The sequence below is a fragment of the Hemicordylus capensis genome, chromosome 5, assembly GCF_027244095.1.
Source record: "Hemicordylus capensis ecotype Gifberg chromosome 5, rHemCap1.1.pri, whole genome shotgun sequence".
Lineage (NCBI taxonomy): Eukaryota > Metazoa > Chordata > Lepidosauria > Squamata > Cordylidae > Hemicordylus > Hemicordylus capensis.
The window spans coordinates 177,792,542-177,844,250 of NC_069661.1; the positions used below are offsets into that span (position 1 = coordinate 177,792,542).

The window sequence follows — 51,709 nt, forward strand, 5'->3', positions numbered from 1 at the left end:
GAATTAAGTTCACTCAAGGCTGGTTAGAGAGAAACGGTCTTGGAGATAACACTTCTTGGATTAAGAAGAAGCGAGAGGAAAGGGAGGGAGAGCTTTGAGAGCAGGGGTTAGATACTACCTCAATCTGTCTAATGGGGTGTATGGACCCTTGTAGCTCAGTCAATATTTCTCTCCAAGGCAGGAAGAGAGGCAAGAGGCAGACACGGGAACCCAGGGACTAGGTGGGGGTCCAGGAACCAGGAAATATCCAAGAGAGACCAGAATCTCACAGCCAGGAGTGCTGCGTAGACCAGGCTAAGGGAAAGGGCTGGTCTGGAGGTGACAAGTGGGACAGGAGCGAGAGTCAAGGCAAGGCAAGATGGAGGTGCCAATGCCAAAATGTAGTGAAAAGCAGCTGGTGAATCCAAGGGAGAGGAACAGGAGACACCTGGTGAATCTGGGATAGAGACACACCGATTGATTGTGTCTTGATTACCTATAGGAAAAATCTTGCCTGGGAGCATCATGCTGATCACACCTTGAAAATGTGGACAAAAGGAACAAAGCACAGGATGAAGCATTGTCCTATTGAGTGTGTTGAGTGTACTTCCTTTCAGTAAAAAGGCTGAATAGGTCTAGGAAGCCCATGTAGACAGAAACACAATGCGTGATCAGGGTTTATCTCGTGTCTTTTTAGAATACCTGGGAGTGACTAAAATGTAAACAAGCCCTGAGCCAACCATTAACATGCTCGTAGGCAGAGGAGATGACCTGCCACCTAATCACATCTTCCTGAGAGGGTGATATCATGACCTGATCCACTGTTCTAAAAGCTGTTCTAGTACATGTATTTGTATTTTGTTTTATTTTTCATTGTCCTCAGTGTGTGTGTGTGTGTGTGTGTGTGTGTGTAAATATGCACTAAATACAAGATTCTGCCTTTTGGGCTTAGTGCTTGTTTTATTTTTAAGAATGCTAAATATGCACATAGAGACATCTTTGCATCCCTGCATATCAATAGTTTTGTTTAGGTACTGTATGTAAAAAGAGAAACTGAGGCTATTTCTATCAGACTGCAAAGCAGCTGAATTCAGCAACATCTCAAACCCTAAACGAAAAGAAATGAGGGTCCCTTGATGAAGATTGTTCAAGTGCAATTATACTGTCTACAAAGTCAAACAAAACTGGAAAAGTCACAGGCTCAGCCTACTAGATTTAACTATTGTTTGCTTCTTCTGTATTGGATAGGTCCTAGCTCTATCTGAGTATGCTATTAGACCTGAACACCCATAGCACTTTCTAGTGAGTGCTAATAATAATTTAATCAACAGCTTTCCTCACATGAGTCATATCTATCTACTCTGAAATACGTGAAATGTTTTTCTAACAGTTCTAAACCCAGGGAATCACCAGGTCATTAGAAACGCAATATCAGAGTTCCTTTTTCTATGAATAGGTTCAGAACTTTTTGTGTTAATTCTTAGGTCCAAACTAAACATTAAATGAAAACAAGCCATTATTCAAACAGGCAAATTGACTACCATGTATGCCTTTGCAAATGCCATAGACTGTAGTTTGGGTCTGGCATTCTACAGCAGCTTGTTTCTATGGATACCAGGCCTGTGTCTATGTAAATAGGAAGACCTGTTTCTCTCAGAGAGAAAAAGGACTTTAATTGAAATATGTCCTGGCTCCTGGTAACATTACAACTATTTGTTTCACCTCTAAAGCTAAATCACTGTGTACTTGCAGTGAGCTGCACAAATGTATTTTTTAATGTCATACTGTATATTTTGTTGTAGATTCTCCATTTTTCCTAAACCTTTTAACGTTACTGGGATATCCAAGGGCAGGTCAACTTTAGGGACAAATGAACAGCTTACAATATTGTAATGCATGCCAAGTGCAAGGTCAATATACTGTTCATTGAATGCATATTTACTTTTTTTTATGAGTACTCTTTTACTTAGGTTAATCAAAACCTCTGGCCTAAAGCCACATAAGTTGCAATGTGCTTAGGTATATATTGTAGAGCCATGTTTCTCAATGTTTTTGGAGTCATGGACCGGTACATTCTTTATGAGCAGTTTCCCGGACCAGCAGTTAGTAAAAGGGTTGTCCCCCTTACCCCCACCCCAGACACCCCTCAGAACAATTCTGAGCCGGAAGAGGCCGCTGCTGACGGGAGCTCTCTGGATCTCATTTCTAGGCAGTCACCCCTTGCTGCTGGTATAATGCTCATTTCAAATGAACATAATCCCAGCAGCAAGAGCTGCCTGCCTAGAAATGAGCTCCGGAGAGCTCCTGACAGTGGTGGCCCCCACTGGTTCTAAATGGTTTTTTTTTTTTTTTTTTGCGGGGGTTAATTCTTCATGGACCAGCACGGACCAGCACTCAACTCCTCACAGACTGGCACCGGTCCGCGGACCGGCAGTTGAGAAAAGAGTACAGAGACGAATTTCCTCTCAGGAGATCATAGGACTGGCAACTTTGTGAAACCATCCTGCTTGCCCTGCTTGTTGAGTTCACCAACTAAAATGTCATCCTGCTTTTTGGTCTAAATGTCAAATTTTGGAGTAAAAAACCCTGACCTCTCTGGCATCCCCAGAGCAAGGTGTCCTAGGCCCAGACCTATTAGGCTAATTGGGAAATCCATCTCCGGTAAGGTAGAAGACAACACCGAAAAGTCACTTATATATGACAAAAGTATGTAGACTTCATATCTATTGTAAGTTATTGTAGTTTACCATTTATCTATGCATGATCCACCATGAATGCTGATGAAGTGGCTGAAGTCTTTGAAAGTCTCAGACTCAGCCATTATATGCTGATGGGCAAGCTGACCCAAACCATAGAAAATCATTTACTTGATGGCTCACAGATCCTGCCTAACAATGGAGAACCATTTTACATAATGGCTGCCTTCAGACGTAAAGCAGAAATCGTGGATTCCATTCCCCCACCCACCCACCCTGCTGCCTGCATTTGAACAAAACAGAGAGCTTCCCCTCTGTGGTCTCTGACCGGGGTTTCCATCGTTAATGAAGGACATCCCTGGCAGCCAATAGCAGCCGGAGCGATGGAGGAGCTTCCTCCCTCAACTCTAGCTGTAGAAGGTGGAAACTGCAGTGCCAACATTTGGATGTAATGCTGGCACCGCCAGACCAGAGTTGAAGGCAGAAAAACCTAGTGCAAATCTAAGCTACAGACTGGAGTTAGGGATGTAACTACTGCACATAAATTGAACATAATGTGAAAATAGTCATGTATGTGTGTATATGTATGTTTGTACACTGTACATAGATTTTACATGCATTGAACATAGTGTGTAAATAGGGCGTATGGCTAGAGCATTCCATCCCACTGATTAGTGTTACCCCTCCAAGTCTCGTCATCATGAAGTATTTGAAGAAGTAGAGCAGAGAAGAAGAAAGATCTCTGAGATGGTGGCTTAGAAACACAGCAGGTTTGGAGAAGCTGAGAAAAAGAAATAATGAATTAGTCCATGAGCCAGGTCCACACATTCTGGCCATTGGTACAATCTCAAGGGTTGCATGCCCATAGTGATTTATGGCAATATCTAACCCACCTAGAGATGGGAAATAAATGATAGCATTGGTCAACTTACAGCTTTCTGCGTATTTTCACCTTTTCTTTATCCCTGCCGCCAAACGATTAGGGTAAAATTGCAGTGCACTGAGAAAAGGGTAACAGTAACAATGAAAATATTAACTGGTATACAGGCGACACAGTACACATGATGAATCTACCACTATGTTCCTCTTCAGACCCTCTTTATTGAGTAAAATAGAATTAAAACATTAGAGAAAAAAAATTAAAAAACAGACATTTTGATGTAAACACATCAGCCTTAGTGTTGGATATTCCTCTGTTTAAACTGCATTGAGAATTTCAACTATAAGAATGCACTTTAAACAGAGGGATATCAAATGAGGTGGACATGTTTACGTCAAAACGTCTGTTTTTTAAAAAAAATTCTATTGCTTTAATTCTATTTTATGCAATAAAGTTCTGAACAATGACAAAATTGTTGTAATCTCTCCATGACGTAATCTTTAGAGGACATTCCTGCCAATTTTCATTTCCATTCCTCTGACATCAATAACAGATTATAGTAGTTCTTGTGTTTTAAAAACCTTTAAAATAAAACCATTGCTAATTGGTTGCTGCAGGCCTCATGGTCAGGAAAATAAAAGCATGATAAGAAGTGAGCTACTATATATACATTGAACATAATGTATTTTACATCTGTGGGGTGTAGGCCTTGTCAAAAATCACAATGAGCATTTGTCCTCCAAGATGGTACTAACCACCCCATATGGCTCATGTACAAAATAGAAAATTATGGTTTGGATGTCTTCTAACAAGCCCTGCAGTTTCTGCCAAGTGTAATGAAGTTTTATAATGTTGAAAACACAGACCAAAATGTGCTAAGTTGATAGCAAAGAACTGGGGTGAAGAGAAGAGATTCATAGAACTAGGAAAAGAAAGTGTGCTTATTTACTCCGGCTAAATGAGCAAAGTGGTGATTCTCTTATATTTAGCAGCGGGAGAGCAACTGGTCCTGTCCAATCTCAGCACAGCATCCCTCCAGTGGCTATTGCTGGTATCTGCCTTATGTTTCTTTTTAGATTGTGGGCCCTTTAGGGACGGGGTGGTGGTGGGGCATCTTATTTATGTATTATTTCTTTTTCTAAGTAAACCGTTTTTTGAACTTTGGTTGAAGAGTCGTATATAAGTATTCATAGTAATAGTAGCATTTCTTCAATCTTGACTAGTTTCAGAGAACATAGTTACACAGACACAAGGTTTTTTTTCTCCCACTTTGGTCTGCCATCTAGTGTTTGAATAAATAATCCAGTTTGGAATTATTAGCTTTGAGTGTTTTCGTCAGCTAAACACGGTTTACAAAATAAAGCAAATACTTTCCCACACTATTCCTGTGGAGTAGTAGCTTAACTATCATGGTGTTAATCTGAGTAAATGCGAAAAGCATCAAATAAATCTCTTCTAACTGTTTTGAAGCTAAGCCTTACTTCAAAACTCCTTGTACACTGTGTGCTGAAATAAGAGTTCCATCATTTTGGTCTTCAAAAATCTTTCTTATTTTGGATAAATTATTCTGCCATTTGAACTAGTTGGAGTAATTTATTCAGCTAGCCATGGAGACTAGGGATGTGCACAAGCTGATTCGTGCACTCCCAGGAGCGGGGTGGTGGTGGTCCTTTAAGGGGCAAGGAGGGTGCCCTTTCCTGCCCTGCCACTAGGGGTGTGCACGGAACCGCAGAGCTGCAGTCCGGCACTGGGGTGGGGGGTTCCTTTAAGGCGCGGGAGGGTTTACTTATCCCTCCCGTCGCTTCCCCCCTCTGGCGCCTGTATTTCCTTGAGTAATCAGGGCAGCAGGATACCTCCCTGCTGCCCCTTCTCCTGGCGCTCTGCTGCAGCAATTCCTTGAGTAATTGGGGTGGCAGGATACCTCCCTGCTGCCCCGTCCCCCGCTTGGTGGGCAGTGCAAGAGGCTTTAAGAAGCCTTTTGTGTGTGTGTGTGTGTGTGTGTGTGTGTGTGTGTGTGTGTGTGCGCGCGCGCGCATGTATTTTCTTGAGTAAACAGAGTGGCAGGATACCTCCCTACTGCCCCTTCTTCCGCTTTGCTGCAAAAGGCTTATTAGAAATACGGTCACCGGAGGGGGAAAAGTGGCGGGAGGAGTAAGTAAACCCTCCCCTGCCCTTAAGGGGACCCCCCCCACCCCAAACCACCCGAATCCGAACCGCCCATGTCCGGACCAGTCCAGAGACTTGTAGAATGGCCTCCGGACCGGTCCGGGCACATCATTACCTGCCACTTTTCCTCCACCAGCACTCTCCCCAAATGTGTTGGCATGGAGCTGCACTGTACCTCCCTGCAGCCCCAGTCAGCATCATACTGGAAATGGCCGATGCGTGTGTCATTTTGTGTGTGTTTGTGTGTGTGCGCACTCTTTCAGCTTTATTCACCCAGGCTTAGCCAAACCTGATAGCGTGGCTTGTGTTTGTTTACACAGTGGGTTAAGCTCCTTGGTTAAAAAGTTAACTTTGGCTTCCTGGCTATAACAATAACTTTCTCCCATCAACCCAGAATTGCCAGTTAGATCTGTACCCTAATACAGCCTCTTACCTGAATCTTTCTGTACATCCCCATAAACTGGCGAAGATCTGGACATATTACAGTGGAGTTAGATATGCTTCACCGTGTATATTTATAGAAGTCATTAAATGCAACATGAAAAAAGTAGAAGGTCTCTTTTTCAACAAATGAGTGACACCCAAGTAACCTAGGTGTGGAAGTTAGATTTAGGTGCATCATATTAACAGTGCTGCCACCTGACAAAGGCATTTGCGTTAAAGTTTGATGTGACAAACCTTCTCTCCTTCTCTCTCTCAATTCCTCTACCACCCAAAAGAATCTTCCTAATAAAGTGACTTTATTTTATATAAGATCATTCAATTAATACAATCTAAAAGTACAATCTAAAGGAAAATTAGGAGCAACCAAACTTCAGCTAAAAGAAAACCAACAGTATTTAAGTGGGTTTACTCTGTACTGAAGCATTTTTGCTTTTAATGAAGCTTAAAACATACCTTGGTGTTCTTCTGACTAATCAAAGGTGATTAATATCAACTCAATTTTAATGTATCAAGACTGATTTAAAGGTGTAAGAAATTTCAGGAAGCAAATCTGCTACTCGAAACATCAGTCTAGATCCAAAGAACCATGAAAAGAAGACAAATAGCCACCAGCATTGTTTTGCATATGTAAAGGTATTCATGTGCTGTTAGGATAGACTGGTTAGAGGAAAAGATGCACAAGCAGATCATCATCTCCGGATTTAATATAAATTCTTTTTGGCTAGTTGGAGACTAGTAAAGGATTGACTGACCTACTATAGAGACTATATAGAGACAGACTATAAATTCTTTCACACAATACTCTTGTGAGAACTATAAAAACAGTACTGTGGATCAAATCCATAGCTCCTATTGATATAAAGCATTGGAAAGTCATATTGGAGAAAGTCATATTGGAGAGCCAGCGTGGTGTAGTGGTTAGAGTGCTGGACTAGGACTGGGGAGACCTGAGTTCAAATCCCCATTCAGCCATGATACTAGCTGGGTGACTGGGCCAGTCACTTCTCTCTCAGCCTAACCTACTTCACAGGGTTGTTGTGAGGAGAAACTCAAGTATGTAGAGCACCGCTCTGGGCTCCTTGGAGGAAAAGCGGGATATAAATGTAATAATGATGATGATAATAATAATAATAACAATATACAGCTTAAAATCTCTCTTTCATTAGAGCTATGCTATTAGCAAAAAAGTAAAAAGCTACTCAACGTGGCTTAGAAATCAATTATCTCTCTGCATTCCAAAAACCAAACATAGGCTGTCTAGGGCAGTGTTTCTCAACCACTGGTCCGTGGACCGGTGCCACTCAGCAAGGTGTTGGGTACTGGCCCGTGAGGCATCACTAATAAAAATCACTTCCCCCAAAAAACAATTTCGGGCTGGCGGGGGCCAGCAAGAGCTCTTTAGAGTTCATTTCCAGGCATTAGTGAGGGTTGCCTGGAAATGAACTCCGGAGAGCTGCCCGAAATTGTTTTTTGGGGGGTGCCTGGATGTGTGTTGTGGGTGAGGGGGATGATTGCCTTATTAACTGCTGGTCCGGGAAAATGCTCATGAATCATGTACCGGTCCATGACTCCAAAAACATTGAGAAACACTGGTCTAGGGGAGAGCTGTTTATACATCTTTTGCTTTTTCGGACAGCAACTCTGCCTAACACTTCAAGCTGTTTTTTACCCAACTCAAACTATTGTGTGCATGTGTGGGAATATTACACATGCTGATGCTAATCAAGGGGGAAAGCACTGCTGCGTGTACAGATTTTAAAAATAGTTGGCACACATCAGAGTTCTTTATATTAGGAGCACATTTTTTAAAAAAAAATCACTCCTTTCAGGGATATTCACCTGTACTCACTCCACAAATATAGTCAAAGAGATGATGAACAAGCTTCTCAGTGAGCTCTTCAAGTTTGCAAAGAGTCTGAAGTGCCACTAAACCCCTGTAACATATGAAAAACAAGTCATTTTAAGTACATTAGAGTACATTAGTTTGTTTGGTAAAAACTAAGTGGCTGCATTAATCCATAATTTTTTTAAAAAAGCACATTATAGTCTAAACGGAACCCGATGCACAAAAGATACCAAACTTCCAGCAACCTCCATTATTATATAATGGAAAGTGTGGCATATAATGGAAAGTGTGGCAACTAAAAGACAACATCTAGACGAGTTAGTCATGACTAATCACCTCTGAAATCAATAGACAAGCTAACTATTATCGGTTTCAATGGAACGTACTACAGATTTTGCCCAGAAACAATTTTCGATACATGCCGCTCTATCAACCATTTGCAAAATGGGATCATCAGGTCTCATCTGCAAAATGGGGACAAATAATACTCACTTGCTTCACAGTGTTCTTGCAGGATTACAAGAAAGTCAAAGTGAAAAGGAACATCAAAGACTGCATAAAATGTTACTGTTATAGAACCGTAGACTCAGCTTCTTAACAAGAGGCAACAACTTCAAATAAAATGTTTTTAAGATTTTGATGACATGATAAAATGAACGAACAGCGTTTTGCTGATGAAAAACAAAAAGATTTGACTGGAGAAGAAGTTAGCACAAAACCAGGAGAAACGGAGTCCATGAATCTAAAAAGGTGGCTTCACAGTTAGAATGCAAAGTGCAGAAACTGAAATCATGGCAACTGTAAAGAATGGGTGCCCAGAAAATTTTATAATTACAACTGTTAATGCTCATCTCCAAATTCTATTAACAGAGAAATGATTTGGTTCATTACCTCCATACGCTACAGCCTTATGATTTGGATTATTATATGATGTTATAAACCCTGCAGGAGAAAGATTTATTGATGCAACACAGCACATATAAACTCCCGATTCCTATGGATTCAAAAGCTCGACTTTAAAAAACAACTCTGTAGTAAAATGTATTACTCGCAACTATTTCCAGAATGGATTTTTCGGGGGGCGTGGGGCGTGTGTGACAATTGCGATACTCATCCCGATGTGATAAGCTGTGAAACACAGAACAGATCCGTACCTTAATAGCAACTCCTCTACTTTCTGGAAATTCCAAGAGATGGTACGTCAATTCTTCAACCCTGTTGGTACAGACTCTTCTGTTAGATGATCTTCGTAATGCTTGAGCTAAAACCCGGGTTCGGTTATCTATACTCACTCTGGCAATAATCTAAGAAAACAGATATATTTTTATTAAGAAGAGGTCCTTATAAACTAACCAAAGAAATTGTATTGTAATTTGGAAGTCCACTCTTTTCTCTCCCCACTTTCGCATTCTGAAGAACTACAATCCCCAGGCATCCCTTCACTCTTTCCCAGCCTTCCCTGCGTGTATCCCCGCCCTCCCAACAGACCCTCCCAGCATTTTCTCCATCCGCCTAGCCTACTTCGTACCAGTGCTGGGCTCCAGCACGCCTGCGCAGTTTGAGTGTCTAGCGTCGCAAGCCAGTGACAGCGTCGTACTGCGCAGGCGCGTTGGAGCGTCTCGCCGGTGTTGTTCTTACTGGCCTGGACGAATAGGCCCACCAGCCGCTGCGCCCGCCGACACCACCAAGGGTAGGCTTGCTCGGCTCACCCCTGCCCCCCAGGGCGGTGAAAACGCCTTAGAGCGGCGGGGTGGCGGCAGGCCTCTGGGAGGCCCGCTAGGACAACTCTGATACTAGTTTCCAGTGATTTCGTCACTCAGTATATTTTGAAGAGTGGTTTCTGGCTGATTTCTGAACTTCCTGAGTTCATCTCTTAGGCGAAAATTAGGTTAGACACTCTTGGAAAAATCCTTATTTGTAATCTGCCAAGTATTTTCTATTCAGCAAACTGATATTCTTACTTTTTCTTTCTGTTTCAGGTAACATCATAGTGATGTTTCTTTTTAAATAAGATTTCTGAAGGGAAATAATTTATGGATGATCTCGGTGTTTATGAGTAATGTCAGTTTGGTTGCCTTTAAATACATGTTTGTACTTAGTAATTAGTACCAAAAGCCTTTGGCCTAAACAGAAAACCAGTCGACTGTTCTGTTTGTACAGACCTAAGCTTTTTTGGAGGATAAACCATGCTGTTCCTCTTAGAGTTTTACATACAAGCAAACAACATTGCAAATGGACCAAAGGTAAAACACTGTGGCATAGTAAGAACCTTTATTACTGTGACTTTTTGTGTTACAGAATTTCCAAACTTAGTACTTCTAAGGAATTGACAAAAACAAGCAATCGCATGTCCCGATTTAAGAACACTTTAGAATCTGTCTCAAAAGCAGTGTCTGGAACCCACAGTGAATTGATTTCACGGATAGCTCGACTAAAGCCCCATTCTGGTCTTTTGAACAAATCAGTTGAAAATAATGGTCAGGAAAACAACTTTCATATGAACCTAGAAAAACAAGTTGCAACCACCACAACTCAGGAAGGTTCTGGTGATAGCTTAAATGTAAAGAAGCCTTTGCCTGCAAGTGAAGACTTGGATTCTGGTGTTGCTAATCAAGGTTCTTTAAAAGATCTTGCAGATCTCAAAAACAATCTCTTCCACGTTAGCTACTTTGCTACGAACTTTGGGGAAACGTTCAACTTTCTAGCCAATCACATCAACTGGTACTTTAGCACTGGTGCTATGAATCAAGAGAACAAAGGGAATACTCTCCTGCCAAAACCACAAAATCAGGTGGGGAAAACACTTGATCCACCAGAAGATGACATATTAAGTAATGAAAACCGGATGAATGCTGCATCTGCTTTAATTTCTACAGCACAGTCTCCAGATGCTGAAAAAGCAAATGCCACTCCTGCAACTACTGGCAAAAAGAGCATTACAAGTTTTCTTTCTTACCCTAGTAACAGTGTACAGGCCTTTGTGGATAGCTATATTACTGGCTTGGTACCCAAGTTACGATCTGATACAAAATCTACCTTGCAAGAAAAAGTGCAGGAACATGAGGAGACTTTGAAAGATGATGAAGAGACTAAAAGTGCAGAAGAGAAAGAAAAGAGGTTGTCTCTTCAAAGGGAAAAGGCAAGTCTTTTTTTTTTAAAAAAACCCAAAACTTTATAAAACTCTTTCACTGGGTGACATATACAGAGAAGGAGGACTGTATCCAGTAGTAGTTTTATAAAGTTTCCCATTGATGTTCATAGCCCTCATTATTTGGAATATTGTAATAAATGTACACCATTTTAGTTGCAGTTGCCTGAAAATATCTATATGGTACTGTACATGTAGAGTACAGTATCTTAAATGTTAATGTATCCTAAATAAATGTTAACTTTAACATTTAAAGCTCTACACGATATGGGCCCTCCATACCTCCAGGACCACCTTGTTCGATATGTCCCTCGCCGGGTCCTGAGATAGGCCACAAGTAATACCTTGTTGATCCTGGGCCCTAGGGATGTTAAACTGCAATCAGCGAGAGCCAGGGCCTTCTCAGTGGTGGCCCCGGTTCTATGGAACGGTCTCTGGGATAATATCAGAGCTCTCCATGATTTGTTGGCTTTCCGTAAGGCATGCAAGATAGAAATGTTCCGTCGGGTGTTCGGTCGCTGAGATAGCTGGTCATCTGGCAATCCAGGGTTATTATGTCTTGTAATGAGTACTGTATGGGGTTGTAGTTATGATGTTATGTATGTTGTATTTTATAGAACTGTGTTGCTTTGTATGTTATTGCTTGTAAGCCGTCCTGAGTCCTATGGGAGTAGGGCGACATATAAATCTAAATAAATAAATAAATGTAGGCAACACATCTTTTTGTGAAGTTTTCTAATATACCTTAAGGAAGAACTAATTATTATTATTGAATATATTATGTTTGAAATAGGAAGTGATCTATTTAAAAAAGATAGTCAGGAATAATTTTACAAATTTAGTATACATCAACAGCTTGGGAATGGTGAGATATAGGAATTTTTGCTTGCTACAGGTGAGTGGCTAATTACAAGCCTTATTAATGCATACTAGGCCTGGGCTATCGGATCTACTGGTACCTCCAGTAAGTCATTTCCCCCCTCCCCCACCACATGCATGCTGCTGTTTCTGGGGCAGTCAGCACCGGGCAATACGTGGTTGCAGAACCAGGGGAGTTCTCTCATTCCCAGCCCAGGCACAGAGTAGGCTGGGCATGTGGAGAGAATGCTGGGAGGGTCTGTGGGGAGGGCAGGGAGACATGCAGGGAAGGCTGGGAAAGAGTGAAGGGATGCCTGGGGATTGTAGTTCTTCAGAATGCGAAAGTGGGGAGAGAGAAGAGTGGACTTCCAAACTGCAATACGATTTCTTTCATTAGTTTATGAGGACCTCTTCTTAATAAAAATATATCTGTTTTCTTAGATTATTGCCAGAGTGAGTATAGATAACCGAACCCGGGCTTTAGCTCAAGCATTACGAAGATCATCTAACAGAAGAGTCTGTATCAACAGGGTTGAAGAATTGATGTACCATCTTTTGGAATTTCCAGAAAGTAGAGGAGTTGCTATTAAGGTACGGATCTGTTCAGTGTTTCACAGCTTATCACATCGGGGAGAGAATCGCAGTTGTACACCACCACCACCACTACCAATAATCCATTCTGGAAATAGTTGTAATACATTTTACTATAGAGTTGTTTTTTAAAATCGAACATTTGAATCCATAGGAATCAGGAGTATATAAGTGCTGTGTTGTATCAATAACTCTTTCTCCTGAAATCTTTCTCTTGACGGGTTTATAACATCATAGAATATTCCAAATCAGAAGGCTGTAATGTATAGAGATGAAGAACCAAATCACTTCTCTGTAATAGAATTTGGAGATGAGCCTAACAGTTGTAATTATAAAAATCCTTTGTAACTTAACTGTTCCATTCTTCATTGTGGAAAAACTATACCAAACATTCAGTAGGAGAGATTCTAACAGCACATTCCCAAGCATGGTTACTGAAAAATCCCACTGAGCTTAATGTGGATCTTAAAGTGTTCTTAGGATTTCAGACTAATTTATGTAAGGAACTATGAATGAAGCATTCGTATTCTCATGTCAGTATTGAAATATGTATAGTAACTAGAGTTTTTTTCAATTTGATTTTAAACTAGGAGTATCAATTTAACTAATATTTTTGTTGCATTTAAAATATTTGTGTTTCTAGGAAAAAGCTATTTCCTGCTTGTTGCGTCTAAGACAGGCAAATGATGAAGCTCTTCAGGCTGCTGTTAGGGAGGCTTTGGCAGTAATTGGATATACAGACCCTGTGAAAGGGTGGGGTATTCGAATTCTCACCATTGATGGTGGGGGAACAAGGTAGGGATGAAATATGTTACATCTATAACTAAAGTTAAATTGAGTGACATAGATGAAGGTACACATTCTGTCAATTTTGTTTGAATTAAAATTGCAACTACCTTAAGAATACAGAATGCAAGCTATTGTATGTTACTGAACTGGTAAACTAACATGTATACTATTGGGTCATAATGGGCTTCCTTGCTTTTAAGAACATTGGAAATTCCCATGGAGAGTTTGAAATACCTAAAGGGTCAGTTCTAGGGAAGTGCATGAAACAGATTTTGCATTGTATTTTGAGCTTGAAACAAAATGCAGATGGCCTAAATGTTTCATCGAAACAGCAGTCAAATAAGTTGTTTTGATGAAACAAAACTTGAAACATTTTGAGCAGGTCAGCTCAACTTAGGCCCCTCCCCCAGCTGTTTTTGGACTACAACTCCCATAATCTCCAACCACCCTGTTGTTCCCCATGGGTAGTACCTAGGGACACCAAAGTGGATTGGGTGGTAGGGCATGATAGGTGCTGCCTACTAAAAGAAATGGGCAAGCAGGCAATTTTAAACAATTTTATTTACCTTTCCCTCAGAACGTACCTAGTTGTAATGTTTGTTTAGCATGATTGCCATGGCAAAAATTCCAGCACGTTCCCAGCTATATTTCACATTTTAATTGGAGAAATTTAAAATGAGAATTAGATAGTAAAGTGTCTTCAGAGCAAATAAAACTTTTTCAAGATTTATTTCCTGTGTAATGCACCATCCTGACTAATAATAAAAATCTGATGTTGGTGAGAGCACAGAATATTCTCATTGGTAATCTGTCACTTGCTTCTGACGTCCTCTTATAAAATGCAGTTTTTCAGCTCAAATTGCCAATTAAAGGATATTTTGGACTAATTTCACCAGCTGTCAACTCTAACATAATTTGACACTAACCAATTAATTACTCAAACTGCAGAGCTGCCTGAAAACATTAATTACTTGTAATCATTACTATTGTCTTGTTTTGAATCGCTGATCTGTGGAGTTATGCTGTAATGTATTCTTGGTTTCTGATTACTAAGCAACTGTTTTCTGGGCACCCATTCTTTACAGTTGCCATTATTTCAGTTTCTGCACTTTGCATTCTAACTGTGAAGCCACCTTCGTAGATTCATTGATTCCATTTTTCCTGGTTTTGTGCTAAATTCTTCTCCAGTCAAATCTTTTCGTTTTTCATCAGCAAAATGCTACTCAGCTTCTCAACAAGAGGCAGCAACTTTAAATAAACCATTTTTAAAAGTTTAATGTCGTAATAAAAAGATTATGACATTAAACTTTTAAAAACGGTTTATTTAAAGTTGCTGCCTCTTGTTGAGAAGCTGAGTCTACGGTTCTATAACAATAACATTTTATGTAGTCTTTGATGTTCCTTTTCACTTTGACTTTCTTGTAATCCTGCAAGAACAGTGTGAAGCAAGTGAGTATTATTTGTCCCCATTTTGAAGATGAGACCTGATGATCCCCATTTTGCAGATGGTTGATAGAGTGGCATGTCTAAGGCAACCTTGTTAATCTGTGGCCCATGCAAGATCTGTACTAGGAACAACTGAGTCAGAGCTCAAGCTGCAGTCCTGTGCATGCTTACGTAGGAGTAAACTCTATTGACCACTGTGCTCCTTGCTTCTTAGTAAGTGCTGCTTCAGGATGGTGCTTTCTCCCATCCGTTATGCTACACCAAGTTAGGCACTTTCAGTATAATCTGATGCATGGTAATGCACAGTGACTGAGTAATATTTTACTTAATTTCACTTTTTTGAGTTTGCACTTGGGGCGCCTTGGGGCTTATGGCAAAGACAACCAATAAATATTAGTGTGTGCTTTTGGCTTGGTGTGACGTGAGGAATATATATATATATATATATATGACTTACATATATTAAGTTGCCTGGATGGTATGTGCAGATCAGTCTTCATCTTGATAGGAGCACACAACATATTTTTAGTACCTTCCTCCAGTTTTGTCCCTAGGACTGAAGCTGTCTTATAGCTTGTGTGTGTCTGTTTTATTCTGTTCATGGATCTTAGTTTTTGAACTGGCCAGTTGACCTATGCAAAACTACTCCATTTTTGAGTAAACTACAGTAAATCTGTAATTTCTTTCATGGAGAATTTCCTTTTCTGTCTTGTAGGAGGTCAGAAGCAATAGGAATTATCCAGTGCTGCAAGACTGATAGAAGAAAATATTCCTTTTGATTCTAAAGTATAGGAGGTGTCAATTTAGCTTCATTAGTGGCCTTCTCTCATTCTTTCCTAGAAGATGTTCCAACTGTCTAGGTTGGAGGACCTTCTTAAAGTATCAATAACTGTTTCCAGGCAAAATCTGTAGTAAGTTACATTGAAATTGATAATAGTTAAGTCTAACTTGTCTATTGATTTCAGAGGTGCTTAGCCATGACTAACTCATCTTGATGTTGTCCTCTAGTTCTAAATATGCCACACTTTCCATTATATAACAGTGGAGGATGCTAGAAGATAGTATCTTCTTTGCATCAGGCTCCTTTCAGCATTTCAGACCACTGTTCCCTCTAGGGCATGCGCACATACGTGTGCTCAAATGTTTCTGGATGTCCACTCAGTTCATTTTAGATCCTGCTCAGGTTGAATCAGGAAGGCCTTATTCTGAATACAGGTGCGCACCCACTGCCTTGATACTGCTTCCCAGAACAAAACTCATTCCACACAGATATGAAAAAAATTAGAGGGACTACTGTTCAGAATATAATGTGCTTTTTTAAAAAAAGGATTAATGCAGCCACTTGGTTTTTACCAAACAATCCATAATGTAAATAAAATGACTTGTTTTTCGTATGTCACAGGGGTTTAGTGGCACTTCAGACTCTGCGCAAACTTGAAGAGCTCACTGGGAAGCCTGTTCATCATCTCTTTGACTATATTTGTGGAGTGAGTACAGGTAAATATCCCCCCAAAGAGAGTGAAAATTAAAAAAGAAAATGTTGTGCTCCAAATACAAAGAACTCTGCTGTGTGCCAAGTAATTTTAAAATCTGTACACGCAGCAATGCTTTTTTCCTTGAATAGCATCAGCATGTGTAATATCCCCATACAATAATTTGGGTTGGGTAAAAAGCCACTCGAAGTGTTGGGCAGAGTTGTTGTCTGAAAAAGCAAAAGTTGTATAAGCAGCTCTTCCCTAGACAGCCTATGTTTGGTTTTTGGAATGCAGAGAGGTAATTGATTTCTAAGCCACATTGAGTAGCTTTTTCCTTTTTCCTTTTTTGCTAATGGCATAGCTCTAATGAAAACGAGATTTTAAGCTGTATATGACCGGAAGGTATATATGCTTTATATACATAGGAGCTATGGATTTGATCCACAGTGCGGTTTTTATACTTCTCACAAGAGTATTGTGTGAAAGAATCTATATTCAGTCAGTCAATCCTTTATTACAGTTCCTGACCATCCAAAAAGAATTTACATTAAATCCAGAGATGATGATGATCTTGGGTACAGTGTTCCCTAAGGTATGCAAGTGTGTGTGTGCTCACACATTTTAAAATGTCCACTCAGTTAATTTTAGGTCCTGCTCAGGTTGACTCAGGAAGGCCCCATTCTGAATGCACATGCATACACACTGCATTGATACTCTTCCCCAGAACCAAACTTATTCCTCACACAGATGAAGAAAATGAGAGAGAACATTGCTTGTGTATCTCTTGCTCTAGAACCTGTCTAGTATAACACCGCATGAATGTCTTTGCAGATGCAGAACAATGCTAGTGGTTATTTTCCTTCTGTTCGTTGTTCTTTGAATCTAGACTGATGTATCGAGTAGCAGATTTGTTTACTGTAATTTCTTACTCCTTTAGAAACCGTTTTGATACATTAAAATTGAAGGTAATATTAGTCACCATTGATTAGTCAGGAAAAAAATCAAGGTACATTTTAAGCTTCATTGAAAGCAATAATGCTTCTGTGCAGAGTAAACCCATTTAAACACTGTGGATTTTCTTTTAACTGAGGTTTGGTTGCTCCTAACTATATTGCATCAATTTAATGATCCTATATAAAATAAAGTCACTTTATTAGGAAGATTCTTTTGGGTGAGAGAGGGAAGGAGAGAAGGATTGTCACATCAAACTTTAACACAAATGCCTTTATCAGGTGTCGCATTCTAAATTTTATTGGATTTTACAATAGCTTTTACATTCAAATTGCATTCATTTATCTAATTTCTACACATAAGTGAATATTGACTTCCCGCTTGCCTATTTGCGCGGTTCACAATAACTATACATATAAACCATTGCTATCATAATTCAAAACATACATACTCCACAATACTACTCGATTTAACCCAACCCAGGCTGCTCTTATAACTATATTTCAAGCCCTACAGAAAAGTCCATATTAGAAAAATAATGCTTTAAGTAAAGCAAAAATGGTTCCCAGTCTTCTTTAAAACATTCCAAATTTTCATCTCTCATAAGTGTTGTAAGCTTTGCCATCTCGGCATATTCCAAATTTTATCAACCAGTCTTCTTTTGAGGGCATTTTAGTGTCTTTCCATTTTTGCGCATATACTATCCTGGCCGCACCTTTATCAGGTGTAGCATTGTTAATAGGATGCACCTAAATCTAACTTCCACACCTAGGTTACTTGGGTGTCACTCACATTGAAAAAAGAGGCCTTCTACTTTTTTCATGTTGCATTTAGTGACATCTATAAATATACACAGTGAAGCATATCTAACTCCACTGTAACATGACCAGATTTTTACCAATTTATGGAGATGTACAAAAAGCTTCAAGTAAGAGGGTACAGATCTGACTGGCAATTTTGGGTTGATGGGAGAAAGTGATTGTCACAGTCAGGAAGCCAAACTTGACTCTTTAACCAAGGGGTTCAGCCCACTGTATAAACAAACACAAGCCAAACTATCAGGTTTGGCTAAGCCTGGGTGGATAAACCTGAAGAGTAAACATACACAGAAAGTATAACTTTGAAGGCTTTTCGACTTCTTTGCTGAGCTTCCTGTAGGTTTGAATCATCTTATAAAATACTTCTGCCAGTTATTAGTTGTGAGGAACAGGGGTGTGGCTACAATTGAGCAAGGTGGACAAATGTCCTGGGCCCCTGAGGAGGGGCACCGATTGCTCTTTGCTTTCTCCCTTGCACCCCTCTGAAGAAGGTGGCAGGGAGGACATAATTGTCGGCTCTGTGGTAGCTAATTGTGTTACCCAGTTCTGCTGCTGCACTAGCTTCTAGTTTTGTGCTGACTTGTAGCATCATATTGGGCTTCTGTCTGCCCGCTATTGTACGGATGCAACAATTGGGGCTATTCTACACAGCTCTCTATCAGCACAGCATATAAGGGAGAAGAGCTGGTTTTGTGATAGCAAGCATGAATTGTCCCCTTTGCTAAGCAGTCTGCCCTGGTTTGCATTTGAGTGGGAGACATGTGTGAGCACTGCAAGATATGGGGCTGTTTTGAGAAGAATATCTGAGGTTCCAGGTTCCCTCCCTGGCATCTCCAAGAAAGGGCTAGGAGAGACTCCTGCCTGCAACCCTGGAGAAGCCGCTGCAGTCTGTGTAGACAATACTGAACTAAATGGACCAATGGTCTGACTCAGTATAAGACTGCTTCCTATGTCCATATCAGAAATACAAGCATCTTAAAATTTAAGAGATGAGCCATTAGCAGTTGCTTAACTGTTGCATTACCTAAAATGGCCATCATTTTTCATGTGCAAAATCCATGACAAATATTTAATGTTGTAAAATTTCTACTTTTTGGAAAATATGTTGTAAATTATGTAAATGTAAACTTTATTGAGGATTGTAGAAGTCCTATAAATAATTCATTGAGACAAGTTGTAAAGTATACATTCACAATTTTGGTCTGGGAGCAGGAAGGAAGACTTTTCAGAATGAAAGACTAGCTTGAGTAAAGATATTCAAATCCTTGGGGGGGAAAATAGCAGACTAGATTTTTCTGAATATATCTTGCCATATAGTTTTCTATTGTTATTTGTAATAATGCCTGTTTTCTGTACATATATTCACTTTTATATGATGCTGTTAGTGTTTCCTGAATACCTTCCCCTTATCCCAGGCCCATATCACTAATAGGCATTTCTTCATGCATGCTAGAAATTCAATTTTTTTTCTGTCTTTGAATCAAAATGCAACTCTTTCAACAATGCATTTTCCCCCCATCCCAGAAGCTAATGAGATTCAGTGCTGGGTAAGACAGCCACCTGATCTAACAATAAGGATTATCTGCAGGGATTTGGGTTTGAGACTCGTCAGTGAAAGTTGGTACACTTTCACACACATTGGCTCAAAGCAATGTTTGTGTTACACTACCTATATGTCAGATCCTGTATTCTGATCCTTTCAAATACAGGCGGCCCTTATTATCCACGGTCCCGTGGTTGGGCAGTGGAGACTGGACCTCATTATCCACAGTTTTTAAAATAGGCAAAATTTGCCTATCCATGGTTCCTGGGTGGCCGGAAATGACTTCTGATGTCATATCTAGCGACTATCTTGCAGGATGGAGCCATTTTGTGGGTCTGAAAATTGGAGGAATTGGGGAATGCTGGCGAGCATTGTATGATACTTCATTTCACCTGTCTCTCCACTTTTTCAGCCCTTTTTACTCTTGACAAACCTAACCCAATTCCCATTGCCTCAAGATCTCATTATCCACAGTTGTAGTCCAGAACAGAACCCCCACAGATAATGGGGGCCACCTGTGCAGCTATTTCATTTTGGTTTGCTTTGGTTACAAAAAAACGTGCTTTGCTTTCCAACCCCCCTGGTTTCATCTGCAGTTGACACTTGTTTTTCTCTATACACTAGCTCAGGGATTCTCAGCGTTGGGTCCTCCGATGTTATTGGATTTCAACTCCCATAATCCCCAGCCAAAGGCCACTGGGCCTGGGGATTATGGGAGTTGAAGTCCAATAACATCTGGAGACCCAGTGCTGAGAATCCCTGCACTAGCTGATGCTCTGATAACCCTATTGCTTCTTGGTATGCATGACTAAAAGTGGCCTGTCTGTTTTTCCTGGAATGTTTTATTTAATATCTCATATTAATTGTTCACTTGTACATGCCAGAACAGCATGATCTCACAGAAGCAAACCAGAACAAAGAAACGAGGGATGTGCATGAATGTTTGTTCATGCCCTGGTTCAAAGCCGTACTGGATTGGTGGGTCGAGTGCAGGGCACCTTTAAAAGTAAGGACAGCTGTTCCTCACCTGTTCCACTGCTGCGCCCTCCCCCCCATCAGCCTGTGCATTGTGGTGGCAGCATGCATATGACTTCTGTACATTTGCGGAAGTGCGGGCTGATGGGCACAACACCGTAGCAGGAAGTTGCGTAGAGTGGCAATGGAGCTGGTAAGGAGTTGCTGGCCTTACTTCTAAAGGTGCCACTCACTGCCCCTGCAGTGAACTCAACCCATCGAACTAGTTCGGTGTTGAACCATTGTACAACCCGACGTTTGTGAATATCCGAGGTTCGTGCACATCTCTAAAAGGAAAGTAAAACATTTTGCTCACGAGCATGACTATGTCCATTTTGCAAGATTTCTATCCTGCCACACTTCAGTTCTGCAGGATCACAGTGAGGAAATGAGTTGTTTTGTTCTGTAGGTGGTACACTGCACTAGCAGATATCCTCTAGCTTTTGCAATGCTATATTGACCATATTCCTGGTGGTAGTTCTGGTGTACAGCAATTGATCATTTGAGGCTCATTTTATTTCACACTAGGTGGCGCTGTAAATACTTATCAATTGCTTGCTTTTTTCACAGCTTCTAAGTCCTCTTATTTTTTTCTCAACATCTGAAGTTTTCTAGTTATCTGAAAACCTCCCTGAAAAGATGATGTTGCCTAATATCTTAATTTGTTTTTAAATATATAAAAGTAGTATTTGTTAGCACTTAAAATTTTATGGGTGGATCCAAAGAAGTCTGAGAAGAAGCCATTTTACATGATGGCACACTGTTCCATGAACTGTTGCTCAAGCATTTTGTCCAACAGCCCTTATTTGTCCAAAGCCCTAATTGTTGAGTGCCAAGCAATTCCCCCTTGCAAAGCAAGATTCGTAGCAGAGAATTGCTTGCACTGCAGACACTAGGGTTTGCTGTGTTACTTAGAACTGCTTGCATCCCAGTGATTGGGGCTTGCTTTGCTTATACTGTAAGGCATTTAAACTACAAATATATGAAATCAGAAAAATAGCACTTTGTCTTGTACAGATTCAGGCGTATACTTGGATTTCAGTTCATTTGTCTTGTGCCACACTCTTCCAGAAGTAGAAACTGCACTTCTGTGAAGGGAAGTGGCTTTCCATTAACAGATGGATTTATTTGGAGTCAAGCCTATACTTTTACAAGAAACCAAAATTGTTCTGTGGCTTTTTTAAAAAGACAGAAAAGAACTCTCTTTAAAGTCCCTACATAAATGTTCTTTTATCTCTCTGAGCAGTATAATGAGACCAATTAAGTAGTGTTTATCTTGATCATGCCATGTTGTTTCAGATTTATTCCTTTTCCCCCTCAGGTGCTATATTGGCATTTATGTTGGGACTATTCCATTTACCCCTGGATGAGTGTGAAGACCTTTATCTTAAATTAGGAACTGATGTATTTAAGCAAAATGTTATTGTTGGGACAGTTAAAATGGGCTGGAGCCATGCATTTTATGACAGTGAAATCTGGGAGAAGATGCTTAAGTAAGTAAACTTATTTAAATATTTGTTAATTTCCAAAAATGGGCTGCTTTCAATATGCTGCCCAGTATAAATAAATTATGAACTTACCTTCTGCCATTGTGTGCCTTCTACTCTCACACTGCAATAGCTATGCTACAGCATCAAATGGCATTATATTAGCCATTACACTGACAGCAGTGGAAAGCAGACATAGGGGCTTGTATTTTGAGAATCAAGAGTATGGGAACAGTAACTATAATTCTTGAAAGAACTATTTGCATTCAATATGCCAACTTCTTGAACACCTCTTAGCGTTATGGATGCATGGTATTTTCCCCCAAAGCAAATTGGGAGGCTTCTTGATCATATGCCCAGCTCCTGTCCTTCATGGAGGGCAAGTCTCTCAATGGTACTAATCTTGATGGCTATAACCTACCTCCAGGTTCATTGAAATGAGTGCTTAAAAATAACATCATACAAGTGAAAACTTGTATCTTCTTAACTCTCAGTTTGAGTCAATAATTGACTCAGTTTTACACAGTATTAAAACTTAAGAGGTCATGTGTGAACGATCCTGGCTCTGGATCGAACTTCGTAATGTCAGGAAATAGATGTGCAGTTGCTCATCAAGCTACAGATCCAGGGTTCAATTCCTATAAATATCCTGTAAGAACAAGAACAGACAATGTTCAAAAACTGTATTTGTTTGTCTAGAGAAAGAATGGGATCAGATGTTATGATTGAAACAGCAAGAAATCCCAGATGTCCTAAGGTAAGTGTAGTCTTTTTCATTTTTAATATGCTGCAAGCAGGTTAGATTATGAGCATAAATCTTGTAGAGTTTGCAGGACATAAGTTTATATAATTGATTGGCGCATTTACCCCCATTCCCCACAATAATGGTCACTAAGTTCAGTAATTTTATCAAGAGACCATTGTCTGGCTCCTAAATCTTTGGGCTGGCTCCTAGATTGAAAGAAGATCTGTCAATGCCTGAAACAGAGTACCCAGAGTGAGATCCTAGCATGCGCTGATTTGAAATAAAACTTAAAATGAAGATGTGAGTAGGAATCTAATAACCTTCACATAATGAATAATTATTCACAGAATGAAGTAATGTATGTTAACTATCTATAACTACATAGAAACTACATAGATAACTTTTAAAACGTTTTAAAAGTTAAGATCATCCCAAACTAATTTATCCAGTTATAAAAAAACTATGGCCAGAAAAGTATTTTGATAACTTCTGACTCATGTCAATGATCATTCCAAACTGTAGTAGACATTATAAAAAACACTATTATAAGTAGCGTCTTATTTCACTACTAAGAACTTTTCAGTATTGCTGTTACCATATCCATGTAGTACAAATTTACAACACAGTTCCATTTTGCATATGAACGCTGAAGAGAATTCTTTATTTAACTAGCTGGCCTGGGCGCAGAGCATCTGCGCCTCTAGTTCTCCCTCGTTCTTCGCACCCCATTCGCAGCTTTCCTCCCTCCATTGTTTTTTCTCTCTGGCCGGCCGCCTGACCAGCTGATTTTTCTAGCCACCTTCTCTGCCTGCCCATTTGCTGGCCTGTCCATTGGCTTTATGTTGCCTACCACCGGCACCTTCCTCTACCCCTCCTCTTGCTTGTGAACTCTTGCAAGAGCTGCCACACATGGGATTAGCCACGGGTACATCTTAGAGAATAATAGATAGGCAGGCAGGCAGCTGATAAACAATACAGCAGTGATAAAGGTTTTAATGTGTGAGTAATGATTTTGCAAACAAGGACAACTTTGTAAAATAGGATACAAATAAATGTACTCCCACTGCCTTGCTAAGAGTAACAATTTCAGACAATATTAGTCATGTTGTATGCATCACTGTTTAATAGCCTTGAAAATGTCTAGTGTCTATCGGTACATTCACTGTTTACTGTAATCCCTGAAGCATTCTTATTGTTTGTTTCTGAACATTACCAATGTGAATGTGCTTAGTTTGCTTAGGAAATTCATGTTGCAGTGGGAGTTTAAAAGATGTCCTTTTGGGGGCAGGGGCAGAAACAATAAGCATACTTTAAGGATTGCATTTATTGATGAATGTACTTCTAAGTGTGTCGTGTGGAAATAGATTCTGCTTATTTTTCAGCTATAGTGCAGCTTAATTATCATTGTATTCAGTTCTTTCAAATCTTTGAGTTTGCTTGTGAACTTGGGCAGCAGGGTAGTGGGGGGGAATCTCCCACTTCTATGTAAAGTATGGCTGCAGAGAATGTAAGAATTCACACACGACCTGGTGAATAGTTTTGCCACTCTGACATTTGCTTTATAAAAGAAGAAATTCAAAGAACTTCTGTCTGTGGAACAGTTAGAAGACAGTTTTCCATGTTACAGCTTTTGACAACCTGTAGTCTTTTTTTAATGCTTCAAAGACAAACGTCAAATGACCTGTTTAATGCATAAAATATATTTTAATATATTTTACACAATAAAGAGATTTGAAGTTTGTCTTTAAAAAAAGGAACAAAATATGATTTCCCCATATAAAGTACGTAGTTTGAGAATGCACTTTCTGAGTAAAGCCCCTGTTTTCTATGACATGTTGCTTATTACTAATGTTAATGAAACTGCTCTTGGGGTACCACCTCTGACTAACTTTTGGGCTTGTGTGGGGAACCAGCGAATCTTAAAGTGAACAGCTCATTTCAGTATAAATTTGGGCAAAGCTTTGGTCATGGAAATCACTGACAGGAGTTGAAGTCAAATACAATCAGGTTTATTTAGGGTTTAGGGGTACAGTTGATTGGCAAGCAACACAATATTAACTAACAAAGCTAACCAGGCTAATAATATTAATAGTACTAAATTGAAACTCATAAAGAGGTGTTTTGGCTTGAGATGCGGATTAAATCCACTCAAGGCTGACCAGCAAAACTGTCTTAGAGAACAGCTTTAGACTTTAAAGAAAACAGGAATAAATTTTAAGAATAAAAATAGGATTTTAGAGCAGGGATTAGTCTGCCAAATTTCTTTCCATTGGTGTGTTCGAACACTTTGTTGCTCAGAAGGACAAACTGAGAAGCGGGATGTAAGTGCGGGAACCTGTGTGCCGCTCGCAGGTCAGGAACCAAATAAAAGTCCAAAGGGGGTCTGATCTCAGGGGACCAGTCTTTCAATGCAGCCAAGCATGCCACACAGATTGGCAACATGCTTAGCTGAAAGCAGGGCTGATCTGGAAGTAAAAAGCAGGACGAGTACGAGAGTCAAGGCACAGCGACATGGTATAGCTGACACCCAGGCGCACAGAGACTCACTGCTTGGTGGTCTCAAGGACAGAAATAGACAACATCTTGCCTGCGGACCAAATGTTGACCACACTTTTCTGCTGAAAAGGGTGACATCTGCGATAGACAAAAGAATACATTTTGTCCTGTTCAAACTTATGTGGGTGTGCTCTAACAGCATAATAAAGTGAATAGATTTGAGAAACCTGTGCAGGATGGAATGAATGGGTGTATTAGTGCTTATCTAATGGTTAGGAAGGACCTTGATGGGTGCTTGGAATGTGTCAACAAGCACATCTCCTGAGCCTTGAGCCAACCATTAACACTTTTTGTTAGAATGATGAGCCTGTTACCTCTTAGCTGGTCTTCCTGTGATAAACTGGAAGGCAACTCTGATGTATCAACAGAGTGGAGTAGTTGGCTATTCCTGTTTCAGGAATAACTCTTAATTTGTGTCTGCATTAGCATTCTCACCTGATCTTAAACAGAAAGGAGAGCATAAGGGCTAGCCCCTCCCCCCTTTCAGTCGCATGTTAGACTTGACCTGGGGTTACCTTTCCCATGCTACCAGCTAAGTGACTTACCCTTGGGAGTCAGCTTATGTCAGCTAATGGTGAACCCACAGTCCCGTTAGTTCAGAGAGTCCAAAATGGAAACTACAATCTTGTAACTCCAAATCAGTTGTGTAACTCCAAATCAGGTGCTGCAGGGAACTTCCAAAAGGACCATCTTCATAACACTAACCATCTTTATTCTACTCTTCTTGTATGAATTATAAAAGAAATTTTCCACTCTGTGTAGTACTCCCCAAAAAGGAATGGCTTTGTCATTATTTTGTTATTGCATCACAATGATCTCTTCTTCCTTCTGCAGCTCACTCTGCCTCCTGAACGTAGGTCCCTGAGCATCATATTCTTGAGAGGCACAGTAGGCTGCAGAGGGAAGTCAAAATCCCCCTCAACATTTTTCAGTGTGCACAATGAATGTTTGGATGTTGGCCAATATCAAGAAAATCTAATGAAAATTCTGAACCTTGTGTTATGAGTGATTTGCATATGTTGGTCTGAGGAATGTAAACTCTCAAATTCTCCGGCTGGTTCAGTAAGACTTAATTCACATTGATAATCTTAAAATATTTATAGGTATATTAAATGAGGCGTTAGTTGTTGAAAATGGACCTCTGGTCCTATGGTTAATCTCATCTTGCAAAGAAAACAGCCTCATTGAACTAGGCATCTATTATGCAGTAGCGAAAATATCTGATGTTGATTGTTGAGAGAGAAAAATGAATTGTATAAGTTCTAATTTGTTGGTCAGTCATGACTTTTCATATGAAAAATACTTCTAAAGAAGATAAATTGTTCCATTTCTAACCACTGATGTTGTGGGAAATAGTGGATAATTTTTATTTATTTGTTGACTTCCTGTTTTGTTAGGTGGCTGCAATAAGCACCATTGTAAGCAGAGGAACACCACTGAAAGCCTTTGTGTTTAGAAATTACAATCACTTCCCCGGAGTAAAGTCTCACTATCTTGGAGGTTGCCAGTATAAATTGTGGCAAGCTATTAGAGCATCATCTGCTGCACCAGGCTACTTCCAGGAATACGCACTGGGCAGTGATCTTCATCAGGTTAGTTGTAATATTGTCCTTAAAATAATTGGATATTTTGTCAGACAATGACCTGTAGATAAACTGGACTGATTGCAGGAATGAGGTTTTATATATTGAGTGATAATGCTAAATAATGAGCAAAAAAGAGGCTCTGTTCCGAGTGTCGCTGCCAAATGAGATGAGGTGGGTGGCTACAAGGGAGAGGGCCTTTACGGTGGTTGCACCCCATTTATGGAACATGGGAGATTTGCCTGGCACCATCACTTTGTTCTTTTAGACACCAGGTAAAGACCTTTCTTTTTACTCAGGCTTTTAAAGTCAATTTTGAAAATCAAATTTAAAGGTGTTTTTTAAAATGTATGTATTTGGGGGGGGGGGGTGAGAGAGAGATCTGATGCATTTTATGCGTTTTTATTGGATGCTTTAATGTTGTGGTGTTAGCTGCCCAGAGAACAACTTGTTGTGGGGGAGATAACAAAGTTTTCTCATTAATATTTATTTGTTTGTTTTCCAATTTTAATAAAAATTAAACGTGTTCTAAAACTGCACACACACCCCGGTCATGGTAAATTAGAGGGCTATGATTGGCCATGCTTCCCTGCCCTGAATATATGGTATGAAAATTACTTTCATTGTATGACAGATACAACTGTCTAGAGATAAAATAACGTTTTTCCCCACATGCAGAAGCATTAATTGTATTCTGAACATATTACATAAAATAAGCGTAATCCTCTTTAAACGTTTTAATATTTGCAGTATCTGTGAGATTCATGAAAAATTCCTTATTCAGTGTGTTAGTATTTGACACTCTTTGAACTTAATTTTTTCAGATATTAGTTATAGTATGTCTTGCACCTTCAGAACTTTCATTAACTTATCAAAAGTTAATAGAGAGCCAGGATTAAGTCCTGACTGTGTGACATCTTCAAGTTTTAGCTTCAGGTGTGCCATTTTTATTGACACCACAGCAAAGGGGGAAAGGATTAAAGACACATACATATGCACACCAGTGTGCCACAGTTCTGATTCCAATTGTGTCCTCCTGTTTGCAGCTGCTGTTAAATCTAAAAACACTAAGAGATATGGACAACCAATGACTTATTTTATGGCATGTGTAGTTTTGCCCATAGTGTCTTTAGACAGTGATGCCTGGAATCCCTTTGTTCATTAAGAAGAAAACAGCAGGGGAAACTCATGATTTCATGACTGTGGTTCTGTGTTGCACTCAAAGGTCAAAGAAGGTTTTCAAGCATGAGTTGTAATTCTTGAAACTTCTGGATTTCAAGTCTGACATTTCAGCTTTCATAAAGTTGCCCATTTACTTGAGTGCAGTGTATCTATACTGTCATATTTTATCTGACTATGAGAAAATATTAAGGTGTGTTTGAGTCTACAGCTACAACTTTTATTTATCTTACCTTGCTGTCATTACTTATCTTGTTATGACTATTAATGTTCATAACAGGAGATATTCAGCTATATGATGTATGTGTGTCGATTTGAGATGTTGATACAGTACATTTCTTAGTAGCTTTTTAGCTAAATAAGCTGTCAAAGTGATTTTCAAAAGTCACAATATACATTTGTACATTATATAATACAAATTATACATTATTCTTCTGGTTATTTTAACATGTGTTAATGTTACTACCCTTTGGTAGCCTCAGTTTATTGTTTATAAAACAGGAAGGAAACATCTTAGCTTTTCTGGAAGGTAGTAGAACTCAGGAGGCTGCCTGCGTTCTCTCTTACTCCCTTGAGTAGAAAAATAGTTGGGTCTTAAACCAGTCAAGGAGGTTGTGCCTTCGTGGCTCCTCTGGAAATAACTTTAAGTTCTCTTTTATCAGTTCCTGACCTTGGCTTTTTGTGCTGCCACCACAACATTTTAAAGTATGCCAGAGAGAACAGCTAGATACTTTCAGGTTTGTTGAATCTCTCTTTTGTATTTCTGTTTCAACAAGGTCTTCAGTAGAGCTTCAAAGAGCCTTCTGGTTCTGTGAATTGTTTAACCTAGTAATAAAGGTGTTATGCTACTATGATCTCTAGCATAATTCTGCCTTTTTCGAGATATGTTGACAAACTTTAACAGCAGGGCGTCTGCATTGGGGATTGTATGCTGATGCTAATTAAGATTTCCACCGGATCCAAGAGTCCTTTGATACATGGCATTAAAAATTCATTGTCTTTGGTTTTTCCTCTTGCCTAATGAACCAGTTTATTAAGTATACTAGGTCTTTGATGTGTGACAGTATTCAGAGAGGAGACTTAAGGCTGTTTCAAATGTTGATCATGTCTACAAGTAAAACACTTTCATGTAAGGAAAATACATGAAAATCGCATGATGTTCTATATCTCCTTTCATTATTTTGCATACTAGTAGAAGAAATATATGAAGCAATGATAGGTTTTTAGAAAAGTTATAAGGCAATACAAATTTTAGGTACCCACGTTGATCCATAAGAAATTTCAAAGCTGTATTGCAGTTACAACATTATTAGGACGAGGGGTGTACATGAACCAGTCTGCAGCAAACCAGGCCAGTTTGACAGTTCGATCACAATCCAAATCGGCCTCCAAGTAAGAGGGCACCTTTAAAAGTAGGTGCTTACTGATCAGGTGGCGGCGCAGTTCTGGCCTCCGCAGATGCACAGAGGCCATTTGTGTGACCACACAAATGTGTATGGTCATGTAAATGGCCTCCATGCATCTGACAAGGCCAGAATTCCATTGCCAGAGGATCAGTAAGCAACTACTTTTAAAGGTGTCCTCTTGCTGCTACCCCCTTCAGCCACCCTTAAAGGCAGGTTTCCCTTTTACAAGCATAGCCCCCCGTACTGTTGAACCGTTTTGAGCTGATTCGATCAAACAGACAGGCTGGTCGGTTTAACTGAACTGGTTTGTGGAAAGGCAGTTCAGATCAAATTTGGTCCTAATTGAAAGTGAACCACAAAAATTGGTTCATGCACACCTGTAATTTGGACCAACCAAAATGACAAAATAATGGGCATCTAGCATTCACCAGGCCTAGCTCTCTGTTCCTTTTTGTTCTTTAACTATTCAAACTGTTTAAGGGTTTTTAAGAACTCAAAAGCTAACTCACCATAATATTGTCTCATTTTTATTGGTGCTAGGAATGGAACTCGAGCTTGGAACAGAATGCAGATGCCCACAATGTTCTGACATAACAAGCTCAGAACATTTTGAGTGTTGCGAGCACCATTATGGAGATGGGTTTTTCCATTGCTATCTGGTTTTGTCATTGGCTTCCAGCTGGCTTGCAATCTCCTTGCTTCTTGGATGGCTTGCTATCATACAGATCAACTTGATTTGTATGATAACAAACCAACTAAGAAACAAGGAGACTGCAAGCAAGGAGATCGCAAGTCAAATAGAAGCCAGTGCCAGAACCAGTCAGAAGGGGAAAACACGTCTCCTAAATGGCGCTCAGAACGTTTGAAATGTTCTGACTAGGAATGAGGCTGTTCCGTTATGAGCTCAAAACAGGCCCTTCATTTGAAGGGTGCTCTGTTTCTAGTTTGAAACACTCAAAATGGCCAGTTTTGGGTTGGAACATTTCAAGCTCGAAACATTCTGCACATCCCTATAATTTGTTACATGTTTTCTAGCTTTAAGCAGCATGTCTAACCCACAATAACCCTCTCTGGTGCAAGCAGGAATCTTTTTCAGCCCTATCTTGGAAATGCCAGGGAGGGAACTTGGAACTTTGTGCATGCAAGCATACAGGTACTATTCCCAGAGCAGCCCACTCCCCTAAGTGGTCTTCCATTCAAATGCAAACCAGGGCAGACCCTGCTTAACAAAGGAGGCAATTCATGCTTGCTATCACATGACCAGGTCTCTATGTTATCTCAAAGATTTCAGGTCTGTGTTGCAAGCACCTTGTCAAGCACAGAAGAAGCATTAGAGTGCTGGACTAGGACCGGGGAGACCCGAGTTCAAATCCCCATTCAGCCATGATACTTGCTGGGTGACTCTGGGCCAGTCACTTCTCTCTCAGCGTAACCTACTTCACAGGGTTGTTGTGAGGAGAAATATGTAGTACACCGCACTGGGTACCTTGGAGGAAGAGCGGGATATAAAATGTAAATAATAATAAAATAATTAATGCCAAACTCTCCAGGTTAGACGTTTCTTTGGTTCTTCTTTTCTTAATCTCTGAAATAAGCAATGGTCTGATTTCAAGAACAGCTTGAGTGGCTTTCTCTTAAACAAGCAGGGTAGTGGAACCGTACTGCCCTGCTCCAGTTTTCGTTCAAAAACACTTTTTCCCTGAACCTGTACTTAAACATTTGACTGACACAATAGGAATTGGGCACTTTGTGGTACAATAAAAGACTGAGGATGAGCCAGCAGCTTTCTCTTCTCTTTTTCACATTTGTTGTTTGTTATGTTCAATACAAAGAAATCCAGGGAACTGGTGTCATGTAGCATAAAGTGAAGCTAGTGTGCTATTAGTAGAAATTAATCTGTAATCCTGTGCCAGGATACTATCCAAGCTGGTGATTATCTCTCTGATATCTACAACTCTGACAAGCAGGAATGGAAGTCTCTGTGCTTAAATCATTTTTATTTCATAATAGCAGTAGCTTTCTAATATTAGGAAGGGCCTGAGTATGATTTTTATTTTCCTCATGGGAGAACTTCTTTTAGAAAAAACACTAAGAGTATTTTAATTACACCACTAAATGAATTGCATTGTCACTTACCTTGGATCTTAAACTTCAAATATTTAATTTCAAATGGGGGAAAAATATAGTTAGGCAGAAGACTTCCAGTGGAAACCTGAAGAGTGGCTTATGTGTATGGGGAAAGTAATATTAAAGGGATGAACACTTAAATTTGGTCCGGTTCAGATTTTACATAGTGAATAAGGTTGCCATTGACACCACCCTGTGCTTCCTAGTAAACACCAGGATATGTGAAGAAGAAATGCATGTGTATAAATACCCTGGGGCATGTGGTGAAAACACATTGGGTAGTTTGCTCCCAGGCATATGTCTGCTGGGTATTTATAGATATGGACCTCCCTTTTTATGTTCTGGGAAACATTTGGTTGACTAGGGGCAAATTTGTCTGCCATGTAAAATTGTAACTTGGTAGGAGAAAATATCAGGGTTTTTTGTTACTAATTGACAAGATTAAATGTACATTACCTTGAAAGTCTATTTTTAAAATGGAAAAAAATAGTATTTGTATCTTCTACTGAGGATAAGAAGAGGGTAAAAAAACCCAAATATTTATTTCATAAAGTTCCCTTCAAACACTTGGAGCTTGTGTCCAGCATATATACAATTAAATATATTTGGCTTGTTTTCCTTCTCTTGAAGTTGTAAATATATTTTGCATCATATCTGAGAGTAAAAAACAATTTCTTACGTCTTCAAGTTCTTTCACATAGCATTCTTAGGTATCATATTCCCAAGCAACAATGATGGGATCACTGTGCCACAAATATAGGATAATTTTTTTTACACATCTTGTGCTTTGTTAAGCTCTGATGAGGCATTTGTAGCATGTCATGTAGGCTTGGGTGTGTTAAAATTGATGGAGGCATTGGTTTTAGAGGGTGGGACCCCTCTTATTTGTGGTATGGAGCTCAAGGTGCTGAATTTCATTTCATTTTGTCATTTGGTAGTAACTGAACTTAGGGTGTGTATGAGTGCTGGAACTGCACAAGAGTGCTTTCTCCTAGGAATCTGTCCCATGCCTGCTGCCATGGTGTTAAATTCCAGCATTGGGAATTGGCAGGGAATAGAACACTGTATGCTAAGGGCAGCTGTGGAATGTGGATTGTCAGCTGCCAACCCAGACAGAGCACTGGTACCCTTAAGACCTCTCTCTGGGGCTTGTACTGCAGTGGTCCAGCAATACTCTCTGGTTGCTATTAGTCTGTTGTGACTAGAGATACAATTCTGCCTGCCATGGAAACAGAGTGGGGTGACTTGAAGACCTTAAAAGTACCACACCTATGATCTTACAACACAGGCTGTTCTCGCAAGCAGCTAAGCCAAGGCTTGACTGCCCATGGGAACCCGCGGAAGCTGACCACCTCTCAGTGGCTAACCCCCCAAAGAAGCCCGCCTCTTAAACAAGGTTAAGGGAGCAAGCACTCTCTTAACCATGTTGCCCTGACCATCTGTCATCACCAACTGCTTTTGGCACTGCAACATTGATGGGTGATTGCCTGTCACTGGGGGGAGCCCCACAATGCACCGTGCATTCGCGCAGTGCATTGTGGGATTCTCAGAGGCCAGGACGATGCATCTTAGACTCTGAGAGATTGGCCCTGCTCCGCACTGCATTTAGCAGGGCTGATGGTGTGGCAGCGTGGAACGCACTCCTACCAAACTTCCGAGGATTGTCTGGTGGGGGAAGGCAATGTTTGGGAAGCCTTCCCCCCTCTCCCCGCCTGGTTGTGAAGCAAGAGCCTGTCAACGATTAGAAAAGATGGTCATCTTCCGTTATTGAACTTATCCCTCCAGAAATTTAAAGAAAGTGTAAAGAACTTCTAAACTGCTCAGTCTTCCCCCTTCACATCAAACCAACTAAAATGGGCTTCTTTGCTCTCAAATTATAGTACTTTGTATTATGGTATGGTCTTTGTTTTCCGTTATTGTAATTCAAGTCTTTAATTTTGCTCCAAAGGTGCTTCAGTAAGATCCATTACTATATAGTAAGTAAGATATAGATAGTAAGATTCCATAAAGAATTAAAAAATAAATTATTTTATTTTATTTTATTTTATTTTATTTTATTTTATTTTATTTTATTTTATTTATTTTATTTGTACACCGCCCTTCCAAAATGGCTCAGGGTGGTTGAAATCCAAGTGAAATCCAACTCACGTATATTAGATGAGTGGTAAACCACACAGCTGTTGTTGAACAACATAGTTGAACAGCATACTGGGCTTCAGTCTTCTCGGTGTTAAAATGAAAATCCAGAACTTGCTGATCTTATTGAAAAATGTTGCATGTCTAATGTGCAAAAACAATGTGTACTTAAAGCTTAATTATCACTTTCTTTCCTTAACTGTTACTCTACCCTGTATTTAATAATTCACAAATATGCACTTGGAAGAAAAAAAAACACAAGTTCTGATATTCAAAATGGTCAGGAAACAGTATTTTACAAATCACACTATAGTATGTAACATTAAACAATATAACGCATTGTCTTTCAGATTTAAAATGAGAAAAATTCTGTAAGGAGAAAAGTCCATTCAAAATCTCTTCTGTCGTAATATTCTTCTGCTAGTTCAGTGTCTCCTCTTTTTCACAAATACAATGAAGGTAAACAACAGAGCCAAGTCTGTGAAAATGAACTAGAAATGCAAAGCATGTCTGCACAGGCATTGAGGTGAAATGGTTGCTATGGAGCCAGCAAACTCCAAGTACTGGAACTGGCTTTTCTAAATCGCATCTTTCAGTACCATGGTACTTGGTTCACATAACTTCACAGGCGGGGGGGAGTGTCATGTACAGTATGACAACTGTTGAAATTTTACTTCTGCCTTAAAATTGCACAGTAGAATTTAAATGTGTAGTACTGTTTAAAGTAAGTAGCTTACCAAATTTCAAAGCAATCCTAATTACTAGCCTCATGTTAGGTTGGTAGGAGTGTATTCTGCTTTTATTCTTGACAAAAATGTACCAATGGCCACTGTAGCAATGCAAAACATTCTGGTAGCTGCAAAGCATTCTGAAGTGTGCTACTGCTTGTTCTGTGCGTTGAGATTAAGGAAGAATAAAAATCACTATTCTGGGCAGATGATCTCAATGTAATTTTAAAGGAAAAAGCTAATAATTCCCAACAACATTTTTTTAAAAATAGTGTCATAGTAAACCAGGTATATTTAACTTTGCTAACTGTAATTTTCTCCTTCCCCCCCCCTACACTGAAGGCTAGGGAGGTCTGCAGAATTGTGAGGAAAAGGTGTACACATAAACTTCCAGAGGAGTGCCCATGTTTATCCACTTCCTGGTGAAGTGGGTCCTAATCCACACAAGCATTTGCTACAATAAATCTATTAGTTTTTAAGGTGCCCCATTATGCTGTATTTTCTTTCAAGAAGCAATCAACCAGAAATGCTAGCAAATCCTTTCTTTTAAAGGGTTGATTCCAGTGGGGCTTATGTTTAAGGAAGGCTTCTCTCTCTCCCTCACCCCACTGTCATATGTAGCTTTTGAATAAGGTATATAAAATGCACATTCATTAAATAAAAGGTTGAGCTTGCAAAGTATAATCAAGGCAGAGTTAGAAATGGTAGTGTTCTGCCCTGTGACATTTCCTTCCTAATTCCTTTTTAAAATGAGTCCCTTTTTAAAACAAGTAGTATAGATAAATTCCTTTGTCAGCTGCTTGTCTGATGCTTAGAAGTTCTAATCTAAACCTAAGCAGATACTTTTAATACTAGAAAGAGCCTGGAGATCAGAGCTCTGTGTTGTGATTGTAAGCGCTGTCAAAAAAGAAAAATTCCCTTTTCTTTTTGTAGAAGCATTTAAATTTGAATCTAATTTACAGCCAACAGTAGTATAGCAAAGATTAAATCTTTAAATGTTGCCAGTGTACTGATGGCAACAGCAGGGCAAGGGATCAGTGTAAGAATGCAAAAGTACAAAGAAAGACAGAGCTGGCTCATGTATATTTGGGGAGTAGTGAAGAGACAAACTTGCGGCTGGAGTAAGAATAAACAGGGAGCAAAGAGAAGACAAAATAGAGGGCAAGGAAAGGCAACATGAGAACTGAAGAGAGAATAAATGAAATGGAGTGCTTGTCAGTTTTGGCCCGTCGCCACATGGTTCAGTAAAATCCAAGGCTTGTGCATACACTTCATATGGATGTTAACAGATCACTCATCTGTAAAGAGGGCATACATCATAGTAGCTTTTGCTCTTAATGTTTCTGCATGTTCACAGATCCAAGGACATGATGTTTGAAACTACGCATTGCACTGCTCGAGATTAGTCACTTTTGTGAAATTTAAAGTTCAGCTTTAGCAATCCAAAGCTTAAACCAATGTTCTGTTTACATTTAATAAAATTATATTGTTATGTTATACTCTATAGTAAAGAAAACAGATACATCATTTAGTGAACAAACGTTTGTGGAGCAGTATGCCCGAAACTGAGCTTTGTTGAACTCTAATTTGTCCTCCTTCCTAAAGTTAGTCACCTGCCTTTCTGTTTGTAGAAAATTTCCAGTTAACTAAACTAATATGAAAGTTGAGTAGACTTTAAGCTGTGAAATTAGGGTCATCTTGGCAAAATTTCCAGCCAAAGTACTATAGTTAAGTGATAAAAATTCTAAGCACTGTAGAAAGGGCTGGGGTGGACAAGAGAGGATTCTGCCAGAATGACTTCCAGTTGAATAACGGTAGAAGAAAGATTAAAAGCAAGCAAGTTATTAAGTTCAGATATGTTTGCTGTTTAGAATAGCCAGTGCTGAAATATGTTCTGGAAAGGTGAACCCAGTTCCATCTAGACTACAGAGGGAGCTTTTCCCTTTCCTTCACTCAGCTGCCAGGAGTAAGATGCAGAATTCTAATTTGAAATTAATTTGAACTTGAAAGAGCATAACTTTGCCTGGATCATGCCCATAGGCTACTATTGTGATCAGGGGTGTACCAAGGTTGGAGTGGGCCCAGAGACAAAATTTTAAAATGGGCCCTTTGCTGCCCTACTCTTCTTCTCCTGGCCCCATGTCTGCTGCGGAAGAATATTAAGGACATGTGTAATGTACAGGTGAAACTCGAAAAATTAGAATATCGTGCAAAAGTTCATTAATTTCAGTAATGTAAATTAAAAGGTGAAACTGATATATGAGATAGACGCATTACATGCAAAGCGAGATAAGTCAAGTCTTAATTTGTTATAATTGTGATGATCATGGCGTACAGCTCATGAGAACCCCAAATCCACAATCCCAGAAAATTAGAACATGAAACCAATAAAACAAGGATTGTAAATAGAACAATATCAGACCTCTGAAAAGTATAAGCATGCATATGTATTCAGTACTTGGTTTGGGCCCCTTTTGCAGCAATTACTGCCTCAATGCGGCGTGGCATGGATGCTATCAGCCTGTGGCACTGCTGAGGTGTTATGGAAGACCAGGATGCTTCAATAGCGGCCTTCAGCTCTTCTGCATTGTTTGGTCTCATGTCTCTCATCCTTCTCTTGGCAATGCCCCATAGATTCTCTATGGGGTTCAGGTCAGGCGAGTTTGCTGGCCAGTCAAGCACAGTAATCCCATGGTCATTGAACCAGGTTTTGGTACTTTTGGCAGTGTGGGCAGGTGCCAAGTCCTGCTGGAAAATGAAGTCAGCATCCCCATATAGCTCGTCTGCGGAAGAAAGCATGAAGTGCTCCAAAATCTCCTGATAGACGGCTGCGTTGACCCTGGACTTAATGAAGCACAGTGGACCAACACCAGCAGATGACATGGCTCCCCAAATCAACACAGACTGTGGAAACTTCACACTGGACTTCAAGCATCTTGCATTGTGTGCCTCTCCATTCTTCATCCACACTCTGGGTCCTTGGTTTCCAAGTGAGATGCAAAAGTTGCTCTCATCAGAAAAGAGGACTTTGGACCACTGAGCAACAGACCAGTTCTTTTTTTCTTGAGCCCAGGTAAGACGCTTCTGACGTTGTTTGTTGTTCAGGAGTGGCTTGACAAGAGGAATACGACATTTGAAGCCCATGTCCAGGATCCGTCTGTATGTGGTGGCTCTTGATGCACTAACTCCAGCCTCAGTCCACTCCTTGTGAAAGTCCCCAACACTTTTGAATGGCCTTTTCCTGACAATCCTCTCCAGGCTGCGGTCATCCCTGCTGCTTGTGCACCTTTTTCTTCCACACTTTTCCCTTCCACATAACGTTCTATTAATGTGCTTTGATACAGCACTTTGGGAACATCCAACTTCTTTTGCAATTACCTTTTGAGGCTTTCCCTCCTTATGGAGGGTGTCAGTGATGGTTTTCTGCACAACTGTCAAGTCAGCAGTCTTTCCCATGATTGTGATTCCTAATGAACCAGACTGAGAGACCATTTAAAGGCTCAGGAACCCTTTGCAGGTGTTATGGATTGATTAGCTGATTGGAGTGGGACACCTGGAGCCTAGACTGTTGAACCTTTTCACAATATTCTAATTTTCTGGGATTGTGGATTTGGGGTTCTCATGAGCTGTACGCCATGATCATCACAATTATAACAAATTAAGGCTTGACTTATCTCGCTTTGCATGTAATGCATCTATCTCATATATGAGTTTCACCTTTTAATTTGCATTACTGAAATTAATGAACTTTTGCACGGTATTCTAATTTTTCGAGTTTCACCTGTAGTTTAGCAGAGGACAGGAGACTACAGTTACAAGGTGTATATATCAGAACCAAATAATACAACATTATCATCTTTGTGAAGTACAAGGAGGCAATTCATGCTTGCTACCACAAAACCAGCTCTCCTCTCCTTCTATGGGTTCCGAAGGAAGCTTCTGTTCCAAGATTAACAATTTTTGTCAGGGCTGTAGCATGGTGGGATTTAAAGCAACAACAATATTTTTCATTTGGAAATGGCAGGTGAAGGGATATCCAGGCAAACCACAGTTTAAAATTAGCAAACAACCTAGGATGCTAGGCTAGCTCCACTCTTCCCCAACCCTCAAGTATTGTGAGCCAATCTGGGAGCCAGGAACATTTTTTTGAGAATTTGTTTGGTTGAAAAACAATTGAATACTGGCTTAATCCGTGCAGAGCATCTGTGCACTAGTACTTGATTGCTCCCCTCAGCCCCTGCCACAGCCCTCCTCATCTCAGAGATCTCTCCACCCTCACCTGAACCACACTCCTGCTCCTCCTGCTCCATCCCGTTGCTTCCATCCCCCTCACCCCTCTTGGTTACTCCTCTATCCCTTTAATCCATCCCCCTCACCCCTCTTGCTTGCTGCTGCAGCGTTACTGGTGCCTATTGGCCCAAACTGCAGCTCCCTATCTCCAGAGACCTCCCCACCCTCACCCCACCTCTGCTCCTCCCCACAGGAGCAGCAGCAGCGATTGACCGGGCCCTTCATTGCTGCTGCCACCGCCATGTCCACTTGTTCCCCTTAGGCTGCTGACAGGCACAGCCCTGCCCCTTGCCTGCCTGCCTCCTTCTACGAATGGCCTTGGTAGCCCCAAACAGCAGCAGTGGTTGACTGGGCCCTTCATTGCTGCTGCTGCTGCTGCCGCCACCATGGCTGCTCATTCCCCTCAGGCTACTGACAGGCTCGGACCCGTCCCTCACCCTTCCTTCTTTCTCTCTTTCCTTCCCTTCTTTTTCTCTCTTTCTCTCTCTACTTGCTCTTACCCTCTGTCTTTCTTCTCCCCTCTCTCCCCATTCCTGAGTTAACAGATCTTGTTTCCTCATCTAATTCACACAGTGGCAGCCTCCTTCTCTTGGAGGAGCTCTTTCCTCCCTCACGACCCCTCTCTTCGCAGACCCCTGCCCACTATCCTTCTATTTTGTGTGTGTGTGTGTGTGTGTGTATTCATTCCTCTCCTCTACTATCAAGAACAGCTTCTGACCAGAAACAGTTGCATTCCAACTGCCCTTAACCAACAGAGGCTCCTCCTCCCTATCTGCATATGGATTCCCCACTGCCCAATCACTGTGCCACTGGCTCCTCCTCCCTATCTGCATATGGAATTCTCACTGCCCAATCACCATGGTGCTTCTGCTCTCACAGGCTCCTCCCTATCTGCATATGGAATCTCCATTGCCCAGTCAGGTGCTTCTGCTCGTGAACTCTCATGAGAGCTGCCACACACAGGATTAGCCACAGGTAGGCCTTAGAGAATTATATATATACATATTTTCAACAACCACCATCAACCAACCAACCAACCAATAAACTCCCTGCCGCCACCCCCTCTTTCTTTTCCACAGAGAGGAAAACTACTCATTGCAAGTTCTGAGGGGAAGATTACATGGGTCATCAGGACTTAAAGGGAAGAACCCAATCACTTAAAATCATCATTCTTTAAAAGTTACAAATAGCTCAGCCACAAACAAGGGCTCAGGGAGGGGGACACACAGACACATAAAGGAAGGCTTTCAATTGGGGAAATAAAATCTCTCCCTCTCTCACAAACACACACTCACACCTCACTCACTCACTCCATAAATGTGGGAAGCAGGGGGGAAACTAAATCACACACAAAAAGATAAGGGTTGACTTTGCTTTCCACTTGAACAGCTAGCTCCCAGCTGAACTCTGTGCTAACTCAGTTGCCGAGCAGGGGAGGTGCTCAAGATGAGAAAAACCAATCAGAGAAAGTTCCTGCTGCTGAGGAAAGACAGGGCTGCTTTAAGTCTTTCATTTCTCTGCTGCAGCAGCCTCTCTCCTTCTGACTGACAAAAGAGAAATTGGGAGTCACAGAGAACCTACTTGGGGGCGGGGGCTGCAGCTCAGCTTGGGGGAAGGGAGAAACTTTTGGACTGGCAAGGCCCACTATTGCCCACACTCCTGGCTATGGGACTGGAGAGAGGGCAAGGACTGGCCTTGGGGAGGGGGCCCTCAGAGACTGTGGGCCAGGAGACATTTGTCTCCCTTTGTCTTATTACTGGTACACCCTTGATTGTGATACTAGTTGCATGGAGAGGAGAGGAGAGCTGGTCTTGTGGTAGCAAGCATGACTTGTCCCCATAGCTAAGTAGGGTCTGCCCTGGTCGCTTATGAATGGGAGACTTGATGTGTAAGTACTGCAAGATATTCCCCTCAGGAGATGAAGCCGCTCTGGGAAGAGCAGAAGGTTTCAAGTTCCCTCCCTGGCTTCTCCAAGATAGGGCTGAGAGAGATTCCTGCCTGCAACCTTGGAGAAGCCGCTGCCAGTCTGTGAAGACAATACTGAGCTAGATAGACCAAGGGTCTGACTCAGTATATGGCAGTTTCCTATGTTCCTATGGTCTCTTCCTCACATAATCTAGGTCACAAACCCATTGTATTTACAATAGAAGTTTCTAGACCCAGAGTTGATGCTGTCAATATTTACTACCTTGATAATGAAAATAATAGAGTTTTAGACTTAAATCAGTAGACTCATTCATAGCTCAACACAGTATTTACTGTGTGTTCTTGGAGTGAAATCTGATTTTAGCCAGAATTTAAAAATAATGTGCACTGAGAGACTACTGTTGTCCTTGCTTCTGCTGAAGGCAAAATATACTGACTGGTCCAGAAAGAGTTCAAAAAGCTTTTGTAGATCATACTGAAAGCTCAGTCAAAGGATTTTCTCATCTGGCCAGTGATCCACATCACTACTCTATCTACTGCAGCTGTGGTAAAAAAGAGTTCCTGTTTTTAATGATGATTTACTTCACTGTCGTTGGAATAATACATTAAGCATTGATGTTATTTCAGTAGTCATGTGTTGTGATGAATATATTTTAGAACAGGGCTTTTAAAATTACTATTGTATCTCCTAGTCTCTTAGAAGAACTATTGTGAAAATAAGCTTTACATGCATCTGGAAAATGAAGTTGGTTTTGCATATCAAGGACTCCAAGAAAGAAATGAAGTCCAAATGCCAGAATTGGTTCATAGAACACAGTGTCTGCAGCTGTCTGGAGATTTTATTCTTCATATGCCAGTTGATACCCAGTTTTGACCTTCTGAGCAGTGTTCCTAACATTCTGACATAGTACATAATTTAGAAACACACTCTTTGAAATGTAATTTACAGGGGAAAGTGGTCTCCTAAATCTTATTTACCTCGTAGTGAAGTAGGTACTGATTAGTTCAGCAAAAAATACATTGTGTGTGTTTTAACCTCTGGAATAATGTTACTATAAGAAGAAGTTTCTTTCTCTTTACCATGTATTGTAGTTAATACTATTTACTAATCCCCTGATTATTTGGTTTGTACAACATCAACATTTCACTGGGCTATTTACATTATTATGATATGCAGTAAGTTGTTATGATTTGCAGTAATAATTATTATTGGACTTCTCTCACCTTGTAAGGACATAGTTGTATACTTCATGGACCTTGAAATGTTCATGCACTTTTCATGTAACTATTTTGCATTAGCCCCATGTGCTGCCTTCCACTGATCAACTTTGATGTAGATGTTCTCTTGTTTCTGTCTCAGCCACGTGTATGCCTGGATTCTGCTGGCTTAATTATTTAGACTAGAGCATGTACTGAGTCTTGGCAAATGACAGTTTGATAATTGATGTTTTGTAGGAGGAAATGTCAGTCTAGGTGATAAACTGTTAACAGGAGCGCCTTAACCCTTTTGCAACTGAGAAGTGAAAGCGTTGTTTGTTATCTGGACTGCAGAGACTGCAGGTGAAATGTTAAGGCATGTTTTATATAGTGGAGAGAGAAGTCTTATGTGACTAAACCTTTTAATTCCTGACTTCCATAAATATTGTAAGATTACATATGACCAGAATAGCAACCTTTATAGCTTCACAATGAGTTCTATTTGCAATGTCTAACCTTTAGTTAGGAATATATCAGTAACGAATAATTGGTTTGTAGCTCTGATTATGCTGTAGCCATGTCGGAAATGAGCCACTCTGTAGGATTACAATCATAATCTAGGATTAAGGTGCAGCATCTTTTTGCTAATAAAGGAACACAACTGTGGTTGCAGCATGGTTGAATGGTGTGTGTGTGTGTGTTGTGTGTGTGTGTGTGTGTGTGTGTGTGTGTGTGTGTGTGTGTGTGTGTACACACCCCAAAACTGTATAGAATTTAGGAAAAACCATTTTATCCCTGATATTGAAATACTTGTCACATTGTCCAGTGAAACATTTATATTTTATATTGCAAACTTCTGAAAAATAGAATCTTGTTAGGGGAAAAGTTCTACAGGTCTTACAATCAAGTTACATTTTTATAATTTAATTGCAAGACCTGTGGAGCCTTTTCCCAAACAGGAAAGTATATTAACAAGTTATCAACCCATATTTTTTATTTTATATCTGCAGTTTAAACTGAGTTTCTGCAGTGGTTTATATGAGAGATCAATTTTTTCTATCTTTATCCTACAGAATTTTGTCTTTTAAATAAAGGATGTCATGCAGCTTATGTTTCATTTTGCATAGGACCTAAGGATGTCATGCAGCTTCTGTTTCATTTTGCATAGTATCTAAGACATTTCATTCTGCATAGGATCTGTAAGTGGGGTGGAATACAATTTTTCTTTCTGGCAGTAGCTCTACCTGAGCTACTGTAGGTGAGAGCTCTAAACCCTCAGGGTGGGGCTTCTGGGATGTCACAGGGAGCTGCCACCAATATTCAAATGAAGTATTTCATCTTATATTTGAATGAAGTCTTTGTAAGTTGCTACAACTGATCCTTTATGATGGCTTATAGCAAATCTTCAGCCACCTAATGGTGCATTGGGGAAATGACTTGACTAGCAAGTCAGAGGTTGCCGCTGGTATGTTTCCCAGACTATGAGAAACACCTATATCGGGCAGCAGCAATATAGGAAGATGCTGAAAGGCATCATCTCATACTGTGCGGGAGGTGGCAATAGTAAACCCCTTCTGAATTCTACCGAAGAAAACCACAGGGCTCTGTGGTTGCTAGGAGTCGATACCAACTCGATGGCACACTTTACCTTTGTAACGAATCCTCACTTATACATCTTGTTGAACAGCTAAACAAGTGTTAACTGGTTGCAGTGCTGCTTTTGTTTAGATCAGAAATACAGTCACACAGCACCCCGGGCAGTGTCACTAGTTAAATTCAGCAAATACAGTACTATAACAATACTTTATAGGTAAAATGACTTTTATTTTTGGCTCCCACTTGGAATGTTGAGTCATGTCTTGGGTAAGCAGATGGGATATTTTTATAGCTTCCCTGCATTGTATTGCAGTAAATCAAATTTACTTTGACACCAATAGAGAGTGAATAAAAATTGAACACTGGATGTGTGATTTAAGAGGGTTGTTTAATTTGCGTCCTGTAATATTTTAGCCAAGTACCTGTGAAGAAGGATGTCTCAATATCTTGCTTTATGTTTAATTTGCAGGATGGGGGACTGCTTTTAAATAACCCTACAGCTTTAGCAGTGCATGAGTGCAAGTGTCTTTGGCCAAATGTGCCACTACAGTGTGTAATATCCCTAGGAACCGGCCGATATGAGAGTGAAGGGAAAACCAATGTCACCTATACAAGTCTGAAAGCGAAACTGACTAATGTCATCAGCAGTGCCACTGATACTGAAGGTTTGTACTAGTGATTAATGTCTTGTTCTGTAGTCACCATTTGTAACTCTTTGAGGGTATTAGCTTAAAGTTTTGCATGATTATAAACAGTATGGCAGATATTATATTGAGATAAACATGAAAATATATTTAAATAAAGGTGGTAATATTGACATAAAAGCATATTCTGTTTTTATCAAGGCCATGTTTCATAACCTTTGTTAAAATTGGGGTTATTTTGTGAATTTCCTGTATCAAAATGAAGCTTTGGGTTTAGTTCAAATACAAACCAGCATTAAAATATTTATCTATAAGGCTGTGTGTAAATCAAAAATACATTGTTTCAATTCATATGATTAAAAATACATGCATTTATGATACATTTAAAATGTTTTCCTTTGTGTTTGACTGATATATTGGGTTAGATACTTGGTGAATAAAGACTGGACTGGCGTCTGATGATAAAGCTTTCTAGATATGCATTTAAATTAACTGCCTGAGACTGTACCTTGATTATGTTGCTATTAAGCTCACTCTCGACTGATGACTATATCACAGCTGAAAAGTGTGGCCATAATGCTGATGAAGGGTTGAAAATGCAAAGCTCTAGACTCAAAGGTTATCTGCCTCAAATTTCAGGAAGAATGCTGGGATAAGCATTATCATAATCAAGGAAGGATTTTTAAGAGTTTGGCATGGTGGTAATAAATGAGCAGAATAAGGGGAGATACTTTTGCCCATATTTCACTTCATTGTTTGGCAGTGTAAAAGTAAGCATTTGATCCAAGTCATCTCTACTATCTGTTCAGTTATTTATTTAAGGGCTTGTTTGATTTATCCAGTAGCTCAACTATAGTTGAGCTATTGGATAAATCAAACAAGTAACACTGAAACTTCTTGGGGGTCGATATCAAACTTGCCAACAAATTTGGGTTTTCATAGTTCACACATTCATATTCATTCTCTCTTTCTCAGCTATGGAGCTGAGCCAAAGGCTTCATAGAAGAGGTGGGTTTTAGGAGAAAGTTTAAAGAAATTAGAGCACTGTGGACAGAAGTTCCAGGCATCTGAGACAGCAGGTGTTAAAGGGTAGACTCATTTGAAGGAGTAAAAAACAACACCACACATTGCTTCTTTATCCCCTCAGCTAAATATCTGATTATTTTCTACCTTGGATACTGCAGGCAGAAATACTGATTATTTTTATTTCTGGCATTATTTTGTCTACTATTACTTAGTCCTCTATTATTCAGACCTCCAACATGCAAATCACTCACTTATCTAGTTTTTAGAAATGAAAGTAGAAGAAACCCTACTTAAATTCCTCCTTTGATTTCCCTATCGCCTTCCAAATCTCCTTGCGATAAAAGCTCTTTAAGGCCTTGCCCCAGTTTTATCTTTCTCCCATCTTACCCTGATGTGTCCCTGACCTCTTTTCCTCCAGTTTTCCACCTTCAGCTGCCCGCAGATTTCCTGCTTTGTTCAACTGTGCTGTCCATTCTTTCTTGTTGTTTTTTATGCCTCAAACTATTTCCAGAACATCTGTATAATACCGGCTCTCTTCATATCCCAGTTCAAAACCTGGCCTTCAGTGAAGTCTCGGTCTTGCCTAATCAGATCAAAGACTAAGTTGGCAAATTTGCATTTTTAAATTTATATGCCTTGCCTTTTCCTCCCCTGTTTTAAATTTAGACTGTAAGCTTTTGGGAGCAACGGCTCTTTGTTAAAGTACAATACCATGTATGTTGCCCATCTACATCTTACCTACCACCTTCACTTCAGTTATTCACAAGAGACAATGTATACATTTTAACTAGGACCCTGTCATTCACTGCAAATGTTACAGAACTAAAGTGTACCTTTCATGGTGAATATGTACAGTTCACAGACTCATCTGTACATGTTTTGAAAAACCCGCCTCTGTGCAGTTGCATTGTGTCAAAAGGCTAGCAGCAGCCCATTCACATTTAACATGAGTTTATATTTGAAGAAAGCCACTTTCATTTTATTTCACCTAAGCACAACAGGTAGAAAGGCAAATTGATCGGTTTGCCTATGGTCTAAAAACATTCCTACTTGTTTGTATGTCATTCTTTCCCCCCTGTCAAGATAAAGTGATGAAGGAAGAGGTTTAATGGCTCATTCAGAAATCTGTATGCCTTTCAGGATGCAAATTATATATGGAATCTAGTGCGATTCTTATATTAATCTTGTACCAAATAGGGGAAAAATTGATTACCACATTAAGAAACATGAAACCTTTTTACAAGTTGAAGTCACTCATTTTATGTTTTCCCAGGCTCTGTTAATGTGTCTTTACTCTTTCTGTTTTTGAAAATAGAAGTCCACACTATGCTGGATGCCCTTTTACCTCCAGATACCTACTTCAGATTTAATCCTCTGATGAATGAAGATATAGCTCTGGATGAAAGTCGCAAAGAAAAACTTAATCAGTTGCAGTCAGATGGCATTCAATATTTAGAACGAAATGAAGAAAAACTGAGGAAATCTGCCAAAATATTAACACAGGAAAGAACAACTTTGCAGAGATTTAATGACTGGATAAGATTAAAAGCCGATATGTATGAAGGCTTTCCATTTCTTTCCAAATTGTGAATATGTAAGCATGAGAAGTCATAGGTATGAAGCTTGTTTCAGAAATGTATTCTGTACTAAAAGGGACCAGCACTTGTTAATCACTATGTAATTACTTATAAATAGTTATTCAAAGTCACGGAATGAGCTGGAGAAAAAGCACTTTGGTTAGGGATGGCACGCTACAAGCTTCTTTGGCTTGGATCCAAAGATGATTGTGCAAACGGAAGGGAGAAGGTTACTAGCCCTTCCCTCGCTGCCTCTGCAGTCTTCATTCCTGAAATTTCCCCTATTCTCTGGAGTCGGTTTCGGGGGTTGCTCATCGGGGTATTGGTAATACATACCACATTGCATGAATGGAAGTACATTCCACCCATGCTGTGGAATATCGGGATTCATGTCTACCCTTACAATTTCTTAAAGTAAGTTTTTGAGTTACTGGTTCTGATCTTTCAGAATCTACTATAGTACTAATTAAAGTAAAATGCTGGTATCATTTGGCTTTTAATCTGATGTTTGTTATCTATCTGAATGTGTGACAATTATGAAAGACAAACTTGTTATCTTTTAGACACAGATGCCAAAATCATGTTGTTCACAAAACTATAATGTGCTTATGTTACTGAATGTTTCTGAAGTTGGAAAAAGAACCAAACAAACTGGACAGGTTGCTCTACAAAGCCAACACAGCTAAAATCAGTTTGGTTCCATTAAAATCAGTGGAACCAAATGGTCTTACATCTCTATCAGTCTAAATGGGTTTCAAATTAGATTGCAGTGTATTATAAACGAGCAGTATGCTGTAGGTTTTTAACACTGCTATTGAATGTGATACCTTTTGTTTAATGACAATGTAAATTGTCTTTTGTGCATGCAAACACATTTTTATATTTTCAAATAATGTAACATACTTTGTATAATGTGCATTGAGTTTGCATATGTCATCCAGTTCACTTTATCCAATTCAGTATTTGAATAGTGCAACTAAATCTGCAGTTGTTAATACCAACTTTTTAAAGAACTTTTCATAAGTTCCACTTCAGAATAATTAATTCCCTGTTTGAAAATATAATCCTAAAACCTGCTGTAAACTCATGTGTCTTGTAAGGAAGAAAATAAATTAATTTATCCTCATAGTATGACTTTCTATAGTGATGTATGTATTTTTAAGCCAAGTCTAGTAATTAAAACAGACTTTCTGTTTGGCCTTTTGTTCCATATATGAATTGCTCAGAAGATTAATTCCAGTTTGTGTTGCTTCATCATATGTTATGATTGGTGGAGTCCAGTATAACTTGGGTACTAATAAGGCAAAAATACTGATTGTAACCAAAGACATTTAGTCCTAAGTCTCATTGAAATTAATGATTTTAAGTAGGTTGACATTCATATGGGACTTTGACCATTCTGAATATTCAGTAGTAAAGAAATCAGTTAAATGAAGAAATAAGGCATTGATTTATTTCCTTATATGAGAGATGACCACTTTCTCCTCACCCTGAGGGTAAGGACTTGTCTATTCTGCATTTCCTGCACTTGGCTTCTAAACTGTCTTTAACTTCATGTTACAGCTCTGTGCTTTGTTGTCCGTTTTGCACTATGTCGTCTGTGTTTAAAGTACTAATGCATGCTATAAGCTTAATATTCTTCCATCTGATAACATATCGCGGTGTGAAAATGTTATATGTTGTTGGTTCAGACTTTTCACTTTTCTGTTTTGCTTTTACAATAGATTTTTGTCATGCCTCTCTTCATTGTCGTACCATGACTCGATCAGGAAATCCTTTTCATAGGGACCCATTTTTAATGATTTATTAAATGTATATCCCTCTCTTCTATTGGTGGCAAGCAGGGGGGAAGTGGCAAATAGAAAAAATAGTGAAATACAAATACATACTTTAAAAAACAACTGCCACATACAAAAAACCAAAACCTGACTTCAGAGCTTGTAGCAGCATAAATCCACAAATCAAGCACTAAAGGTTTACCTGAAAAAATCTGATGGAAGATGGCTAATAATGGGGCCAGGAGACAATTCTTCAATTTATTTTATTTATTTTAACACATTTTTATACCACCTATAACCAAGTCTCAGGATGGTTCACAACTGGTTAAAATATCCATTAAATTTAAAATCAACTGTTAAAAACAATCAGCTAAAAGACTGAATAGGTCTGTTTTCAGTGTTCTTTCTGAAGGCATCTGAGATGGTGCAGCTCTTACTTCAATGGGAGTTTGTTCCATAGCCTCAGGGCAACTACAGAAAAAGCTCATTGCCAGCAGACAGACCAGTGGCATTTGTAAACCAACTTCTTCGATGTGGTCTCTGCCTTTTACACCAATGGACTATGCGCCTTCACAGAGACCTCGTCGGAACCTAACAAGCTCTATTCTCCTGATTTAGGCAGGAACCCTGTCCCCAGCCACTCCGCTACTCCACATCCCTTCAGTCTTCGTCATCCATGTTTCAGTATTGCTATTGTTAACCACCCAGAGACGAAAGTTTGGGGCGGTGTACAAATTTGATAATTAAATAAATAAAATAGACATCATGGAATCTTTGGCTCTACAACGAATAGGACTGTGGCTTCCTTAAATCCTCTTGTTTTTTCTCCTGTTTTCCCCTGTTTTAAAGCCTGTTGTTTTCTTTACTTTGTGCAGTAGCTTTTTTTCTTGACGATTTTATTCCTCCTCTCCTCCCCCCTGCCCCACTGTTTTCTCCCTGTTCATTTGGCTCCAGTCCTGGCCAGGATGGGGCTTTGTGGCCAGCTAGCTGAAAATGCTGGGCACAAAAAAACTTTTTAAAATGTGTTCATTGTGGATCTAGGATTCCTTCCCCCAATACTCATACCAAGTGTCTGCTTTGTCTGAGGGAATCCCACATAGTCGAGACCTGCATTCATTGCCAAAGGTTCATGAAGCAGGCTCGAAAGAAAAGGGCTTCTCGCTTGCACGCTGCCCTGTGGGAATTTGCCCTCCGGTGATCAGAGGCCTTATCGTTGAAGCAGTCATTTAAAATGGCTTCTTTGATACCATCAGAGTGTTTGGACTCCGCTCCACTGGCGCTAGTACACCTGGCTTAGGTACCAATACCATCGGCATCTGCTCTGGACCCGCCTGTGGTTCCGGCCCCTTCTGTGCCATCAGACGAGTTGCCTAGGCCTAATATACCTTTGGTAGCAACTCCCTCTTCCATCCCTTTGGTACCACCGAAGAAGAAGCTGGCGTAAGTCCCTCCTATACCAGCAGGACAGCATCTGCCTCCTAATCCCAAGAAGAAACCCCTGTCAGCTTCTCCTTCGGAGGCGCCCTTGGTCAAGAAGTCAAAATAGGTCTCCGCTGCACAGGGCTTGACAGTTGTTGATCAGGTGTCAGAGAATATGCCGGCTGCGGTACTGATTCCTTTGGTACCAAAGTCTACCAGCCCTTATCCTCACACTAGTTCCCTGGTGGCTAGGAAGTCACTGAACCAGTTGCCTGACTGCACTTTTCCCAGTGGTGGACAGGAAAGCTTGATAGCAGCCAGCAAAACGGGCTGTGCTTTGTTGGACTATGGGCCTTATTCACCTGACAGAGATAATGCAAATTTGACGTGGCTGCCTAGACATCATTTGTCTCCCGTGCGCCGTGTGGAACAGTCCCTCTGTGGGGATCGAAGGGCGCATTGGGACTCAGAGGACCGCTCCTCTGAATGTAGATATGGGAGAGACTGGGATCGATGTGGTCAATCCTACTCTGGTCAATACTGTGACTCTGTGCAGGGTTCCATGCACCACGTAGAGAAAGAACCACCCTCCTGTGGAGATTGGCGCCGAGAAGATGGCGTGTATAGCAAGTTTCCTTCTGATTGCTACTCTGGTTATCTGACTGTGGGAGGTCGTGGTATGGATTTAGTACCAAGAGGAATTTGTGTGATGATGAAGACTAGACAAGATTTACATAGGGTCCCTTCACATTCGGAAGGAATGCTTCATTCTCGTTCTCCTTGATGGGATCTATGCAACTGCGCTAGTGGACAAATTTCACTATTGGGAGTTCCAGCTCAGTCTCCGGTGACGCAGCCTTCATCAATACCGACTACGACAGCAGATGGGTCGGTGCCATCCCCCTTGGATAAGCCCTCAGAGGTTCCAGCCATCCCTCTGGACTTGGTCCCAAATCTGGGTGCACCTCCGGAGACAGATAGTGAAGGGGGTGACCCTGACTCCAGATTCGGACCTATCCTTCACCGTTCAAAGGTCTGCAGAGTGGAGAAAAACAACTCCTCTGTTTGTTCTGTATGAGGGACCTCGCAAGGGTTTGCAAGTTTCTTTGCAGCCGCTATCTAGGTGGATTGTTTCAACTATTGAACTTTGCTATAGCTTGGCAAATAAACAATTGCCTGGGACCATTAAGGCACACTCAGGTCCATTGTGGCCTTTCATCATGCAGTTGCATTGGACGCTATTTGTCAGGCGGCTACTTGGGCTTTACCCCATTCCTTTATTCGTCATTATGCCATTGATGCAAGAGCCAGAATGATAAGTTTGGCAGGACTGTCCTGCAGTCTGTCTTTTTTTTTTGGTTGATGTCCTTTGTTTCTTTGAAATAAATACTTCTTGCAGAGTGCATCCATGTTTCTGTTTAATATCCCTCCACCTTGGGTGCTAGCTTGTTATGTGCCCATTGGTGTAAAAGAGACCACGTCGAAGAACTACAGGTTGCTTACCTGTAACTTTGGTTTTTCTAGTGGTCATCTGTCCTTTTAACACACTCTCCCATCCTCTCCGCTGGATCTATTAAAGGTGGACTCCATGACTGAGGGGATGTGGAGTGGCACAGCTGCATATGGGGGCTGGGTTCCCACCTAAATCAAGAGAATAGATCTTGT

The 51,709-nt window shown here is 40.2% G+C and overlaps 1 protein-coding gene and 1 long non-coding RNA gene across 9 annotated transcripts; one reads left to right on the plus strand and one right to left on the minus strand.

Moving 5' to 3' along the window:
- Positions 1–2,959: 2,959 nt before the first annotated feature.
- LOC128325932 (uncharacterized) lies at positions 2,960–9,466 on the minus strand. Its single transcript, XR_008307747.1, has 4 exons — positions 9,166–9,466; positions 8,005–8,099; positions 3,608–3,675; positions 2,960–3,456 (listed from the first exon to the last, which is right to left on the minus strand). It is a non-coding gene; the product is annotated as an uncharacterized LOC128325932 (long non-coding RNA).
- Positions 9,467–9,571: 105 nt separating this feature from the next.
- On the plus strand, positions 9,572–51,447 carry PNPLA8 (patatin like phospholipase domain containing 8). Of its 8 annotated transcripts, none has more exons than XM_053256051.1 (10): positions 9,572–9,701; positions 10,310–11,150; positions 12,459–12,608; positions 13,252–13,403; positions 16,246–16,340; positions 21,966–22,137; positions 22,831–22,888; positions 26,830–27,024; positions 44,070–44,265; positions 46,586–51,447. In XM_053256051.1, exons 2-10 carry the CDS (start codon positions 10,359–10,361, stop codon positions 46,858–46,860), a joined length of 2,085 nt encoding a protein of 694 aa, XP_053112026.1. In that variant the 5' UTR covers positions 9,572–9,701; positions 10,310–10,358; the 3' UTR covers positions 46,861–51,447. The 8 variants fall into 8 exon arrangements, with proteins under 8 accessions (XP_053112026.1, XP_053112028.1, XP_053112027.1 ...); XM_053256048.1 differs by having other exon boundaries at positions 9,597–9,899; positions 9,991–11,150; XM_053256050.1 differs by having other exon boundaries at positions 9,600–9,899.
- Positions 51,448–51,709: the final 262 nt, after the last annotated feature.

Coding starts and splice junctions, on each gene's coding strand:
- PNPLA8 (XM_053256047.1), top strand. CDS start 10,071: ATGTCAGTTTGGTTGCCTTTAAATACATGTTTGTACTTAGTAATTAGT. Junction 12,609..13,251: donor GTAGAGGAGTTGCTATTAAG/GTACGGATCTGT, acceptor TTGTGTTTCTAG/GAAAAAGCTATTTCCTGCTT. Junction 16,341..21,965: donor TATTTGTGGAGTGAGTACAG/GTAAATATCCCC, acceptor TTTCCCCCTCAG/GTGCTATATTGGCATTTATG.